Genomic DNA, 72089 nt, shown 5'->3' on the forward strand with positions numbered 1-72089 from the left:
ATTTACTAGTAATATTTTATTACCTTTAATCAAACACAATAATTATTTATACCTATCAAATTTTATCAAACATAGTAATCATTTATACTCAGTAATCTTCTAAGTAATCTATCTTCAAGGTAATCTTTCTATTTTGATAATAAAACATTACCCAAATCAAACACCCCCTAAAAGTTATCTTTCATTACCTGCTTTATTAAACATAGTTTTTAAGATATTTCATATTATCTCGAACGAAAGGCCACTTATTATCATTACACTAGTCGACTTAAAATATGACACTTATTTTTCTCTTTTTACTTTTTCTGTTCAAATTCAATTTATTGGATATGACTGATTTCTTTGTAGGGGTGATAAATGTAATTTCATCCAACAAACGAATAATTGAAATAAAATAAAATTTTTAATGGCTATGAAATTTTTATAGTTTAAATTATAAAGATAAACAATTAAAACAAAATCTAAAATTGAATAGGAGCGTATTTATAATTTGTACTATTATTGATAATAATTTTTATTAATACTAAACTTCTCAAAAACAGAAAATATTTTAAAAATAATGATATAAATAGGTTAATAATAAATAAATAATTTTCTTTAATAGTTATTATCCAATAAGATGAAAATTATTTCTCTCCATTTCCCAATATGTATAGCGCAAAAGTTAGGGCTTAGGAGGTTTCATCTTCGTATTGTGAACAGCAATGGCTGAGGAAACAGGAACAAAAACAGAAATGAAGCCATGGGAACAACACTCAAAAGTGATTCGCATTCCTCGTTTTGATTACAACGCACCTTCATCTATTCTTCAACATTCGTACTCTGGCTTCCTCATCACCTGCCCTATAAGTATTCTTTCATTTCTCTCTCTTTTTTCTTTTATTGATTCCCTGTAATTTTTAAAATCTTTCTTTCTTTACTCATTTTGAATTTTTGTAATCAGAGAGGGAGAAAAGCGCCACCAAAGAAGCCATCTCTATTCTTCAAAAGGTTTCCTATTTTTTTTTTTCCTTTTCTTTCTAATGATTCACCAATGTTGATTATTATATATTAGTGTATATTCATTTTAATAATTGGTAGTGATTATCATGTAGTTTAAACTCTATAGAGCTGATAATTTTCTAGTCCACAACTACTACATGTAATCTGTAGGAGACTTTCTTGCGTGACAAAATTTTATCATGTTTTTATAACAATTTTAATTACTTGTGCTGTATTATATTTACAAATTCGTTCATCCTGGTTTACATTTGAAAATTCTGTAGTTGAAAATTTACCTGGTTGGTTTTTTTTGCATGTTTTTTGTCCTGTAATGAGTAGGGTAGTATTTGGATGAGAACGAAGTAAAATTTAGGGATAATTTTGTTTTGGGTAAATGGTTTTAATTACTGGCAATGGTGTTTAAGCTTATTGCTTTAAATGGGAGACTGCTGGGTTGGTGTCATAGTTGGCCTAAATGCACTATTATTCATAGTTCTGTATTTATTTATTTTGTAGTATCTTGGATCCTGCTACTGTAACAGTTCTGGAAGTCTGGACAGCTCAGATACAAATGGTGACACTAAGAGAAGGAAAATCTACAGAGATGATACAAGTGAGAAATGTGCCAATGTTGTGGAAAGTGGGGGAACTAAAGAGGATGCAGGTTTTATTATTTCCTTCCAGACAAAAAGATAGATTCACATACAAAAAATGTATTTTAAATTTTGATTAGGGATTATTCTTTGCTTATGAAGTTGTTAATTACACTTCTAAATTGTAGGTGGACTTCCAAAGGATGATTGTATTCCTGATTCAAAAATAGATTCAAATACAGAAAATGATTTTGATATGTCTCTAGTGAAGCTAACTAGAAGTGGTTTGCTTCTCTTTACCTTCCCAAGGGAAAAATCTTCTAACGTTGTTAGTGTTGTGTCAAACATTGTTCAATCTATTGACTCTGGTAGTTTAAAGTCACCACTGTAAGTAGTTTACGTTCTTGTTATAATGTCTCCATTGAAACTAGTTAATGTGCATGTTTTTCAATATGCTTAATACTTTTGCATGCATATACTACATGTACATGAGTATTATGGATGTATTTATATCAAATCACTTAAGGTATGACATAAAGTATTTTAGCATAAGGGTTTCAAAGTTGGTTTAGTAATTTCTATTGTTAATTTTACATCTTGATTATTAAGGCCTGTTTTTTATGATTAGCAAATTTGTCATTTATCGTTTTATATATAGAAGTTTCGTTAGCATTGACATAAACCACTTAATTTTTGTTATAATTTAGTGTTACTTGTTATTTTCTAGTAATAATGAAGAATTGAAATTTCGTAGTTTAGCATTTTAAAAGTGTCATCTAGTTTCCTTCCAAAAACTTAAGCTGTAATGGAATATAAACTGTGCTTTTTTCTTTTAAGTGCTCTTGACCCCTTAGGTGCTATTAACCTCAAGATGATTAATGTCTTTTTATTGGAGAGACTATAAAGTATAATAGGAAGATTAACAACTTTTCTGCTAGTAAACTAATATGTTCCTCGGAGCATTAAGTTTTATTGTTCTTGCTTGATTCATATCCTTTTTCTTTTCTTTCTCCAATATTCAACTATAAATTTTTATCAAGTAGTTAGAGGGAATTTGAAACCTTTTATTTATGGAGACAACTTTTAAATTTAAAGATAATGCTATTTTATTTTGTTATTTCCTTTGCTTTCAATGAATTATTTCACTTGGAAATTTTCATGAACTTATGTGGTTAAAGTCGTCCAGTATTGATTTTTTTTTTTTGTCTGTTGGGACAATAATGAATTCTATATGGTCAAAATTGAATTAAACAAACTTTTTCTAGTCTTAGGGAAATTAATAACCTAAGAAATGCAAAACATTTCTTGGCCTATTGGTGCCAAACTGTGGAGATGATCTATGAAATTTAGTTTTTAATTATATGCACCATGAAATTGATGCATGTGACATGTCCTTGTTCATAGAAACAATCATTTCCTTGTGGAAAATAAAGAGAAGTGAAGCATAATTATATTAAGTAATAGCTAAAGCTTCCTTTGATATTCTACCGAAAAGATTTTATATTTTGTCAGATCGAGCTTTTGGGATTACTAACTTTTTCCTTTTTAAGAATAAAAAGACATTATTATTCTACTTCTTTTTGGTGTATTGGAATTGCATATGGCTATGAACTGTCTAATTCTTTGGCAGGTGAAGCATGATTGATAATTTTGTAAATTATTAAATTAATCCATGCATTCAAGTCCTATTTGAAATATGTGAGGAGCATTAATACGGGGCAATCAGATTTGAATATGGTTCATTCAGCTGATTTGCTTGTATTATTTAATAAATATTTGCCTTTGCCCTTTTGGCTATGTAGATGTGACTTGTGCATATTTTTGTTGTTTATATTATTTTATTTCAGTACTTATTTATTTTATTCATCCACAATGGTATTCAATAACTCTTAAGGTGAATCTTTTGCCAAGTGTATGCTTATGAATCTGTTAGTTTTGGTGGGTCTACTGTTGTTTCTGTGTTTATATGTTTTATGTGTTTTCAGCTAAAAATATGAGGTGCATATATTCCCTTTGATTGTATCTATTTGACTCATAAATAAATTGACATTCCCTTGGTGCAGTTGGTGTCATAGAATTTTTCCTATCCAATCTACTTGTATTTTGAAGGAGACAGACCTTCAGGCAACTGTATCAAAGTTGGTTCGTAAATTTGTGATTGATGAACAAAATAAACTCTCCCACCCCGTTAAGGTATACATTACTTTATAATTATTGCACAATTAAGCATTTGTATATGGGCTACATTCTTATAGGAGGACAAGAAAGCATGTTACTAATGAGACATATAATGGTTGAAAGTAACTAGCAAAGTTTCATTTAGTGCTCCTGGTTTATCTCATGTTTAACGTCTGTTTTTGGTGCCTTTATGAGGAAAATTTTTGTATTCTTGACACTTTAATCTCTCACATTAGTGGTGAGCACAGGAACCAGGAGAAATTGGAACCAATAAGTACTTGATGTTTCGGTTTCAGTTCCTACTTGAAACCAGCCTATCTCAGATAGGTTACGATTCTTTTTTTGTAGAATTGGAAAGTTATAGTTTTGGTTTTGGTTACGATTTCAACCCTCTAAGGAATCGAAATCAACCCGAGAATGAGATCTAAAACAAATTTAGGTGTTTGAGTTCCCTTTTTTATTTTTTGATACCGAAAACTGAGCGATTATCCTCTAGCGACACTAAATTTTTTGAACTTTAACGGGATGGAATCTTTGGGGCTTTATGCAAACTGCAATGGAGAATAAGGAAGAGGAAGTTGAGATTGATCCAAGAAGACTCCCAATTGATTAGGATCTAGCTACTTATGATCCCACAGAGCATTGTAGTCCTCCAACTAAGCATATTTTGAGGCTTGTAGATGAAATTACTGGACTCGCACTTGATGAAGTTGCAGAATTGGGTTCCGTTATAATGAAGAAACGGGGAATGAACAAACCACCAGTTGTGGGGGTTATGAAGCCAGGTGTTGCTGGTATGTTTGGAATGGCAATGAAGGCAATAGCTACAACAAGAGAAGAAACTTGAGAAGACTGTTTTTAAGGTGAAACTGGAATCATATGAAGCTTCTGCAAAGATTAAAATTATAAAGGAGGTTAGGAGTTTTACAGATTCAACTAATTTTGATCCTACTACATCGTAGATTAAAATTACATCCACTTAACATCTGGGCCATTCTCTCCCAAAGTAACACCTATAAATTAATAAGGAGAATTAAACTTGGCCAACAATTCATGAGGTGTCTTTGCTTGATCACACAAGAAGGTATGATGCTGTTCAAGAGAAGTTAAAAGTCAATGCATTTTGTATCTCAATGAGGGTGGCATGGATCCAAGTCAAATGATTTGGATAGTTTGTGTTGGCAGAGTAGTGAGCCTATAGGAGAAGATTGGAGCAATGAGGAGTTCAACTAGTATTGACTAGACACCATCGATATTGAAGAAAGGCGTGTTGAAAGAAGGTTAGCAAATAATTGAGAAGATGAAAACTCTGGGGGCAAAGTTGTTATGGAATGAATGGAAGCTGATACTGTGTTAAAAAATTGTAAATAGTGTTAGGTACCCAAAATCTGAACCAGATCCGACTGCGTAGATTCTGGGTGGGAACCTTTCCATACAGGTTCCAATTCTGGTTCCCAAATCTTAGGAACTGGTCAGTTCTGATTCCGGTTTTGGTTTCTGCTTCTTCAACAGGATACTTGGAACTGCTTTTCCCTATCTCTCACTTCATCTTAGGGACAGTAGATTCACTTGTGTGTTGGAAAAAGAGAGCTTTAGAAATAAATTTTTTTTGGAAATACATGAATTCTGCTGTAGATTATTTTTGTTCATCCTGCTCATCATCATTATGCATGATACATAATAACTGCAATGTAATGCATGCAGATACTTGTCGCTACCACACATTATCCCTTTTTAGGTGGGGTTCTCTGCTTATCTCTCTCTCCTCATGTTTGTGGTGGTGGTTTGTTACTTTCATAAAATGAACAATTGTGGTTTTTTTTTTTTATGATAGCTGTGTAAAAAATTGTATCCAACATTTTAGTTTGCAGTGGGATATAACCGAAGAGGATGTGAAGAGACACAGATGAAGACTACAAAGGATGCTTTAAATGGTTCTAATCTCTTTGCTCTGTTGGATCGCAACAAATGCTTCAATGTAGTGGCTGCTGCAGTTAAAGATGTTGTATCAGATTCAGAAGTTGACCTCAAATCTCCAGAGGTGAAATGCTGAAAAGCTTGTTCTAGTTCCGAAGTATTGGAAAAGTCTTACCTTTGCCTTTCCCGTTACTCTGTTTGATTGACAAGAATGGCCCATTTTGCAGCTTTCTATTCTTGTAGAGTTGCTCCCCGTTGCTGTACCACCTACCGAGCCATTAGTTGTTGCTGTCTCTGTTCTTCCTCATAACATTGTGACGACAAAGCCTCGGCTATGCATCAGGGCATTGGCCTCCAATATGTATTCAAAGAATGAAAGGACTTGAAAGAAATCAATATGTGAGAAAATTTTACTTGACGAAGAATCAAGGCATTGACAAGAGGTCCAAGGTCCATATTTCGGTTAGACTTCTTCTACTGATAGCACAAAATTGCTTTGTTTTTATGCTTTAAAGATTTTTGCAAACCAAGGAACTGATAATTTCTATGGGTGCACTCTATACCGACAGATTTCTTTGTGTTCTTGCTTCAACATTTTCTACTATCTTTTGTTTGTTTTTTAAACGAAAATGTTAATACTGTGAAATGCTAAAGGTTAGATGAGTTGAAAGCTCAAGAGTGTGCAAAATGATAACAGCTATTTTATTTTTCTTGTAATTTCTGAGAGAAGATTTATTTTCCTGTTTCTAGTTGAGGTGGAAATTGATTGATACTGTGCATCAAAAACAGGTCAGTTCAGTGCAAATAGTAGCATCTTGTGGGATGACATGAAACTGGCTAAAATGAGGAATGAAAATATGTGACATGTATGGTATAGGTTTGTTTTTGAATTTCCATTGGCAAATAGGACTGAGAGTGTGGTCATTACAGTGGATTGTGGGTAGAACTAGAAAGAGTAGGATATATACATATATTGAAGAGCTGTTTGTTAACCAAATTTGGTGTATTAGATTAGATGGTGATTGGTTTTAAATAAGGTGAGAGAATCACGCAGTACGGGTGGCCAAACCCCAAAACAAATATTATAATATATTAAGAAACTCAATTAATGAGATTAGGAAATGATTTAGGCTATTTTAATATTAAATTCCCAAACTTTGATCCAATGATAATATTTAACCCTCATATTAATTTATTCACTTTAATAGAAAATGTTTGATTTCATTGTAAATTATTAGTTTATCATTCTTAATGATATTATGAAATTACCCTAAATACTTAATACAAGTATCAAATATTAATTTGTTCATATTTTTTATTAAAATTATACAAGTACCTTTAACTAATTTTGATTACAATTATAAGTATACTATTTTGATATTTTCTTATATATTTTTTTAATTTCATTTCTCTTAACCATTGGTGGCGACTGACTTAACGTAGCTCCCTCTCTTCCATGGGCGTTCATATGACCGGCTAGAGCTTCAACAGATCTTAGTTCTCTTTTGCAAAAGCTACATGTGTAAGATCTTGGTGGCCATGAAATCCTATTAAGATATTCGTCTCTATTGCTGTTGTTGTTGTTGTTGTTGTCTTAAAGGATTTTACTTCCAATTTTCTGGTTTTTAGAGTTGTTGCTTTGCACCGTTGTTATGACATTGTTGGTCTTCCTTCATTTATGCTACGTGGACACATCACTTCTCCCTCTTCTTGATCATTTACACTTCTTAGACCTCTACGACAATTGCTAAATGGGACCATCGTTTGCCTTTGTCAAGCTCGTCAACAAACTGAACATGATGCCCACATACAATACGTTTGTTGTGGATTTGAAGGATGTCATGACCATTCATAGTGTGTAAAGTAGGGATTGCCGATTAGGAGGGGAGGCAACCGAAGGCAATAGAGGAGTCGAATTAGTAACCAGAGATGTGAATTTGGTCGACTTGAGTCAATAAAAAACTAGACAACTCCAAAGTTGATCATGGGCAATAGTATTCAAGCCATGATTTGACAACAAAATGTGTGTAGGTGAGATTGTAGATTAAAGGAATCAGAGAGAAATGTAGTCACGTGTGGGAAAATGGAAGGATTGGATTAAAAATTGATACAAAAGATGCAGGTTTTGATAGATTGACCAGTTGAGAGGGATTGAGTTTGCCTGATTAAAGTAGAAAGAATGATGTGGGTAGGGAAGGGGAGGCACTGTAGTGTAAAAAAAGAAAAACGTACATGTTTTTCCTAATCTTATTAATTAAGAGATAATTAATCTGTGTTAAATTTTACATTTTCATAATGAAAATATATGACAAGTTTGAAAAAATAAATTTTCAAATTTAACGATAAAAAAATTAATATTTCAGTAAATTTCAGTGGTCATTCAGTATATTAAATTTTTGTAAACTCAATGGTGAGATTTCTGATGATGAGTATAATTATCAGTATCATACAATATGTGATACATATTATATGATATGATACAAATAAAAAATGATATATATCTTAAAGTATATTAAAAATTAATATGAGATGATGTGCATGTCATACATATAATACGTCTTGGTAAAATTAATGATATAGACTAACACATCTTTTTGAACTAAATTGGGTATGTAATTAGGGATGGATAAAAATCGGATTGAACTTAAACATTCTCTAGCTCAAGTTTAACTTAAATATAATATCATTTGATTCCGATCGAATTGAATCGATAATTTAAATTCGTGACTAAATTTGATTTAAATTTATGGCTCAGATTCATAGTTTGAGTTTACGACTTATTGACAAAACAATGTTATTTTACCAAATAATAGACAAAACCATTTATTCAAACTGAACTTGAGTCAAACTGAGCCAAACATAGTTGAATGTAATTTCTAATTGGATCAATACTGCAATGTTCACTCAAAAGTTGGATAAATCTCTCAAATGTTGTTTTAAAGAGAATTTTAACCAATTGTTTATAACCTCCAACGTACTTCATTGTATTCTCATCATGTAGGATCTATTTTCCTTGGAAACGAACAGAAGCATAACTAGTCATTTAAATTATCAATCTTACAATAAAGGGCAAAAGACTATTTCCTACCCAAATTTTAGCTCAATCTCAAAAATATACATATGACAAATAAAAAATCTAAACACCTACCTACTCATAAACTTTCATTAACTTTTTTATTAAATATAAGGATAAAATCGTTATTTAATAATAATATTCAAAAATATATAATTTTATCTCATTTTTTCCTCAAATTTTAAAAATTAATATTTAACCCCCATACCTGAACTTTAAAAAGTGACTCCCCCCAAATCTCTAATTTTTTCTTTACCTTCCCTCTAGCCACACAAGACCAATGTGGCTCGAGGTTAAACGATGAGCATCGTCCAAATTTGGACAACGCTCATCATCCTTTACTAGATGACAAAGCATCATCTATTCTTTGAACGACTCTTGTCGTCCATTTTAGATGACCCTCGTCATCCAAATCTGGACGATGAAGAGTCATCTAGTAAGGATGACGCTTATCGTCCAGTCTAGACGACGCTCCGTCGTCCAGAGATCATACTTGGACAATGATGGTCATCTACAAGAAAAACGAATTTTTTAAAATTTAATTAAGGGGGAAAATGTTAGTTTTCAAAATTAAAGAGGGAAAATGAGATAAATTTTAATTATTTTAATATTATTGATAAAATGATCAATTTATCCTTCAAACCTAACAGAAAATATGTAGGTGTGCCCTAACAGAGTAAACTTTAGGTGGGTATTTGGATTTTTAATCTGTCATGAGTATATATTTGTCTTTTCAACAAAACTTGGGTGGGAAATTGTCATTTTCCCTACAATGAAAAATTTTGGGAAAAAATTAAACATTTATAAGAAAAAAATCTATAGTAACCACTTATTGATATATGTGTCACCTCTAATTTTCTAAAATGTCTCTATCTATTTCTAATATTTCATTTAAAGTTGTCTTACAATATTTAATATCAAAATACCCTTATATTTTTTAACATTTCATTTAATCTCCGTAATTATCTAAAATTTCATTTAACACCCTCATATGTTGTCTTGTATCAAAATGCATCTATCTATTCCTAACATTTCATTTAAAACCTTTTTATAATGTTTAATATCAAAATGCCCTCGTATTTTTTTAACATTACTTTTATCTAACATTTTATTCAACATCCTCATATGTTATCTTGTATCAAAATGTATCTATCTATTCTTAACATTTCATTTAAAACTATCATACTTTGTTTGATATCAAAATGCCCTATTTTTTTAATATTTCATTTGACACCCTCATATATTATCTTGTATTGAAATACATCTATCTACTTATAATATTTCATTTAAAATCGTCTTACAATATTTAATGTCAAAATACCCCCTATAGTTTTCTAACATTTCATTAACACTTTCATATGTTGTCTTGTATTGAAATGCATCTATCTATTACTAACATTTCATTTAAAACCTTCTTACAATGTTTACTATCAAAGTGCCTCCCATATTTTTCTAACATTTTTTTAACCCCACATAATTATGTAACATTTCATTTAACACCCTCATATATTGACTTGTATTGAAATATACCTATCTATTCCTAACATTTCATTTAAAACTTTCATACTTTGATTAATATCAAAATACCTCTATTTTTTAATATTTTTTAACCCCTAAATTATTATTAAATATCCAAATGCTCTTTTTACATAACATATGAACTAGATTTAACAAATAAAATTAAGTTTAGAGTTAAAATTCGTTTAAATACCTTTTTCTTATGAATTGATTTTTTCGATTCGAATTTAAGAATACGAAGTTGTTTCTTTTGAACAAACTTGTAATATCAAATATTGCGTAAAAATGAGAGTGAGAGTGAATGTTTGAATTATATGAGAAATGTATGTAAGTGAGGAGTTTATATAAAAGTGACGAAGGATAGTTTGGTATTTTAAAAAATATTTAAGGTATTTTTATTTAAGAATAAGAATAGTAGGTATTTTTGCTCAAAGGAGGGCAAAATGGTTATTTACTTTAATTTCCCTCCTCAAGTTTTGATTCATTTCTATAGACGAACATCAAAGTTTGAGCTTAGTTTATCAAATTCAAAATTAGTTTAAACCTCAATTGGTTGATCTTGAGCTAAACTCAAGACGTGCTTTTTGGATTTGACCTAATATGGTGTTAGGCTTTATTTGGGTTTGGATCAAATCAACTCCGACCCTACTCTCATGAAGGAACCCAAACCTCATCTTCCTCTTTTTCTTTGCCATTGAAGAATTCTAATTTTTGTTAGTATCATAACAATTATTGAATGTGAATGATTTTTTTTTTCTTTTTCTCATATTTCAGAATTTAAATTATAAACCTTAAAAAGTAGCAGATAAAAAACGATACTCTTTCAAAAGCCCAAGTGTAGGTGATGAGTATCATTACCCCACATGGTTAGATGTCAAGGGAGTGATTTTTTAGCTCCCACTCATTTTATCCTTAACTCATTAACCCCCATCTTTAATTTGAAAAAAAAATAATTATTCATCTCCATATATTTACCTCAATGCTTTATTTACAGTTCTTAAAGTCAAATTCAAATTTAAATAAATCAAAATAAGCACTAAAAATGTCAAATAAATTAATAAATACTACTCTCATATAAATAATAATTAGAATAAAATATATATACTTATTTTAAATATATAAATAAATTAAATATTATTTTATTATTAATTCAAAATCACTAAGTATTTGATGATACCTATTAAATGTGTAGTTGAAATATATACACATAGTTTAATTGTAATAATTAATTTTATCAGAAAATCGTAGCCTCTAAACTGTTACAATCAAATAATTACACCAATTGAAACAAAACACTTGGTATCATAAATTCATCATAACAAAAATATATATTTTTTCAATAGAATTTTATGCCATGAGAAATAACGTTTTTATAGTATTGTGGATGCTTCAATTCTTTCAAAAATATATATTTTACACCATTGTTTTTAAAGAGGGATACTCTATATACAAATTTTTATTAATAAACTGTCTCATACAAATTAATATGTTTTAAGTATATACAAAATTTTAATAAAAATTGGTATGTTTTAAAATGATTGAGCATATTATAAAGTTATTAAATAATGTATTTTTTTTTTTGGGATGAAAATAAATTACAAAAATGAAACAGAAAGAAAACGAAGATACTCAAAAAATGTTTATTGTTTATTAGGTTGGTGAAGAAAAAGAAGATGAGTCAGGGGTTGGGAGTATGAGAATGAGACGCACATGAAGATTTAGTAAATAGGAATAGAGTAATAATTAATTAGAGATAGTAAAATTACCTAACACTTTTGACTTTTTTTTTTTCAAGTGACTGTGTTTCTCTGACTGACGGACGTGTGATGAATGCATGCATGAAGTTGGAGGGCAAAAGCAAGAAGAATAAGAAGACAAAAGTGTAATCAATATTTCTTAAAATTTTCAATCACCAAATTACAATGAAAAAGGTCAAAGAAGATGGGGTCCAATTTATCCCGAACGTACGTAGTTGTGTTATTTTATTTGTTTGAAATTCCAATTCCAATTTTCTACTACATTTTTCCATTAAATAAAATATATATTTCTTCTTTGAAGCCCTTTCATGCAATTATTTTAATAATATGAATTCTCATAATTGTACATAAAAATCAAGTTGTGATCTTAATATGAAAGATCAACAATGAATTGATATGCTATTAAATATAATTCTTTTAGCCAATTTAATCAAGTATGTTAAATGGGTTGGATAAAATTTTAAATAAAAATTGAAAATAAATGTAACATATAGTTACAAGAATGATATTTAATATTATTATTTATTTAAATGAATATTAAAATATTTTAAGGTTTGCGAGTTCAATCCTTGACATCACAATCATATAATAATTCTAAAAGTCATAATTAAATTAATATAATTATATGATGTGAATTTTGACAGCTAGAAGAAGTTGTTTGAATTATAATTAATTAATATAATTCTAACTTTCTACCTAATTCCATGCCTTGAGTTTGAAAAGTCTGGGACTGGGACTGGGACTGAGACTGGGACTGGGACTGGGACACCCAACTCTGTAAAATCTTTCAATTCCCATCTACATAAAATTAATTTATATAATAGAAACACGTAAATATTTACGTCATCTAATAGTGTCAAACTTAATTCTTGCAACGCATTGGATACCATACATTATATATGAGAGGTCTGAGAAGCTTAAACAGAGTTAAATTTGGGTCAAAATGTTAGGCTTAGTTAAGCTATACTTTAAATATATAGGAAGACAAAAGTCTAATATTTGGACTAAAATTATACATAATCAACTACCAATGCTAATGTCTCCTCCAATTTTGACAATGCCTTAGGCCAGGGGAACTTGAGTCGAGGTAAAATGAAGAATAATTTAACCGATAAAAAAAATAAAATTTTAGATAACCTTTTTGACAAACAATATAAATGGGTTTGCACTTGCAAGTGAAAGAGAAATATGTCCAAGTTGTAGTTAGTAGGTCATATTATTAATAAAGTCACGTGGACAAATTGAAAATTAAAAGTCAAGAAACAGATCCCCTTTACTTCCTCAAATGACGGGCTACCTTCACAAATTCCAGATTATAATTAGTCAATCAAAAGAAATGATTTTGTTTTTTTTTTTTCAAACTCTAGAGAAGAATATAAATTTATGTAAAGTTTGAATTTGTATCAATTAAATTTGAAAGGATTGACAACCCCATCATGAATTTTTCGATCAATCATTTTACTTGATTGATAAGTCATGAATGCAGACTATTGTTGATAAAATAATTAGTAGTAATTGACTTGATGCAATCAAATGACTTTTGAATAGGAGGCTTTGTCATAGCATACTGTTATACTAACAAACTTGTCATCTATGTAATTTATTTGTAAATTATAAAATACTGAATAAGATTTGTTTAGGATTACATAATTACATATATGAATCATCATATTTTTGGGATTCATAAAATTTCTAAAATTTACTATCATTAAATAACGATTTTCAATAGATAAAATTGTTCAATTAAAGTTTTGAAGATTATGTCTAATCAATGTATAATAGTTTATTGGACTTTATCAAAGATTCAATAAGCCTTAAGGTTCATGTTGATGTTGTCTCTCCGAATCGTAATTTTAAATATATTAAACTTATTATTATTGATAATTTAAGTTAATTTGTAAAATGTCATTAAACTTTCTAATTATTTGATTTTATTAAATCAAAATTACAATTAAGGTTAGCTTACATTAGAACAATTCTGACAACACTAATTTTTTAAATCTGTTTTAAGAAAATAAAACCATTTTTGACTCTTGAATAACCAACATTTTAACTTTAAAGTTGTCACTATTTTAAGAAAACAAAATAGTCTAAATATAAATAACATCAAAATCATCAATACAATTAATATGATTACCAATAACAAATCAAAACATCTTAATATCATCAATCACCACAAGATTGTCTATGATCATGATTACTAATAACTAAATCAACATAGATCAATAATTTTGGAGTTTAGCCAAAATTACACTCAATCAGGTGATCTCATACAATATTATCTCTCTTTTAGTCCTTTTTATGATTTCTCTTAACCTTTATGTTTTCAAAAAAAACAAGAGAAATCTCTTTGCATCTAATGAATCTAGTGACTTCTAATGAAACATGTATGTTTCAACTTTACTCGAGATATGATGAAAAATACACATATATGCACATATATATACGCATACATTTATATACAAATAAATATATACATATTTTGATGATCAAGAAAAATAATATCAATCAATTATAATGTAAAACTTTCACTAACTCTAAATATTAAGACTCTTAACACTTTCATATTTTCAATATGACTTTAATGGTTACAGGTCTTAGTTCTTTAATTAGAGGCTTAGATTATATCAACATTTTATTTATGTAATCTACCATAATATCTTTATTTTTATAAGGTTCATGACGGTCAAATATTCTATTTCTATATGTCTCAATATACTAGTGGTTCTACACAATTACACTACTATCACAGTAAATAAGTCAACACCAAGTAGTCATAAAAATGCAATATTCAACCACACAACTTGATAAACTGCCTTATAACAAGTTACATACTCAACGTACAAGGTAAAGGATGCTACTAAGGACTATTTAATGTTTTGTAGGATATGTCCCTTTTCTACAAGCATAATAGTATATTCAAAAATGGATTTCAAATTATTTTCATTACCATCAAAATTTGGTCTTTTTCAAGTATCTTATTATCTCCTTAGTTATGACCCAATGATAAAGACTTAGATTTGAGAGGTTTCAATTGATAGCCTTAAATGCAAAAGTTGTAGGACTGTTATTTCAATTCTTGGGTGGCCCCTACCATAGGTGCATATATGATACATCTTGCTGACTACGTGAGAAACTAATTGAAATATCATAATCTCTTACCATGTACACCTAAATTTAATATGGCTAATGTGTTTGAACATCAAGTGCATGATGTATTTCATAGGTATTTATCTGTTGCATAACCTTATTGTTTTCACATATCTTGTCACTTACATACACAACTAGTGATTATCTAGGTGTACATCACTTTCCCTAACTTTTCTTATTTTCGACTCTGATTCCATTTGGTCAAGGTCTGTGCCACCTTCCATATAGTCGGGCATCTGTACTGTAGCTAGTTATCTTACTCTTTTGCCTTGCTAAAGTCTTTTTATTTTTATTTTTTCTATCCCTCTCTTTGCATATAACCTATTGGTAAAATAGTTTTTTCTCTTTCTTAACATAAATAAGAGTGTCTTTCATCCCTATTTTCCCTGTGTTTGTTACCTAGTTCTTACATAATGTGTCCTTTTATTTTAACACAGGTATTCACTTTTGGGGAACCCGATACATGGGAATATATCTCAAACCACAATATCGTGTGAATTTCTCTTCAAGATGAATGCATACTCATCACAAAAGTTTTTCTCTACAAGGGGATACACAGGCATGTGAGACATCACACGCGGTCGTGTATCACAATCTACAATTTTTTGACTTATTAGTTTTTATGTTTTTCAACTAAACCATACCAAATTTTCCATTCACAAAAACATCAAACTAGTTTCTAATTATCTTATTTTCATTCTTGAGTATCATGAATCACATAGCCATGCCATAAATCTGAAATCACATCTCAGTCTTTGTAAATGATGTACTTATAACATGAATATGCAAAAGCAAGTGATCATGTGAATAAGGCTTTTAATAGATTCAAATACATACATAAAGCTTATTGTTGCTCAACATAAAATGCTTTTGATCACACCAAAGTCCATGAACATAACACAACAACAATATTTATCAAACCTTTAAAATAAAAAAAGATGAAAGAGGTCAACTACTTACCTTTCTTTTGAAGACTTGCTAATTCTTGAAGTGGCAATGGAAATTCTGACGATCTTTCTCTTTTCGTGGTGATCTCCAGCTACCTCTCAATGCTCTACACCTCTTTTGTTTGGTTGTTGAACATATATGCACGAAAAATAATCTAAGTTAGGCCTTATGCCTATTTTTATTTTGCTAGCAAAACACGACACATAGGCGTGTGTGATGTTATTCAATAAAGGCAATTTTCAAAATCATTGAGAAAGTGATGTTATTCAATAAAGACAATTTTCAAAATCATTGAGAAAGTGATCTTATCTAAAAATTCAATTTCTTTGACTACATACGACTGTGTGCTCTTGCACACATGGGTATGCCCTTCTTTACTTAGTCATTTTACAAGCTCAATATGAAATGACTTTTTGGCCTTCAATGCCATGAACGGGCATCACCTTCATGGTGCATGAACATCCTTACTAAAAAACTTTTCATGACTTAACACAATTCATAAATAAATGTAGAGAAAAGACTAAATTGTCTTTGGCTAACTTGTGGGTGTTACATTTCTTCCCTTTTTAAAATGAATTTTGTCCTTGAAATTTACTCAAAGAATTATGGAAACGTCTAACTCATATCCTACTTAACCTCCCATGTGGCTTCCTTAACTTTGTAATTCCTCCATCAAATCTTGACTAGGGGAATTTACTTGTCTCTGAGCTCTTAAATCTACACCAAATGCTCATAATATGTTAAACTGTCTTTGAGCTCGACATCTTTAACTTTTAGCATATGGGTTAAGTCACTGATATATTTGCATAATAATGACACATGCAACATGTTATGAATCTGATTCATGCTTACTATAACACAAGCTGGTATGCAATCTTATCTACATGTTCTAGCACCTCAAATGGTTTCATAAACCTTGATGTTAACTTGCCTTTCTTGTCAAATCTCATGACATGTCTATAAGAGGCTACTCTTATAAAGACTTTATCACCTATCTTAAACTCAAGATCCTATCTCCTTTAGTCTATATAACTTTTTTAATGATCATGAGCTTGTCTCATTATTTCTATGATTTGTTTGATATCATCTATCATTCTCTAGGTCATCTCTGGTACTAACGCCTATGTTAAAGTATCCCTCTTACCTATCTCATCCCAATGCAATAGTGATCTATACTTTCTACCATAAAGTGTCTCATATAGAGCTATCTTGATAGTTTCATGATAATTGTTATTGTATGCAAACTCCATTAAAGGCAACACTTCTATCCAACTTGTTCTTCTATCTAGGTAATAAGCCTTCAACATTACCTTGATCACCTGTTGACTCTCTCAGTTTATACATTTATTTGAGGATGATAAGCTATACTAAAAGCTAACTGTGTACCCGAGACCTTTGCATACTTTGCCAAAATGTTGAGACAAATCTAGTATACCCATATGGATCTTATCTAGAAGGGTTAATTGAATCTGTAAACCTATCAACTACCATGTCTCCAGGGCATTGTACATGAGTATGATGTATGAATGGAATTCAAGTGAATTTAATGTTAAAGTATGATTTTTGGGTGACACACAATCATGAATAGAGAGGCCACATCCGTGTGTTCAATGTCATGTCAATTGGATAAGGTGATCACGTGTGAATCTTGAATTGAGCAATACATAACCCTGTGTGGTGAAGTATACACTTGTGTATGGCGTTATGTGAGAATAACTTTTATAAAACATGTTTGTTATGTTTTAGGGATTTTGATCCCTATCTAAATGCACGTATTGATCTAAAAGTAACATAGAGAATTGAAGTATGAGTATCGATGATTTATGCAAGACCTCCAATGATCAATTTTCAATGACATGGTGAGAGAGAAGAAGGTTTTATAACACCTCTCTTTAGGCACATACCCATACATGAAATATGCACTCCTAAGGACATGGTCTAATAAACTTTCATGATAAGCTATAATGCAACACATTGAAAATGGTCCCATAATCCCAAAAATAAATTATGTATTTAAATTGATTACTCAAACAATATCTAAATAGCATATATAAAACAACCCGTACATAATTATGAATCTGTATAATCCAATGCAAAACAGATACGAGTACATAAATACATGTGAAAGAAAATCAATATAAATATAAATCAACAAATAATGTCAAAAGACGTTTAAGCCTACCCTCATGTGTCATATCGAGCCATACCTTTGGTCTTCCTACCTCACCTTGATGCTTCAAGACTTTACCTGTGGAACCATATAATAAACACGTGAGCGAATTTACACTCAGTAAATAGTAATGGTAATATATGAAACAATGCAATTCCCCTCATATAGGAATTCACAAATGTTTTTCCAACATCCCATATACCCATCCAAATTATCTCAATACCCAACACCCTTATTTACTTAATAGGGTGCCATCCTAAATGATTGACCTCAACGATGTAAGTCGATGTCCCATATATCACGTGAAAGTTGATGACAACCCAAATACATTCTTATCTTTGACTCATACACGTCACTTGTACTTGGGTTGTTGATATGATATTACTTATATGGTAAGACCCCGAGCTCCTCTCGTCTTTTCATGAGCATCCCAAATGCTTCAACGCCCATCATTGTTATGAAATCACATAGATTCATTAGCCTCATTATTTTCATTGCCACTCTACTCACAACTTGGTGGCTTGTATCATTATTATACATTATTTTCAAATTTTTTGACCAAGACCTAATTCAGTTAGGGTACATATTGTCATTCGCATAGTTGGTCACGATCTCTATATTCACAGTCATTATTAACTTTTTATGTCCTTACTCGAGTGTGATTATACTCTTCTTTAAATTTCTTAGCTTATCTTTCATTTTTCTTAGGGACACATGGTTGTGTACTTTCTACACATAGGTGTGTTCTCTTTCCTTGTACATGACTTCCTACAACACATACATGGGTATGTATCCCTAGATAGGGCATATAACTATGTGTCTCATACCACACGGTCATGTGTTTGTGTCATGCCAATGCCCTGTGTCTATCCACTACACAGTTACAAAACCTATAGACACACATGATTATGTATCTTCTCATACATAGGTGTGTGTGACATCTTTTTCTAGAATTCAATAGATAATTTTGTTATTTCCAACACTCCAAAACAACTCATTTCTATCTTTTTCAACATCTTAAATGAAGCTTATATTATCACATTGAATTTTAACAACCAAATATCTCCTCCATTACCATAAACACTACCTTAAAAAGCCATCATACACATTATAGTTGCACACAATTCTACTCTCTCAATTCCATTAACCCTAAACTCATTCTTGACTGTCTACTACAAATCATAACAAATTAAATTATGCACCTATTCACTAGATCACACATACAACCCTTAATCCATAATATCAGCCTTATTTCATACATCAACATTTCATGATTTATGATTTCAATCATAAAAAGAAATGAGCATACATACAAATATTAATTCACCTATCAACTAAACAGTAGATTTACACATTAATCACATCATCCAAGTAACACAAAACTGTACCATCAAACAACAAGCCAAACAAATCATCCAAAAAGAGGAAGAATGGACTACTTACCTTGGTGTGATAATAGTGATGATCTTCTCTTGGCTTGAAACAGTTCAAAAGACTTCTCTTCTAGCAAGTTGTGACTTTGGCACTCTTCAATACTCTCTCCTCTCTAATTTAACTAAAAGGAATTTAGGGTAAAAGTAAGTGTTGCACACTGTGCGATTGTTTTCATTTTCAGTTTGATCAGACATAAGCAAGCATGTATGCTAGATCGTGTACCCTACCTACACAGGCATGCATACTGACCAATTTTGACTAAAACATGTAATACATGAAAAAGACCACTTTACCCTCTTTATCATATCATGCAGGGGCGTGTAGCCTCCCATACATGGCCATGCATGTCACTATTCATATAATAACTTCTCAAGCATAATTTCACATAGAAAAAACCAAAAAAAAACAAAATAACCTCAAGTTTACCTGTGGATGTTACATTTCTTCTTTTTAAATGAATTTCATCCCCAAAATTCACTTGAATAGTTGTGGAAACTTTTACTACATATCCTACTCCATTTCTCAAGTGGTCTCCTTTACTTAATGATTCCTTCAAAGAACTTCAACTAGAGAAATCTATTTACTCATGAGTTACTTCACTCGTCTATCAAGAATCTAGATCGACCTCTCCTTATAGACCAAATCATCCTTAAACTTTATATATTTAACTCTCAACACATGAGTTGAGTCATAAAGATACCTACATAACAATGACACATGAAATACATTGTACATCTTATCCATACTCACCAATAATGCAAGTCTATAAGAAACCTTGCCCATGCACTCTAAGATCTCATAAAGTCCTATGAACCTCGTTGCCAACTTACCTTTCTACCCAAATCTCATCATATGAAGGTAAGAGGTAAACTTCATAAGGACTTTGTCACCTATAACAAATTCTAGATCTCACCTCATCAGGTTTTCATAGCTTTTCTAATGATCTTGGACCTGTTTCATTCTTTCTTAAATCAATCTCATTTCTTTGATCATTTTTGCAATCATTTCTAGCCCTAAAGATTGTGCCAATACATCATTTTCACCAATCTTCTTCCAATGCAATGGTGATCGATACCTTTTTCCATAAAACACCTCATAGGGAGCCATTTGGATGGTTGTTTAATAACGATTATTATAAGTAAACTCTATTAGTGGTAACACCTCAAACCAACTTGCTTCTTAGTTCAAGTAACATGCTTTCAACAAATCTTCTATCACCTGTTTCACATTCCTAATTTGCTCATTAGTCTGAGGGTGGTAAATGGTGTTAAATGCTAATCTGGTACCTATCAATTGTTGTAAACTCTACTAAAAAACTGAGACAAATTTTGTATCTCTGTTTGATACAATAGTACTGGGTATTCTATACAATCTCATAATCTCTCTAACATATATCTAACCCAACTGATCAGTATTAGTGTCATATTTGATAGAGATGAAATGTGTTGACTTGGTCAATCAATCTATTATGATCTAAAGGGCATTATATCTACCTCGAACTTTTAGTAAACTAATCACAAATTCCATAGAGATATGTTCTAACTTCTACTTAGGGATGATCAAGGGTTGTAATAATCCAGACGGTCTCTGTTGTTCAACCTTAACTTGCTAACATACCAAACATTTGGCCACAAAGTTTGCCACATCTCTTTTCATGTCAACTTACCATAATGTCTTATTCAAGTCTTGATACATCTTACATCCTTGGGGTGGGCAATGTAAAAGGAATTATAAGCCTTATATAGGATCTTACGCCTCAATTCTGACACCTTAGGAATACACACATGATCTTTAAATCTTAACACCTCCTTAATGATATTATAATTCAACACAACACTCTCAGCAATCCTCTCCTCATTTGGATACACCACTTGTTTGTCAAGTGAGCCTTACAGATCTTATCCAACAATGTTGACCAAATCCTTTAATTAGCCAATATCCTTGAGACTAGCTTAATCTGGTCTTTCTCTATCTCCTGTTGTAACTCTCGATAAGTTATAATCTGGGTCAATATCACTTTTCTGCTTAAGGTATTTACCGCCATGTTAGCTTTTCCACGGTGGTACTAAATGTCACAATCATAATCCTTAACCAGTTCTAACCATCTCCTTTATCTCATGTATAGCTTTCTTTCAATAAAGAAGTACTTTTAACTCTTATGGTCTATGTACATATTTCATTAAACTTTATACAAATAGTATTACCTGATTTGCAAAGTAAATACCACTACGATTAACTCTAAATCATGAGTCGGATACTAGGCCTCATAATCCTTCAACTATTTTGAAGTATAAGTTATCACTTTTCCTTTCTATATCAATATAACTCCCAAACCCTGATAGGAGGCATTTGTGTACAAATCATACTCTTCTATTTTGTGGGTAAAGCCAAAACTAGTGATGAGGTCAACTTTTTTTTTAATTTCTAAAAACTCTTTTCATAGGCATCAAACCACCAAAAAAGGACATTGTTCTTCGTCAACTCAGTCAATGATTAGACTAATTTGGTGAAGCCCTCCATAAAACGTCTATAATAACCTACCAATCTTAGAAAACTTTTTACCTACTTAAGGGTCTTGGGCCTCTGCCGCTTTAACACTACCTCAACCTTACCCAGATTCACTAAGATACCATTGGTCGATACTACATGTCCTAGAAAAGTAACACGATCTAGCCAAAATTCATACTTTGAGAAATTGGCACACAACTACTTCTCACGTAGTCTTTATAGCACAAAACTCAAATGTCTCTCATGCCCCTCATGAGACTTGGAGTATACCGATATATCATCGATAAATACCACTATAAATTTAGGTGAGAGGACTTACTCTTACCCAAAGTATGTTGCTTTCCTAAGTTTCTCCTATCAACTTTAAAAATCTCATTTACCTATCTCATGAACGATTAAGTCTATTAGTTTTAAGGGGTTAAAATCGTCATTTTATATTTAATATTATAAATACACTTAAATTTGATTTCATTTTCCCCCTTAAACCCTAAAAACTAACAATTTTTCCTAACTCAAGTTTTCAAAAATAACACTTTCCCCTCTAGGGTTTCCAATTTTTTTAGATTCAATTTTCTGGCGATAAAGAGAGTTCTCCAACGATCTCTAGGCAATGTCTATTCCTTTCTGGTGTATCCTTCTTCTAGCCATCCTCCTTTTGATGTTGTACGACATCATCATTGACAAAACTGATTCATTTTTGTTAGAGATAAATCGTCTTCATCTAGAGACAAATATGAGGTCTTCATTGACGATAAAGACACTTTATCGAAGAAGATTCTTTGTCATCGATGAAGACCTTATCTTTGTCTAGACAAAGACAATTTGTCTTCATTAGAGATAAAGATAGTTCGTCTTCATCGACAACGATATCGTATAACGTCGGAAGAAAGATGGCCAAAAAGAGGACATGCCAAAGAGGAAGAGACATTGCTAAAGATCACTAGAGAACTCTCTTCATCATTGAAAAATTAAATCTGAAAAATTGGAAATCTAGGGGGGAAATGATATTTTTGAAAACTTGGGTTGGAGAAAAATTGTTAGTTTTTAGGGTTTGGGGGGGAATAATATAATTAACGAACTCAGTTAATTTTAACCCCTCATAGATGGGTAAATGAAATTTTCAAAATTAATGGGTTTGGTTTAGTTAATCGTTTTTAAAAAATTGACAAATCGATAACCAAATTAAAAAATTGGTTTTTTTTTAATATTCTTGAACTGGTTTTTCAAATAATCTATTTTTCCATTTGAGTTTTTGTTAGAAAATTGGTTTGCATCAATTACTGAATAATTTTAAACACCCCTACCCATAAGGTTCTCCTCTACTTTTGTAGAGTCTTTCATTTATAAGATCAAAAATTAAGGTTCAATGAGAAAATTACATAAGAGATACCTTAGATTGTATAACATCAAGTTTGGTTATTTAAAAGTAATTTGTCGATCACACTCTCCCAATGAACATAGGAAATATTGATGTCATAATTTTTATCTTGTATTTGTCAAATATAAAGATGATTAATTGCATCAAGAAGTTGCTAAGATTACATATGATGTTTTTAGTGAACGAGCTTTTACTTTAATTTAATCAGAGGATAGATGACATGATTGGCCACTTGTATGTTATATGCCTAGGACACCAAAATATTGAACCAGAAAAGCATATTGGTTAGTAATTGCGAGGCCATAATTCTTAATTGGAAGTGACACCTAAGGCCCCTACCTTTCCATCCCTTGGATAGATAAAAAGGGGAAATAAGTGTCGGCTAACTTTGTGATAGCAGCCATAGTAATATAGAGGATACAAAGGAACAAGAAATGGCTTTGACAAGAAAGAGTTTAGGAATGTCGTGCTTAGTTCATGTTAACAAACATCAAGTTTGATTCGAAAGCCCTAGCTTATGATGAATCCCCTTTAAGATCGGAGTATTGAATTCCTCCTCCCTTAGTCTAGTTTAAACCTACAACAAACGCCTTTCTACTGCAAGGTAAGGCTCCACCCCTATCCTAAAATCAACTCCCTATCCGAAGACTTCTTGTAACACCATTCTATTGCAAGGTAAGAGCAGCTAGTCCAACTTCTTGTTGTTTGTTCTCCTAGGTGTTGTTTTGACTAAGGAGGAGATTTGATTGCATATCATTTCACAACACACACACACACACACACACACATATATATATATATATATATATATATATATATATATATATATATATATATATATATATATATATCAAGAATATACTATTAAATCTTTGTTTCATTGTTGATTTTGGCTTTATTAGAATTTAAGCATATTGTCCTTTATGGGTTGTCTGACTAGTAAAAATTATAAAATTTTATGTAGGTTGAAGAAAAGATATAAGTTTAAGATATATTGACGTAAAAGCAAGATGAAAATTTTAAATTATTTAATTCAATAATTATCAGATCAATTTTAAACTCAATTTTATCTATCCGATCTAATCAATCAAACCTAATATATATATATATATATATATATATATATATATATATATATATATATATATATATGTGTGTGTGTGTGTGTGTGTGTGTGTGTGTGTGTGTGTGTGTGTGTGTGTGTGTGTGGCACTACACTATATAAAACAAAAAAAATACGAAAAATAGATAAATGAATATAGACTGCTTTTATTTTTGTAAGAATCTGCTGCCTATAAAATTAACAGGCTCTCGACATATGTATTGACGTGTCTATTTTCCCCTGCTTAATCAGGATAATTAATTTAATTTAAGGTGCGTCAATGTGGTGAGTTGTGATGTAATGCGCTCTCTGACTCATTGAGCCTGACCATTTTTATGCCATATTACATTACTTGAAGAGGCCATTTGGTTTCAGTTTTTGAAGATTATCTTGATAATCTATTTTTTATTTTTTTGTTTAGTTTGTCAATAATAAAATATTATAATAATCTTCTATTACCAATGCTGACGTTACAGGTAATATAGGTGGTACTCTGATAACCACATTCACCTTAGGTATTTAAAGATTACCAAGATAATCTTGATTTTATTATAATTATATTATTGTTTATTAATTTTTTAAGACAAAAATAAATTTATTTTTAATTAATATAACAAATAATATAAAAAATATTTAAAAATAATTATATTCAAGAGCATTTAAGTAAAATAATTTATTAGTAATCTTTTATTATCTTTATTCAAACACATTAATTATTTATACCTACTAAATTTTATCAAACACAGTAATCATTTATATATAATAATCTTCTAAGTAATCTATCTTCAAGATAATCTTTCTATTTTGGTAATAAAACATAACTCAAACCAAACGCCCTCTAAAAAGGTCAAACAAGAAAAGTAATCACCTTACGAATGAAATACAAATTTGTGGAAGCCTTCAAAATCATTATGTTGTTTTCATAACATATTCATGATACTTTAGGTAAATAGGTTAATTGATTAAAAGTTAGTAAAAGTAGTTTTTCTAAATTATTGAATTTAATAATTTTATTTTTACATTCGTGATAAAATTTGAAAATTCTCATTCTACCCTGAATATATATCCTTGATGGTAATTACTCCGAAGTGATGTGCCGCTTATGAATATTTAAGTTAAAGAGAGACACCAATTTTCATGAAAAATAACACCAATGCATTTACTGTTAATAATTAAACATGCCAATATGTGTCCAAAAATGTAAACTCAATAGTTACAAAAATATTATTTTCCCCTAGGTGCTTAAATCTAATAAAATATTAACCAAGACAATAAAATAACTATAGTTAGGTATGTAGCCCAGGGTGCCGATCCACCCGTCTTCTCTCTTGTCTCGCCATCTCTTCTATTTGTAAATATAGAACATAACACATTGTGAGTATAAACACTCAGTAAGTATTTATATTTTTAATGGTATTCCTTATCGAATATCCTGATAGAGTCTCACTATTGAATGTTCTCTAAGAACAATTAATAAGACATCTGTCTCAGATGTGTCTTACGCCCTCATATTAGAAAAGTTATCCGTCTCAAATACCTCTTACATCCATAGTCATCGACTTGGACACCCATCTCAGGTGTTGATAATCTCTCTTAAAGGGTCTAAAGGGATGCCTATCCTAAGTATTACTTACATCATTATTGTTTATTAAGTTAATTCCTTTGTTACCATCTAGAACTAAACTATCTAATTAATCAGCTTATAAATTTTAAATCATGATTACATTTTTGAGCCTGCTCCTTTGCGAATTCTTATGGACACCACATTTATCCTCATGCTCACGAATAAATCGATAATTACCTTCCCAAGATTCGATGCAAACCATGACATACTTAGTATGCGTGCATTACAGGCTGCATGAGTTTTAAATGGAGTAGGTGCACTATAACATGTGTGGGTGTGCACATGGCACCCCAGTCAGAACAAATACATTCTTGGAATGCATCATTTCCGTTTAAAGTTGATCAGAGATTTCGTCCCTGTTTGCATGTATGTCATTCGTCCAGTGTGCGCGCCACACGTCCGGTGTGCGCGTCACACGTCTGGCATACGCGCTACACGCCTGGGTATATTATTGTATAGATTTAAAAATAGTTAATTTCACAATATCATTCTTCAATATTAATTTACATATATTATTGTATTTCACAAGAAACCAATGTATTTTTTGTAGGAGTGTGCATACTCAGAATTGATATAATTTGAAAGTTTTTTTAAACTAAACTGAAAAAATAAATTAAAAAATTTTTAAATCAAACCAAATCATTTAAGATTTTAAACCAAACCAAATTAAACTAAAAAATACGGTTTGTTTTTATTTGGATTATGGTTTGAACCATAGTTATCAATTGCCTAAGATATACAATATGAATTGTATCCTACAATATTTATCATATATGATACGATACAGATAGAAAATAATATTTATCATAAGATGTATCAAATTAATATGATACAGTCAACGTATCATGCAATAAAATACGTATCCTATGATAAGATGCATTTTACAGATACAAATTGATATATTTTTTTAGAGAAAATGATAGTGCATTAGATGTGTATATGAAAACTTTTAAAATGTTAAGGATATTTGTGATATTTTTCAAAATGATGACGTATTAATTATAATGTTTTATTATTTTATTAGTATTTATTATTTTTATTTTTATAAGGCATATCATATAATATGATAAATTAGATTTTTTATATATGATATGATACACAATTTGACTACTAAAGTATGAATATTTTAAAATCATTTATATATATATACTAAAATTAACTGAATTATAGTTTTTTGAATATAATGCACATGTGTAATATAAAAAATAAAATATATATACAATATGCATGTAAAGAAAATAATAAAATAAATATGAAAAAACAAATTGTACACCTAATTGCATTTTAGAAAATTCTATCAAATATAGTTATGTATTTGAAAAAATACAGTTTACGGTTTTGTTTAGTTAGAAAATCGTCCAAACTATAACTCGAATTGAAAAAAAAGTTAGGAAAATTTCAATCCAAATCAAACCAAACCAAACCATAATTTTTAAGTGGTTCGATTCGGTTTGGTTTAACGGTTTAAACCGATTATGTACACCTCTAATTTTTCGATTTACAAATTTAAAATTAAAAAATTCCTAAATTATATGGGTAGCCCACGGGTCTACCTATACTCATAGGGCTAAGTATAGGCCCTCATATTTTTAACCTGTATAATGTGACTCGGTTTTGACATGTGCCCATTTTGTCCAAACGTACTTCGATTTAGTCTATATTTGGCTTACTTGCCTGTACACGAAGTCTATCTAAAATCAATTGCCAACTAGACTTCATTGTAATTGATTATATGATAATATTTAAAATAATACTATGTGTACCTCCTTTGAATATATAAATAAATACACATTTATATATGTTATTATGCGATTAAGTATTATTTTATATTTAATTTAAAATAACTCAATCATATGATGATATATATCAAGTATATATCTATTCATGTAGTTCAAATAGGTACATATAATTTTATTGTAATATTTATAGGTAAATTGATTTAATAATATTTTTAGAAACCAAAATTGAATATATTATTAAGATATTATAAAAAGGAGATGAAACAAAAACTAAAGACATAACAACAATTAAAAAGAAAAAAAAAGAAAATTTTCACCTAATTAGGTGAATAATAAGTGATAAATTGAAAAAGAAATTCAGAAGTCGGCACTTGGAAAGCTCAATGACGTTTACACTACTATACAAAAGAGAAGACCAACATGATTGATTTTGATTGAATTATTATGAAATTCAAAAGAAATACCACTTTTTGAGCCCATTTATATATTTTTACCACACTTTTTTATATACATAACAAATATACCACATAAAGTGTATAGTTCCTAAAATACTTCTATTACAATTAAACATTGACAATCGTATGATTCTAGTGTTCACCCATAAAAAGAAGTTTGCAGACGATTCCCTTCTGCAAAGCAAAAAAGGAAGTTTATGTGAGTTTTGAATTTAAAACTCCAAGGCTAGTCACTTTCATAAAATAAAAAAAATTATTCTCCGTTTCCAAGCCTTTACCATTGATGTAGAGAAAAGCCACCACCACCATGAAGGATCACCCAACATGAAGAAGAAAAAGCAGTCGATGTTAGCAAGAAGGAGAACTGACGCCAATAACAAATGCTCCATCCACCAACACTAACAAGATCGAACGCCTATCCACTAACATCGTCGTCTAAAACTGATCGATTTTTTAAGAATGGCATGTCAAGTTTTGCAAGTGAGTGATTTCTACTTAGATTTGTTTAAATTTTGTTGATGTATAAATAGAAATAAATATTGGTGTTTAGTGTTGGTGTATGAATAGATTTAGGGTTTAAAAAAAAGGCATTTTGTTGTGTTGATGTAGTTTGGGTGTGTGATTTGAATTGATTGTTTGATTTAGCTGATCTGAAAACAAAAAGGAGATTTTGAAGAACTTAGATGATATCACCTCACTAATAGGTGATATCACCTCCCTAAAAGGCAATATCGTTTACTATCTTATAATGTCATAGTTCATAATATGTACCAAAATCATTTTTTTCATTTGTATTACAGGAACACCAAATCAATATTCAGAAGGGAGCATACAAGTTTCATGAAACATATAAATTTAATGTGCAAATGGCCATCCAAATAAAGATGGATGTTGTTAGCATCATATACTAGAAATTGACAATGACCCTGTAGGATTTCGGCAAGAAAATTAAAATTTTTAGATTATGTTCACATCATATATAACAATGGTAATATAAAATTTACATGTTGTTTCAAGAAATAAAATATAGAAACATATAAACTACCTTATACCTTGTAATTTGATTTGAAGTTAGGAAGCTTAAATTACTAAAATAAGTAATCTCTTGATTTGCACCCTTCAAGGAAGAAAAATGGAAGCTTTCCCGGCAAAAGAAGAAGAAGAAAAATGTATTATTTTTTCTACATTTCTCTCCTATTTATTAAACTAAAACTTGATATTTATCAAGTTAAATCATGTGTCTAATTCCCATTGGTTGATAATTAAGAGTAAATCATAATTTGACACATGTTGAATAATTTGTGCCTAAAATTATTCATGCAACTTTCTAAACAATTTAAAAGGTGCAAAATGACAATTTTGCCCCTTTTTTGAATTTTGTTTGAAAAGCACAATTTTTATCCTTGAAAAGTGCTAGCCAACCATGGATAAATATTTTCAGCTTCATAACACCATTTTCTTCCTTGAAATATGGGCATGACCTTCAAGGTTTATAGTGACGTAGTCGTGGGCCTTATATCGCACGATACGTTTTATTATATTACTTTATAACCCAAAACTGTCGTTAACCGATGTACTTCGTTTTTTGCTACAAAATGAAGCTCCCACTGATCATGTGGTGTCATCTAGCAGTGTCCCATAACCCCTACATCACAATAAAGTATAAGCTTCACATAATGCCAAATGAACTTTTCTTCCTCACACTTACCATGCAGTCCAATTCCTTCGTCGTTACATCCTAATTAAACTTGGATTCATGAAATATCAAAATCCAATATTTAATTTTTTCGAATATCAAGTAATACATCATAACTTGTCACATCGAAACTCTCTTCATGTGGTCTTTTATCTACACTAGCCAGTGTCTTAGATTTTCATGTTTCTTGATATTCACATGGAAACTCGAGAACAATCGAGCTGATGGATCCCTGTATGATCATCACTTGTCCTCTCACTCAAGCAATAAATGATCAAAGCGGTTTCTAAATGAGACATGATTAGCCTCGTGGTATGCATCGTATGAACCATACATTCCAAAACGAAGCATAACTGTGATATCTTAAGTTAAAGAATCTATATACTAGTATGATTTATGATGTATCATTGACTACATATTAATACCTATGTGATCATTGTTCAGCAGTCACGTTCGGTAAACAATATAATATAATAACTTTTGATTAATTCTCTAATCATCAAACTGTTCTATTGTTTACCCATGTGTATATCCACCATATCTAATATCATCCATTGATATACTATGGTGATATAGCACACACCTACTATACAATACTATTGCCCAAACAGATTGCCTATGCAGGGAACGATTTGATGACGTTTATTAAAACTCATCGAAACTTTCACATATCATATGCATGTAGCTAATATGGATGTAATATACAACTACAACATAGATATAAAAATGACGCAGAAAACATGTGAAGTATGACAGAACTCTTCTTTTATTAATAATGTAGATACAAGATATACAACCTTTGAAACCAACTAAGCAATTGGTTTTTAGGGCATATTCTAATAGATCCAATGATAGATATTCTGGATGAGTTGTTTTGGCTGATTCTTGGGTTTGGAGAAGACTCATTTTAGTGTCGTTCTTATGCATGTAGTGTTTTTCCATCTAATTAACTAAGGGAAACATGATAGAGAACTATGGTTCTAAATAAATGGTGTGGAAGTACATTTTAGTCTGATAGAGTTTGCACTTATCACTTGTCTTTTATTTAGAAATGACATTAATATGACACATATAAGCTTAGTTGATCATTAGGTACCAAGACATCGAGGGGGCAGTTGATGACCAGATTTAGGGTGACAATGATGAGAATGTCATAAAGTTTGTAGTTTTGTATTTAGTGTATTCCTTCCTTTTAGGGGTAAACAATAGAAACATAATATCTAATCAAATGTTGCATTTAGTTGATGATCTAGATGCATTTAGTCGGTATCCATAGGGTGTATTACCATGGAATAAGATAATAGACTCCATGTGGTAGGGTATACATAAAACATATCAATACTATCTACAGAAGTATGATGCATACACAAGTTACCCCCTATTGTAACTTTCTCGGTTATGGGTTTTCCTATTGCATTCTAGGTAAGTAACACATTATCAATCTAGCAAATAATCTGATTACATGTTATCGTTAGTACTAACAAACTTATTGTCCTTTTTTAAAATAGTTTTGGATTTATGAGATTGTGAACAACCTATTGCCACATGTGTTACTCATCATAGATGATTGTGTCTCACAAATACTTAAATGGAGGCCCATTTTTTATAAGCACACCTTCGATAAGTAGAAGTTTCCAATTTTTGTAGTATATAATAGAATATAATAATATGTTTTGTTAACTTACAATAAAGTTTTATTTTGCTTGTTTTAGGATTTCATTACAATTGTATTACATCTAACGCTGCTTGATTTAGAGACGAAGTGGTATATTAGGGTCTTAGAGTTCATAGGAGGAGAGGCATATGTTTTTCCATCCAATAAGGAGTTGACAAAATTGGTTGACAATTTGCATGATGTTCAAGATGTCTTGATTCTTATTGATATCTTTTTGTGGTGCTTAAAACACATATATGCCTACACCATCCACCCAGTTTAGGTCTCCCCTATGTAAGGGTTCATATCACAAGGATCTCGACCCAATATTCCTAGTGTATCCCCACACATACGGATGTCCCTACCACGCATGTCAACCTCTTGGGCATCACACCCTCGAAAGTCTTATAGGTTGGCCCAAGCTAGACACTCATCTCATGATGTTGCAAATAGTAGTGTATCAAAGGATCATTTTCTAGTAGTTCTTGTCCCAATAAGCTTCTATGATTATCTTTTAGATGCAACAATAACTTGACTAGCATGTTGGGATGATATGAGAGAAAATGCAACAATTACTAGTGAGATGCAAGATTTTCAAGCATCTATGCTATACTGCATGAAAGCATTTGAGAAGTCATATGCTCAGAGGTTGCTATCGATGCAAGTTTATGATAGTTCTCCCCAATAAGATGTGTTTTTTTCTATATGTGTTAATATGCAAATACACAAATGTGTTAATTTGTTTAGGTTGATGTGAATGAGGAGGTAGAGGTCCCGCTAAGGCCATTGTCTCAGCTAGAGGTTCTCACCTAGAAGCCTACTGTGCCATATGATGATGAACCCCTACAGAGAAATATAGGTAAGGCTTTAACACCCTTAAATCAGTCAATAGTTGGTCATATTTTCAGAAAAGGTAGACAATTGATTAGTCTTTTCGTGGACCTAAACAAGACATGAAAGAATATGCTCATAAAAGAGCCCCATCCTTCAAACCAGACATTGGTCCAAATGTATGGAGCATTTAATAATTGGTATCTTACAACACTAGATGATTCTTGAAGATGTGTACTATTCACAGGCCTTGGCAATGTCACTAACTTTGTCTCCAAGGTGAATAATGGACCCCATTGATGACAGAAAGGGTACTGGCTTGAAGACATGGTAGGAAGAGTTTTCATTTATTGATTTAATTATTTCTCCAATTGTTTAACTAACTATTTTTGATATAATATTTCTAAGATAACATAACATATTGAAACTTTCCTTGAAGTCTTTCGTAAAACATATCCAAACAACATTTGGACAATGTTGCCTACCTAATTTATAGCAAATCTATCGGTATACGCATAAGAATTTGATTGAATGGGATCAGCTATGAAGTGGTTATCGTTTTTCATTAATCAAATCCATGACATCTCTCCCACTTCACCGTATGAATTTTTTCAACCATGAAGTAAAGTGTATAAGGTGGTATATTATATTGGTTAAGCTTATTTTTATTACAATCAGTTATTTATTTTATTTTTATTTCATTATATGACTATATCTCAGGTATTCATTCCAATCAACTTTGAGAACCAACACTGGGTATGTGGTGTGTTCAGTTTGATCTCATGGACTTTGTATGCATATGACTCTATAACATATATAACTAGTAAAGTGACTTTCAAGAGGTTGATATGACCATATAAGTGTCTGACTCGCATTATCTTAGCTAGCACTTATTATCAAATAAGATTGGGTATCCCACTACCATATAAAATCCCAATAATTAAATTTAGGCGTGTGCGAGATGTGCCAAAATGAAAGTTAGGATTGGGAGACTGTGGTGTTTTTATGCTTATGTTTATAAAGAACCTCGCACATAATTGTGATTTCAACTTCATGTCCGCACACTCGCAATTACTAAGAAGACATATAATCATGTTGATACACCATGAAAGGGCATTCGATAAGAAATAATATCTCATTTGCTTCCAAATATTGTTGTTTGTTTTTTCAAAGTTGTTAATTAATTTAAACTTTTGGTTGTTTATGTAGACTTGGAGGAATTCCCTTAATTATGGGTTCACATGCAATGGTGATGGACTTCATTCACTTATTTTGGTAATATGTCAGTTTCATTTCACTGTTTTAACATTTTAATGGTGTTTTGGTCATATGTTGGTTTCATTTTCTTCTTTTAACATATGTCGATGTTATATTATTTTTCTTCATTTACTTAATTTCAATAATGGCTTACTAATAAACTAATGAAAACTATCATGAAATATAAAATATAAAAACCATTACAACACAACATTGACACAACTAACAAAAAAACATTAACATAACATTAATTTTTTCCTCCACATAAATAATGCTTCCACACTAGCAACTACTTAAAAAAATAAACCAAGAAAATGAATAAATGTGATTGGCATAAATTGTAAATAAACTATAATGGCATACAATTGTTTGAAATTCAAAAAATTAAAGAAAATCAACCATGTTAAAAGAAAATTAACCATGATATTCTAATCCATCGTATTGGATGCCTTGTAGGTATGATGACCCCACAACAGGAACCAGAGCTAGATTTAAAAAATTCATTTGAGTATGGCTTGATTGATAACATCGACTATAGTTTTGTGGTTAGACTTCCTTTTCTTGGGATAGTCTTCTTGCATGGTTTGATGGACGACTAGATGAACTTTGTTTCATCTATGATGGATAAATAAGTGGCCTATTAGAAGGTGTCCAAATTGTTTGATCACTAACCGGATTGACATCTTCTCGGTACAACACCTATAAATAATCTGTGGAGTAATATATGTTTGCCTATCTGAAACAGTTGGATAGATTGCAACATTGAGCAACAGCCGTGACATGGGTACATAAAATCTGTGAAAGTTGAAATTTTCCGCAGTCACATCTCCAATAAAGGATATTAACAAGGAATACCTGTTGTCGTGTATCATGAACTTCTATCTATAGATGTTGATCAGTTTGACTACCATATTTATAGATTTATGCACATATATGACAATCTTATCCTCCGCCCATGTTATCAATGGGTGAGATCAATCACCTAATTAAAAAAAATTCAAACCTAATGTAATCAAAACTAAATAAAATTTAACAAAATTATGTTCTTATACCTATTAAGTTTTGCCTATTGTAAAACCAATATTGCATTATGCCCTTAAGAAACTCCACCAAAATGGTTATAAGCAAAGCTCATGAAATTCTTGTCAAAGCATTGAAAGACTCATCCATATTGGTTGTCATGATGTTTTACTGTCATCCTCCAAAGTAGGTGTGGCCTATTTTTCATAATTAATATTGCTCAAATACAAAGTTATAGTAGGATTCACCCAGTTTATCTTAGTCATGACAGATTCGAAGTCCCTGAGGTGATACACCTTTATAGCTCATCAAAATAATCTTTCAATATATGTGGTGTTTTTGAACTACGTACGCATGTTGCCTTTTATATGATTATTACAAAAGCCATGACGGGCATGTAGGAATATATTTGCCACTGACACAATTATTGAATGATGTCAATATGAAATAATGGCCAAGTCTAGAATATACCTAATGCACATTTGTAGGTACCTTAAGAACGAGGTCTACGTATACATTCCCTTTTTATGACCAATACTGAATGCAAGTGGATAAATTTGATTATTGTTGTCTTTTACAACAACTGTGAAAAGAGGCCTAAGGTATTTTCCCTTCAAATGTGAAGCGTCAATGCAAATAACCAAAAGACAAAATTGTTGGAATCCTTTATCAAACAACCTAAAACCAGGAAGAAAAATTGGAACTTATTTTTTGCATCGACATCAATATGTGTAGAAGTTCCTAGGTTCTTTAGCTTCAAATTATGATAATAATTAGGTAAGAGCATGAAAGACTCCTTAAGAGATCCTCATAATGCATTTATAGCATACGTATTTGCATGCCACACTTGTGTGTATGAAATGTCAATCTTGTACCTATTTGCCACGACAAAGATAATTTCCTTTGGTCGATAGATACGATCTACCACAAACACTAATTTAAGGATAGTTCTTAGTGATCTAACATCTATTTGTTTATGATGTGGTAATATTTGATCCTTTAGACAAGTGTGTGCATCATCCAAATGACATAACACCTAATAGTCTTCATCCTCTTCCGTTTTGGCTCGTGCCCACCATTTGCATTGATAATGTACACACTTAATTTGATATCATTTCGTATTAGAGTAAACAACTTTCCATTGGATGTCTATCTCTAAAGCATATCTCCCAATAAAGCTATTAATTCAACTTTCGAATCATAAAAGCCTACTACTCTTAAACTGTTGTCTCTTTATGTTTCCCGATTACTAATATCAATATTCTCAACATCCACTACTGGTTTAGGAATCGACTAGAACGGATTTGGATTATGAATATGACTTGTATATTCTCCTATATCTATTGAGCCATGACGTCTTGCACTAGACTCAACCCCTTCATTGATTTAACTTCTCACAACGTCTATGCTTGGTATGCAATTCATGTTGTCATCATCATCTTCATTATCCTTAAGATTATATTCTTTGTCCACATCAACATTATTATCTCTATCACCATGAGTCACACCATATTTGTGGAAAATTTATGGTTTTGCCTAGTCACATATACAATGATTCTTTGTTTCTACCACATGAACCTTTTTATCTAGTCAATTGTCTCTTTCTTCAATAGAAATCTAGGTAACATAAAGTTTTATCGATCCTCGTAAACTTCTTGCTTCCATCATCACATACTTAAGATCATCATCGTCTTCAATCTTAATAGGATTCATTAATGCATCACCTACGATAAATATGCAGATATTTGTCTGACTCCAATTAAATATGAGACAATTGCATATTTTGCCTACAAATCCTTTGAAATCAGCATTTGTATCAATATAGATCGATCTCTCTTTCCCACCGACATATTTCACTACATTATCATTACATATAATCTAATTCCCTCTGAAATGAATAATAAATTTGGGTTTTTCCATTTTTACCTATAAACCTACATTATTAAGCAAAATTGGATACACTCAAGATTTCTCTTGAAAAAGGAACAGGTGTGATCACCTACAAGATTTAGGCGATATTGCTTATATATAGTAGGCAATCCTATCTACCCGTTCTTCGAATATTTTCTTTCTTTTCTTTATAAAATATAGTTGTTAAGGAAATGTTTATACAAACACCATTTTTAGTGAACATCCATGTCCCAATTAAACTATCAATTAGTATTCTAACTACTTTAACATACATATATAACAACATTCAACAAACAAAATACAGTATAAATGTTATTGTTTTTACAAATTTTCTAACTGCTTTACTAAATTTTATCGTAAATCAACTACTTTAGTATACAATCTTTGTTTGTAATTATTACACAAATAAATACAAAAGAAATGAGGTATAGATCAATATTACCCTTTATTAGGATAAATTATTTGTAAGATTTCTGAAAATATTTTTATTGTTTTAGTGTTAAAAGGAATATGTGTTGTTTGTGTTTATAAAAATGAAGATAAAAGTAGTTTTGAAATTTAACTAATAAAGTAATGTAATTGCTTAATGAAAAAATGTGTGCTAAAAATTGTATAAACAAACTCAAAAAATGGCGTTTTTTGAAATATCTCATTTCAAAAACACAAAAAAAAAAATTTGAAGTTGTACATGTGATGAGTATTCTCTTTTACGTGTTTCTGCTTTTCATGTTCTAGCCGTTTGATGATATTTCCTCGAGATACGTCTTCTTTTGCATATAAAGTAAATAGACGGTCTTTTCTTCTTTAAAATAATTTTTTTAACTTGTCTTGTTTGGCTTTCAAGTTTCAATTGAATTATTTCATGTATAAATTTATTTGCCTTTTAAGTTGACTTTTTCAGAATTAAAAGTTTGACATGATGGCCACAGTAATAAAGCTAGGGTATTCCAGTGTTGATTTGACCAAGCTTTCTCCGGGGCGAAGGTTAACATTAACCTGCGCCCTGTTTGAATATAATAATGAGTTTTAGCTGTTTTAACTTAATTAATTAATTAATCAATTTCTATAATATTATTATAAACCTATTAAATATGTAAATTATTTTTATAAAATCACGAAAAACCCTCTTGCAAGAATATTATTAAATCAAATATATAAAATCGATTTTGAAATCTGACAAATATATTAGTTGTAATAAATTGGTAATTAAGTAAGAGAAAAGATCCAAAAATGTGGGGGCAATATATGTTGTTGAATTGCCCTACAAGAAAACGCATGGTGAAAATGAAAACAAGATTTCCCCAAGCATACTTATTTTAATCTCCAATTACTGGCTGCACCTATGGTCCAATTTGCCGTCCCAAAATAAAACAAGATTTCATAACTTTAGAAACAAGTAATTTTATCTTATTATAAATAAATTTAATGTCAATAGACAAGTATATAGCTAAGGAGGGTAGGTTTGAATTCATGCATTCATGGGGTTAGACGGTGAGTATAAAATTTACAACTATTTCTACTCAGGGTTTGGGCATCCCTGTCTCTATGAAGATGGCTAGGTGAGTTAAAAAAAAAAAAAAAGGCCAAAGGACTATTCTCACCTAGGGACGGCAATTTGGACCCGACTTTAAGAGTCTCGACTCTCTTCGACCCTAACAGAGAGGAGATTCCCTGATAAAAATGGGGAAAGAGGCGGGGATGAAGATGAAAAGAATCCTCGTAATCGGGGACAAGGCGGGGATGGAGATACATATGTCCCCGCCCCACCCCACCCCACCCCCCTGAATCTAATATATTAATATAATAATTTATAGTATATTTTAATTAGTTTAATATTTTTAATTAGAAATTTGTTAGTATTTCCTATGTAAGCTGCTTTAAAATTAATTTTGCTTTTAAAATTGATTATTGCAGGTTAGTTTTTAAAATACTGCCTTGTATCAACATGAAGAATTAATGATGATATCAACATGAAGCGCTACTAATGAAGTGATTGATTATTGCATATTGTTAAATTTTGTGAAAACTTTGTATTTGAACTAAAATAACAATGAATATTTTGTAACTCTTGTAGCATGTGATATTTTGGAAAAGTATAATTTATTTTATTTATTGAAATATAGAAAGGAATTAAAATTTATATTTACGGGTATAAGGAGGGTATTTTTCCCCGCAAGGACGGGGAGGGGATTTTTCCCCACGGGGACGGGGAAGGGATTTTTTCCCGTAGGGAAGGGAAGGGGATTTTCCTTCGCGGGGAAGGGACGAGGATTCTTTGTTATCTCCGTAACGGGGACGAGGATTATTTGTTATCCTCGTAACGGGGACGAGGATTATTTGTTATCCTCGTAACGGGGACAGGGATTGATATCCCCTCCTCGCCCCTCCCCATTGCCATCCCTATTCCCACCCAAGGTATGTTGTTTTCTCAAGTTTCTCCCCGTTAACTTTAAAAATCTCATTTACCCACCTGTGGTCGGTTAAAATTAACGATTTCAAGAGTAAAATCATCATTTTGTCTGTATTTTTAAAAACAAACTTAAATTTGATTTTATTTTCCCCCTTAAACCCTAAACCCTAAAAACTAATAATTTCCCCCAACCCAAGTTTTAAAAAACAACATTTTCCCCCTTAGGGTTTTCAATTTTTCGGAGTTAGTTTTTCGATGTCGTTTATTCCTCTCCGGCGACCTCCAGATGACGATTCTTCCTCTTCTGTGTGACCTCCTTCCAGCTATTTTTCTGGGCACTGTCGTCGATGAAGACAACTCGTCTTCGTCCAAATGAAAACGTGTCGTCTTTGTCCAGAGACGAAGACGTGTTGTCTTCGTCCACAGATGAAAATGAATCGTCTTCGTCGACTACTGTGCCCAGGATAATCTTTGGAAGGAGGTTACGTTGGAGGGGAAGAAGCATCGCCTGGAGGTCATCGAAGAGAAAGAAACGGTGCCAAAAAACTAACTTTGAAAAGGGAGAAGGACTATTTCCCACCCAACTTTTGATGCATTCTCAAATTGGCACTCACGGCAGATGAAAATCCAGTTTTCCCACCCATGAGCTGTTAAAATGGATGATATCTGTTTGCATAAGGGTAAAATGGTAAAATATCTATTTTACCCTTGTTAGATGAAATGACCAAAATACCCCTCAATTTAATTTTTTAAAATTGATGTGAGGGTTTTACCATTCACCCCCCTTAGGTTTTAGAAACTAACATTTTCACCTTCTCTAAAGTTTTTAAACTTTAAAAACTAACATTTTCACCCCCAAACCTAGGGTTTCCATATTTTTCAAAATACAGACCCCCCCTATAACTTTCAAAACTAGCATTTCACCCCCATTCTTCAACTTCATCTCCCGACGTCTTCTCCGGCGTCGTCACCGGCCTCTTCCTTCTCCTGGTGCGACGACCGTGGTGCGATGAAGAGATGGAGATCTCTTCGTCGCTCGTCGTCCAGATCTGGGAGATCGGTTTCAAACTTCGCTCGTCGTCCAAATCTGGGAGATCGCTCGACGAAGGTCTCTCTTCGTCGCTCGTCGCATCTGGAAGACGCGCTGATGAAGGACGACGCTGTCGCATCTGGACGACGTTGTCGCATTTGGAAGACACGACGACGAAGGACGACGTCTGTTCTTCCAGATCTGGACGCTTCGTCGTCCAGATCTGGGCGACGAAGGGTCGTCCTTCGTCGTCCAGATCTGGGCGACGAAGGGTCGTCCTTCGTCATCCTTGTAGTCGGAGATGGGAGATCGGTCGAATGCGTCGACCGTCGATGGTGGCCGGAGAAGGAGCAAACCCCAGGAGTGAAATCTAAACTTTTCAAACTTTGAGGATGGGTTTGTTATTAGTTTTTAAAACCTGGAGGGGGGAAACAGTTAAATTTAAAAGTTTTAAGGTTTTAAATAACAAATAACGATTTTACCCCTGTCCCTAACAGAAAAATTGGACAGTAGTTTGGTCACGGGTGGGAAAACTAGATTTTCATCTGTCGTGGATGTCAATTTGAGAATGCATCAAAAGTTGGGTGGGAAATAGTCCTTCTCCCCTTTGAAAAATTGAAAACCTTAAGAGAGAAAATACTGTTTTTTAAAACCTGAATTGGGAAAAAATTGTTAGTTTTTGAAATTTTAGGAGGAAAAATGAGATAAATTTTTCAGGAGTTAGGGTTCCATTAAATTTAATAATTCATAAGTGAATAAATGAGATTTTTAAAATTAATAAAAAGAAACTTGAGAAAACTGCATACTTTGGGTGGAAAATAGTCCTTTGGCCAAAAAAATCCTACACTAGCAAACAAACAAACAAAGAGTCACAATGCCTTTTCCATATAAAGTTATAAGGGTAAAATAGTCCTAGAAAATGAAAACTCTTCCTCCTGCTTCTCTTTCTCCACGCAGTAATACAGGCAAAAGGTTGATTTAATTTGTGGATAGAAGGAAAAAATAAATAAATAAATAAATAAATATGAGTATGTTGTGACGATGGCAAAGTTGGCTTATTATTGGAAATTGTCTTATAAAACAGAAGAGTGAGAAAGAGAGAAAGAGAGAAAGAGAGAGAGAGAGGGGGGGAGAAATTAAGAATAGAAAAGAAACAAAGGTCAAAGGAGGGCAGTTGAGATTTAATGGGGGTATCAGGGTAATAATTTATGCTGAAGGCAGATCAGAAACTCGCGATAAATAATTATGATCTTTTGATTCTCAATCTGTGTGTGCAGGGATGACCAGTTCTCCCTTCAGGAATTTACAGCTTCTTCTCGTAATCTTTTCTCTTTTTTTTCTTTCATTCTGTCTCTTCCTTATTTGCTCATTTCTTTTTTATACAGCACTTCTGCTTCCATTGTTTCTTTAAACCTCGACACTTCCAGCAAAATTGTTGTTATTTTTTTTAAGCTTTCTTTTGGATTCTGCTAATGGGAACTTGTGGGAGGAATGGGGCGGTGAGGCAATATATAAGATCAAAGGTGCCTCGTTTGAGATGGACGCCTGAGCTTCATCACTGTTTTGTTCACGCCATCGAGAGACTGGGTGGCCATGAAAGTCAGTTTTTAGTCTTTTGTTTGGTTCCTTGTATTTGTTTGTTCTTCTCATAAAGTGTGTTTCTTCTGTAGAAGCTACTCCTAAACTTGTTCTTCAGATGATGGATGTGAAAGGACTCACCATTTCACATGTCAAGAGCCATCTCCAGGTTGGTTTTAATTTCTTTTTATTTTATTATCATCTTTTTTCTTTCTTTAAATAGCTTCAAAGATTTATATGGATCCTTTTTGTTCCCACCAGATGTATAGAAGTATGAGGTGTGAGCTGGGAAGACAAGGTAAATTGTAATCTTTACGTTTAATTTCTTTCTTATTCTGAAGTTCTCAGTTTGGTTTCCACAAATTGGAAAATCAACCTCAAGACTTGTGTGTCACTTGATCCACTAAACATAATTTTGTCTAAGCATTTAAGGCAGGCGATTTTGCTAAATGAAGTTTCCTCTTATATCGAGTCCGAATAAAATTTTATGCACTGACGTTTTTTATCAAAATTTCCTTTAGAAATGGGCTGTAACGCTTCATTTATTATATTATTCTCTTTCTTTCTGCCTCAGTTGATACCAAAATAGATGACATCAAATGTTATCCTTTACCCTTCCAGATAATCTAATATTGGTATTTTTTTTTTCTTTTGATGAAAAAAAAAAAATCACCATTCATATAGCTACAATTTTTCTGAATGATACGCATGTTTTATGCCTGTAATTGTAACTTTCTGTTTTCTCAAAGACGTAGCACATTTATGCATTATCATCGTAAGAAAAGAAAAGCTTTACTCAGATCTTTTCTTTTTCTTTTTTGTGTGTGAATGACAGATAGAAGTTCCACTCAACAAACAAGACAATGTTGTGAGCAGCATGATGGATGCGTTGATGAAGAAAATGATATGGGTTATCAACACCCATCTTCACAACCAATAAAAGAATCAGATTCTTCTCAATGCATCTACTACACCACTCAACCTTCAAAGAGGTTCGCTTTTGTTTACCCTCTCAGCGTTTCACACACCAAAAATATCACTACAAGTTGGATATGCTAATGTGAAAAGCAAACTGAAAAAAATTATTTTTATGTTATCTGATCTTTGCTTTTCTTTAAAAGTCCTTGCCTTTTCTTTAAATCCCTTTTGTTTTGATTTTGTTATCAGAGCTAGAACCGAGACGAGGAGTTCAATCTCTGATGAAAACCTGCAATGCAGCCAAGGAAAATGTGAAACTGTCTCAATTCCGCACCCTTTTGATGATGATTTGCATAAGGGAATAATAAAGGAGGCTTATGGTGCTCCATCGCTACTTCATCTTCACACCCTAAGCTCTTTCAAATATGCTTTACCAGAATCTCATTTCCTGAAGGTACACTTTATTGCTGTAACTCTCTCTCTCTCTCTCTCTCTCTCCAACTTTTCTGGTGAGGTTGAGTGTAATGTTGGTTTTTTGGTATTAAGTATTCATTTTTACACCCTGCTAATCTACCCATTTGAGAGGTGTTCTTTCTTTGTAGCTTCCTGATGATTCTATTTTTTTAAACACTCCAGAACTATTGAAATCCCCTCTTGCGATAGGGTGACTTATAATGATTTCACGGGGTATTTAATAGTCATATGTAAGTTTTAATAGGTTTATGAAAAGTTTGGGTATGTTCATATTAAATCATCCCACAGGGGTATAAGAAATTCAATAAGGCCAATGGACTATTTCCCATCCAAATTTTAACATAAAGACAATTACATACTCATGAAATTTCAACAACTTAAATTCCTATTTATGGATAAACTATTATTAAAATTTTTTGTTAAGGTTAAAGTGAAAATCATCATTTTACTATTAAAAAATATATATATATATTTTTTTCTCTAGGTTTTGAAAACTCGTATTTTATCTTTTATTCTCAACTTTAAAAAGTTATTTTTTCTCTCCCAAATACTTAGAATTATCTTCCCTCTCCAGCGATGGTAATAGTGATCACCATAACTCTCTCTTTGACATACAACGTTAATGGAGATGAAGAACTTCATCTCCTTCAACAAAGATAAGAGACGAGAAGTCCATTGAAAAAAAAGATGAAGATAGAAGACACAAATTCTGTTCTTTTATAATAAATAATACCAATTTAAATTCTAATGATTATATATTATTACATAATTAAATTATTTCAATTAATAATAAAATAATATTTCTCCGATATGGAATTTACATATAACAATGGTTGCTTTTATAACCATTGGATGTATGGAATATCCAAACTTTTTAGGGTAACTTTGTGTCCTGCGCACTGAGTTTTCACTTCACAGCCCGAAACCATTTGGGGAAAAACACTTCCACCTAGGGTTCAAAATTTTTTAAAAATCTTTCTTTCTTTACCCTTTGGGAGTGTTTGGTTTGGATAATATTTTATTACCAAAATAAAAAAATTACCTTGAAGATAAATTACTTAGAAGATTACTGAGTATAAATGATTACTATGTTTGATAAAATTTGGTAGGTATAAATAATTATTGTGTTTGGTTAAAGATAATAAAAGATTACTAGTAAATTATTTTACTTAAATACCCTTGAATATAATTATTTTTAAATATTTTTCATATTATTTTCATATTAATTAAAAATAAATTTATTTTTATCTCAAAAAATTAATAAATAATAATATAATTATAATAAACTCAAGATTATCTCAGTAATCTTTAAATACCTAAGGTGAAAATAGTAATTAGATTATTATCTATATTATCTGCTACGTCAGCATTAGTAATAGAAGATTACTGTAATATTTTATTATTGATAAATCAAATAAGAGAATAAAAGATAAATTATCAAGATAATCTTATAAAACTACAATCAAACGCACCCTTCAAGGCACTTTAGTTGGCAAGGAAGCCAGTGTTATACATATCCTGAATATGTAAAATTTAGTTATTTCCTTAGTGGCTTCATTCAAAATGAGAAAATCCTAAGTCAAGTATTCTCCAATTGGGTGGTCCAGTAGAGTACTAAGTACTTGGTAATGATGATTTTTTTTTTTTATTATTTATGGTGGACCTCTTGGAAATTCAAAATGAGCTTTTATTGCGTTGAAACAGAGTCCTTATTAAAACCAGCAGTTTGTTTTTAGGTTTCAGTAGTAGCTAGGACTGCTTCTTTATTGAATAAAAGGCTGGCCTTTCTGATTATGGCAGTTCATTTCTTGCAAAAATCAACTTTGAATTTCATTTACAAAGACAAAATAATAATAAAAAAATTCTCTCATGATTTTTGAAAAGCTTGACTACTTAAAATTTACTTATCTGAATATGTTGTTTCTCAGGTGGGGTTAAATTCCTGGGATAGAGCAGAGGACAAAGAGGTTGGTGATTACGAGTTATCGTTGTCACTCTCATTGCCGTCACAGACAAGTAATGCTTATTCTTCAACAAGCGAGGCAATTTCATACCCTAGGTCTAGCTCTAATTTTGCATCCCCCAATAATATTAATCTAGATCTATCAATTGCCCTCTGTGGCACCTAGTCCATATCACTGTAAAAATATTATTTTCTTATCAACTTTATCTTCTTTTATTTCATTATGTTTCTTGGTTTTTCGGTCTTCTTTCTTGAGCTCCAGATTTGAATTCCAAGTTGTTATTAGATATTTACATATGGTTGTTATTTTAGTTTTAAATATGGGATTTTGGTCCAGTAGTTTTGTCATTTCAGATAGGAGAGGTATATATCCTAACCATTATCTTCGAATTTTAATATTCTATTATGATGTTTGTCCTAGGTATGAAAATAAGTCAAACTAGAAGGACACGATCTAATATGATGTTTGTCCTAGGTTTGGAACATTTGTGAAAAAGTCATTGTCGAATTTCCTTTGAGATTTAAAACCAGTTATCAAGAGTCAATTATCTATTCTTAAGTTGAATAGTTATGTTGATATGGTTGATTCAACAATGATAACAGATAGATATTTAGCTGAGTCTCAAAATGCTCAGGACAAGTTAAGTAAGCAATTTAAGCATGGTGGTAGTCACAAACAAGGTGGTTTTAATGGTTCAAGCAGACGAGTTGGTTCTTTTCAACCTTAAAATACTCATGGTTTATCTAAAAACCTGTTAGAGAGGCATCTTTTTAGAATAATGCAACATCACTTTGTAGCTTTTATGGTGGAGCATATTCTGGAGAATGCCACAAAAAAACTGGAGCTTGTTTTAACTGTGGTCAAATGGGGCATTTGGTTAGAGACTGTCCAAAGAGACGTGGTACTTTTAACACTCAAAATGTTAAGGTCAAAACAAAAAGCCAAAGACTTAGGGATAGGTATTCACCATGACTAAGCAAGATGTTGAGGCTTCCAACAATGTGATGGCAAGTACACTATCTCTATTTTATAAGGAAGCTAAAGCTTTATTTAACTTTGGTGCAACTCGTTTTTTTATATCATGTGTTTTTACTTGTCATTTTGAGAAATCCCTTAAGCCACTAAAATATGCTTTGTTAATTGCTACTCCTTTAAGTGATTGTGTTTGGGGTATAAAATTTCTTGTAGATCTTTTAACCTTAGAGATGTATCACTTTGATTTCATTCTAGGGATGAATTAGTTTATGAAGTATCATGCTAGTATTAATTGGTTTACCAAGGAGGTTATTTTTCATATATCGGAAGAGGAAGAATTCTAGTTTCAAATGGCACAAAGTTCTTATAACAGGCTGATTTCTATAGTTAGAGCTAGAAAGATGGTAAATAAATGATGTGGAGGATTTATGGCTTGTGTGATGGCTAATAAGAATAAAGAGGTGAGACTTAAGGATATTTCGATACTTAAAAATTTTCTATATTTATTTTTGAAAGATTTACCTAGTTTACCCTTTAATCGAGAGATTGAATTTGCAATTGACTTGTTACCTAGGACTACTCTAATTTCTAAAGCTCTGTATAGGATAGCTTCCTTAGAGTTAAAAGAATTAAAGGTTCAATTGTAAGAGTTATTGGATAAAGGATTCATCCGCCTTAGTGTTTATCCGGTATTGTTTATGAAGAAAAAAGATAAGTCTATGAGATTATGTATTGTTTATTGTCAACTAAACTCGATCACCATTAAAAATAAGTATTTTCTTCCTTGGATTGATGATTTATTTGATCAGTTATAAGGTGCAATAGTGTTTTCAAATATTGACCTATGAGGGTACCATCAATTAAAGATTAAGCCTAATGACATGTCAAAGACAACTTTTCGTACTTGTTATAAGCATTATGAATTTTTAGTTATATCTTTAGAGTTAACCAATGCTCTGGTAGCTTTTATGGACTTGATATGTTAGTTTTCTCTAAGAGTGAGGAAGAACATGAAGAATATTTAAAGATCGTTTTGTAGATCTTTTAAGAGAAGAAGTTTTATGTAAAACTTAAGAAGTATGAGTTATGGATAGACAAGGTGGCGTTTTTGGGTCATATGGTAACTAAAGACAAAATTAGTGTTGACCCTTCTAAGAATGAAGTTGTGGTAAATTTGCAACGACCTACTAATGTTATAGAAGTTAGGAGTTTTATGGGATTAACTTGTTATTATAGGTGATTTGTGGAAGGATTTTTCAATCTTGCATCAACTGACAAGAAAGATGTCAAATTTCAATTGGATGAGGAGTGTGAGAAGGGTTTTTAAGAACTAAAAAGGAGATTGGTTTTTACACTAGTGCTAACTATCCCTACAAGCAGTAGTGGTTTCGTTATTTATAGTAATGCATCTAGGAAAGGTTTGGGATGTATCTTAATGCAACATGGTAAGGTGGTGGCATATGCTTTTAAGCAATTGAAGAACTATGAATGAAATTATCCTACTTATGATTTGACATTGACAACTAAGATTTTTGCCTTAAAAATCTGGAGGCATTAGCTCTATAGGGAGATTTGTGAGATTTTCATTGATCATAAAAGCTTGAAGTATTTGTTTACCTAAAAAGAGTTGAATTTCAGAAAAAAAGGATAGTTGAAACTTGTGAAAGATTATGATTGTCATATTCATTATCATCTAGGGAAGGAAAATATAGCAGCTGATGCTCTTAACAGAAAATCATTTGAAGGTATAACACATTTGATTTCTACTTAGAAGCATATTTTGGAAGATTTGAGGAAGTATGAAGTTATTGTAGTATTACTTGGTTATAATGGTTTACTAGCAAACATAAAGGTTTAACTAGCATTAATTGAAAGGATTAAAATGGCTCAAAAGGAGGATCCATTATTATTAGAGATTGTTGAGGAAGTAAAACTAAGTTGGAATTCAGATTGTCTAATGATGGTATTTTAAGGTTTGGAAAACTAATATATGTGCCTAATGATAATAATATGAAAAAAGAAATTTTTAATGAAGCTCATAAGTTTAATTGTAACGTTCATCCAAGAAGTACTAAAATGCATTGTGATTTGAGGAATAACTTTTGGTGGAGAAACATGAAGAATGATGTTGTTGATTATGTCTCTAAATGTTTAGTGTGTTAACAAGTAAAAATTGAATATCAAAGGCCTGGAAGACTTTTACAACCCTTGCCTATTCTTGAATGGATATGGGATCATATTACCATGAATTTTGTGAGTGGCTTACCTCGTGCAAAAAGAAGATATGATTTTGTATGGGTGGTGGATAATCATTTAACCAAATCAATATATATCTTAGGAGTGAAAACCACTCATAATATGTTCCTATTGGCTAACTTGTTTATTCGAGAGATTGTGAGATTGCATGGAGTTCCTCAATTTAGTGTGCCAGATAGAGATGCATATTTCACCTCTAAATTTTGGGTACGTTTACATCAAAAGCTTGTAACGAAGCTTAGTTTTAGTATTGCCTTTCATCCTCAAACTGATGGTCAATCTAAAAGGGTTATCCAAAGCCTTCAAGATATGTTGAGAGCATGTATTTACTTAAAGGACCATTTACCCCTAATTTAGTTTACTTACAATAACATTTTCCTCTCTAGTATTGGGATGGCTCCTTATGAAGCTTTGTATGATCATAAGTGGTGCATTTCCATCAAGACAATGCAACTACACACACTAAATTCTAGAAATTACTATTTATTTGACACAACAACAACTTTCTTTCAATTTTTAACCAGTCAAATGACCTCCAAATCATACAAATTATATATCAATAGAAAAGACATTCAAAGAGCTTTCTAATGGTATATAATAGTAATCATAACTCAGTCAACAAGGCATTCGAAACTTGTCTCAAAGTTTGTTGGCAAAAACTAGAAATTGCAAAATTATACACTGTGAAAAGTATCCGAGGCATACAACACATATTCACACCTTTACACTTTAGATTTCAAGGGTAACAAAAAAATTAATCAAGGTATAAAGGAAAGTTCCACCAACCTTGGGATCTTCCACCATTAATTCTTCCTCCAAGATGAATTGGATAAAGGAACAAATAAAGAAAGAAAAGCTACAAAGCTTTGCTTGAAAACTTCACTATCAAAGGAGTCTAAAATTTACAAGTGAAAAAACCACTTTTACATACAAGAAGAAGTGGCGGCAAAATGAGCATTAATTAAACAAGTAAGCTATGTCCTTTATTTAAGCTTAGCCAATCAAATAAACTAAGGTCATACCATATTAATGAAGAAAATAACAAAAGGGAACAACTTTTCCCTAAAAGTGGAACTATGTCCACAAACTAAAGTTATTTGCTTCATTTTTAGTTACAATTTAACTAAATGGGCTTTATAGCATCTTGGGCTCCAATTTAAGTGATGAATGGTTGCCTTATCTACTTGGGCTTTAAAGTGGGCTTGTAGTTGGCTTCTTGGACTCATTTAAGCTTCCATTTCATTAAGGTCTTGGATGTAAGTAATGAGAGTGCACCCAAAAGTAACGTTGGGCCAAATTGGAGATGGCAAAGGTTCTTTAGACTTGCATAGAGCTTTTCTCTTATTCCCTTCATTAGCTTGGGCTAAGTGGTGCATGGTTAAGAACTTGGGAGCTAAAAATGTTGAAGTGTCTGGAGATACATCATCCCCTCCAGATTGGGAAGGACTTGCCTTTAAGTCCTTAAGGTGACCATCCCCTATGTGTGATGAAAGATCTCTAACATTGAAGGTGGCCGAGACTCCTTCTATTTCATCCAGAAGATTCACCTTGTATGCATTGTCATTCACCCTCTCAAGTACTTTAAATGGTCCATCAGCCTTTAGAGCTAACTTACTCCTTATTTTGCTTGGAAATCTCTCTTTTCTCAAATGAACCCAAACTAAGTCACCAGGTTTGAAAATGGATGGCTTCCTATGCTTGTTGACCTTCTTCTTGTGAGCTTCATTGGTCTTCATGATCTGAAATTTGATGGATTTATGACAGTAGCTTTCTCCTTAGCTTCCTTATGAATTTGTACATCAAGAGGCAAATAAGTTCGATCTAAAAGAGTTAAAGGATTGAGACCATACACTACCTCAAATCGAGAGTGTTCGGTTGTAATGCTTGGACTCCTATTGTATGCAAATTCAGCTTAGGCAAGTTTTAAATCCTAACTCTCAAGTGTTTGCTGACCATGGTTCTCAAAATGGCTCTCAAGGTTCTATTGGTTGCTTTAGTTTGTCCATCCGTTTGCAGGTGATGGGAGGTGTAAAACATGAGTTTAGTACTCAATTTACTTCACAAAGTTCTCCAAAAATAGCTTAAGAATTTGGTATCCCTATCCGAAACTATGGTTTTAGGGATTTCATGAAGTCTCACCACTTTTTTGAAGAATAAGTTAGCCACTTTGTTTGCATCTTCAGTCTTGGTGCATGGTAAAAAGTAAGCCATTTTGGAAAACCTATCAACCACCACCATTATTGCATCCTTCCCTCTTTGAGTTCTAGGAAGAGCTACCACAAAATCCATGCTTAGATCTTCCCAAGGCTGCTCCGGAACCAGCAAAGGCATGTAAAGACCAACTTTGAAATGAGATTTGGACCTTTGACAAGTGTCACACCTTGCTATAATGGCTTGGACGTCACTAACCATCTTAGGCCAATAGAAATGTTTCTTAAGCATCTCTAAGGTTTTATTTATGCCAAAATGACCTGTCAACCTACCACTATATGTCTCCTTAATGAGAAACTTTCTAAAAGAACCCTTAGGTATGCATAATTTGGTTCCTTTGAAGAGGAAACCATCTTGGACAGTGTAGTCTTTATAAACACCCATTGAACACTTCTTCAAGATCTCTCCAAACTCTTCATCTTCATGATAATAATCTTTCATGAGCTGAAACCCAAGGATCTATGCATCAAGTAGGGATAATAGATAATGTCTCCTTGAGAGTGCATCAACAACTAGATTAGAAGCTCCTTGCTTATAGGAAGAAACAAAAGAAAAAGGTTAAAGGAATTCTACCCATTTATCATGCCTTGCACTTATCTTTTGTTGGCTACTAAGAAACTTCAAAGCTTGATGATCTGAATGAAGAACAAATTGCTTAGGCCTTAAGTAATGACTCAAATGATCTAAGACCCTAACAATAGCATAAAATTCTTTATCATAGGTAGAATATCTCCTCTTTGTATCATTAAGCTTCTCACTAAAATAAGCTATAAGTCTTTTAGCTTGAGTGAGGATTGCCCCAATGCCAACTCCACTAGTATCACACTCTACTTCAAATACTTTATCAAAGTCAGGTAAGGCTAAGATAAGGGTTTCACATAACCTCTTTTTAATCTCCTCAAATGCTTTGGAGGCTACTGTGGACCATTCAAACCTATTCTTCTTTCATGCATTCAGTGATGAGAGCCATGAGAGTGCTAAAATTAGGCACAAAACGCCTATAGAAAGAATTAAGGTGGAAGCTCCTTACTTCAGTAAGAGTCTTCGATTGGGGCCAAGTTTTAATGGCTTCCACCTTGGATTGATCTACTTGGATGCCATATTTGGAAACTACATATCCAAGGAACACAACTTGGTCTATAAAGAATTCATACTTCTCTTCCTTTGCATACAACTTATTCTTTCTCAATACATCAAAGACACTCCTCAAGTGCAAGACATGATCATCACAAGTTTTGCTATACACTAATATGTCATCAAAATACACAACAATAAAAGAGCCAATGAAAGGTTTGAGTACTTTATTCATAAGTCTCATAAAGGTGCTTAGAGCATTTGAAAGGCCAAAGGGCATAACCAACCACTCATATAAGCCTCTCTTAGTCTTGAACGTTATCTTCCATTCATCTCTTTCTTTCATCCTTATTTGATGGTAGCCATTCCTTTGATCAATTTTGGAGAAAACGCAAGCACTATAAAACTCATCAAGCATGTCATCAAGTCTAGGGATGGGATACCTATACTTGATGATTATATTGTTAATGGCTCTACTATCTACACACATCCTATATGAGCTATCTTTCTTGGGAATAAGTAGGGCTGGAACGGAACATGGACTTATGCTAGGCCTTACAAAACCTTTTTCAATCAATTCTTCCATTTGCCTTTGCAACTCTTTAGTCTCTATGGGATTGCATCTATAGGCTAGCTTATTAGGCAATGGTGCACCTAGAACCAAGTCAATTTGATGTTCAATGCCTTTTATAGGAGGGAGGTCAGATGGAAGCTCTAGTGGGAACACATCTTCAAATTCGGCCAAGAGAGGTTGAACTAAGGGATGGGCTTCTTTCTTCTTGTGTTTGATCTCCCCTTCAAGTATAAGTAAGGCAAAGACAGGTTGCAAACTCAAAAGAGCCTTTTCTACTTGCTGCCCATTCATATACATACTCTCCCTTCTAGCTTCTTTCCCTTTGATAGCCTTATTAGCTTCTTGGGGACTAAAAGGTAGCAAAGTAATGGTCTTCCCCTTGAATTTAAAGGAATAAGTGTTCTTTCTACCATTATGAGTTACTTCTTTATCAAATTGCCAAGGTCTCCTTAGCAACAAATGGCATGCATCCATGGGAACTACATCACACACAATCTCATCTTAGTAATGTTTGCCAATGGAGAAGGAAACAAGTACTTGTTTGGCTACTTGAAGGCTGGTCCCATTGCTCAACCATTAGAGTTTATATGGTTAAAGATGAGGTATGGTAGACAATCCAAGTTTCTCTATTAATGTAGATGAAGCCACATTTGTATAACTTCTACTATCTATAATTAAAGAACACACCTTGCCTCCAATGGTGCATCTTGATTAGAAAATTTAGAGCTTTTGTTCCTCATAAGGAAAGGACTTGGAATGCAATGCTCTTCTAATCACTAACATCTTTCTTTCATCAGCCCTTTGTATGACCTCCTCCTCTTCTTCTTCGGTAGCTCTATCTTCATGGCTATAATCTACATTTTCTTCATCTTCTTGAAGAGATTCTTCAATAGCTTAAATCTTCATCAATGACAAAGCTCTTCTATTAGGCATTCGGCTTGGAAGTGTCCATAGCCTTAGTATTTGAAGCACTTTTTATTAGAGAGATCAAGTTTTCCCATCTTTGGTTTGTTCTTGCTAGGTTTTACCACTTTCTCTTTCCCTTTCTCCTTGGAAATGGTTTCGACAGTCTTATAGTTGGATGAGGAACCCTTTTGAAATGTGGTTCCCTTGTTGAAAGCAGGACTTTTGGAGAATGAAGTCCCCTTGGTAAATGGCTTAGCAACTGTAGATTTCATGGCCTTCTTTTGCTTCTCCACCTTAATAGCCAACTTACAAACATCTTCAAAAGTGCAATATGGTTGCAACTTTATCATATAAGCAATGTCTTGGTTTAAGCCACCAATGAATCTTGCAATGATTTGCTCTTTCACTTCTGGCAGCTCACTCCTCATTAATAACTTCTCAAACTTCCTTATTTAATGCTCTACTCTATCACTTCCTTGTTTAAGGGTATGTAGCTTGAGGTAAAGATCTTGTTTATGATTTTCCAGGAGGAATCTTCTCTTCATAAGTTTCTTTAGTTTCTCCCAAGATCTCACTCTCTCTTTACCATCCCTTTCCTTTTGTTTCTTAAGATTTTCCTACCATAAGGATGCATAATCCTTGAATTTCAAGATGACAAACTTACATTTCTTCTTATTCGAATAACCCTTATATTCAAAAACTCTCTCTATAGCATGTAACCAATCAACAAAATCATCCAGACTCATGCTCCCTTCGAATTCTGGAATTTCAATCCTTAAACCCCTATCATCATCCTTTTCTCTCCTAGGTGGCCTCTCTTGCTCTTCCTTACTTGAATAATCATGAAGCATCAATTCCTCCCTATGATGTCTAAGAGGAGAAGGGGAAGGTCTAATCATTTGCATAATTTGATGTAGTTGGGTTGGGTGAGGTAGATGAGGGGTATTTGGCTTTGTGTTGAAGTTTGGGGTTGTGATAAGGGTGCCCGATTTTGAGTGAGGGTCAAGTCTCTCATCATTTGCATAATTTGATTCATTTGGTCCCTAATGGCCTTAAGTTCTCTTTTGACCTCTTCTTTTAGTGCCATGTGGGAAAATTCCCAAGAATGAGGAGGTGAGGAGGATGAGGATGAGGATGAGGATGAGGATGAAGTTCTTTTATGGGACATTTTTGGTAATGACTAGTAGGTAAAGGTTAATGGTTATAAGTGTTTAAGGGTTGGGGTGAGTATTGGTAAGTGTTTAGGTTAAAGAAGGTTTGTGTTTAATGCAAATTAAGGTTCTGTGAACAGTAACTTTGAGTGAATAGTAAATTCTGGTGGTGAACAGTAGCTTCAAGAGGTAAAAAGCAGTCAACAAATCACACAAACACCCTAGACTCTAATACCAAATGGTGCATTTTCATTAAGACAATGCAACTACACATACTCAATTCTGGAAATTACTACTCATTTGTCACAGTAGCAACTTTCTTTTAATTTTTAACCAATCAAATGACCTCCAAATCATGCAAATTATATATCAATGGAAAAAGACATTCAAAGAGCTTTCTAATGGTATATAATAGCAATCACAACACAATCAACAAGGTATTCAAAACTTGTCTCAAAGTTTGCTGGCAAAAATTGGAAATTGCAAAATCATACACTATGAACAATATCTGAGGCATACAACACACATTCACACCTTCACACTTTGGATTTCAAGGGTAACAAGAAAATTAACCAAGGCATAAAGGAAAGTTCTACCAACCTTGGGATCTTACACCACCAATTCTTCCTCCAAGATGAATTGGATAAAGGAACAAACAAACAAAGAAAAGCTACAAAACTTTGCTTGAAAACTTCACTATCAAAGGAGTCTAAAGTTTATAAGTGAAAAAGCCACTTTTATATACGAGAGGAAGTGGAGGCAAAATGAGCATTAATTAGACGAGTAAACTATGCCCTTCATTTAAGCTTAGCCAATCAAATAAACTAAGGTCATACCATATTAATGAAGAAAATAACAAAAGGGAACAACTTTTCCCGAAAAGTGGAACTATGTCCATCAACTAAAGTTACTTGCTTCCTTTTTAGTTGCAATTCAACTAAATGGGCTTCAGGGCATCTTGGGCTCCAATTTAAGTGATGGATGGCTGTCTCATCTACTTGGGTTTCAAAGTGGGCTTGTAGTTGGCTTCTTGGACTCATTTAAGCTTCTATTTCATTAAGGCCTTGAATGCAAGTAATGAGAGTGCACCCAAAAGTAAAGTTGGGCCAAATTGGAGATGGCAAATGTTCTTTAGACTTGCATGGACCTTTTCCCTCATTCCCTTCATTAGCTTGGGCTGAGTGGTGCATGGCTAAGAACTTGGGGGCTAAAAATGTTGAAGTGGCTGGAGATACATCAGTAAGTGTAGATTACCTATTTGTTGGGATGAAGTTAGAGAAAGGAAGTTGCCAAGACCAAAGCTTGTTTAGATTACATTCGATAAAATTAAGTTGATTAGAGAAAAGCTTTGCACAACTCAAAGTAGACAAAAATTTATGTTGATCATTGTTGGTGAGAGTTAGAGTTTGAGGTTAAGGACTTTGTTTTTCTAAAGGTGTCACCTTGGAAAGGAGTTTTTCGGTTTGGAAAGAAAGGGAAGCTAAGCCTTCAGTTTATAAGGCCATTTGAAATTTTGGAAAGGATTAGTGTAGTTGCATATCGTGTGACCTTGCCACCAAGTCTCTCAAGGTTTCATAAGGTGTTTCATGTTTTGGTGTTAAGGAAATATTTGGCTGACCCTTCCCATGTTTTAGACTATCAACTAATCAAAATTTCTGAGGATTTGTTGTATGGAAAGCAAACATTGGAAATCATTGATAAAAAGGAGTAATTTTTTAGGACTAGAGTTATCCCATTGGTAAAGGTATGTTAGAGAAATCACTTAGTAAAAGAGGTCACGTGGGAATAAAAGACTAAAATAAAAAAGAAGTATCCTCAACTCTTTGAAGCATAAGGTATGTATTAATTTTGATGACGAATTTTTTTTTTTTGAGACGAAAATTGTATTATCCAACATTTAATTATTATTATTATTATTGTTATTAGTATTATTATTTAAATAGGATAATTTTTTTTTTAGGACAAGATTTAAATTTTAAAGGGATAAGGTAAGTTTGAATTTTGAAAGGTATTTTATTGGTTAGTGATAAGGATAAGAGTCAAACTTACCAATATTTGTCATTGAACTAAAGAATAAGTGTGACCTCTTTTTATTGAAAGCTTATATAGAAAAAATAATATTTTCTTTCAAACAACCTAAGCTTTCTTAAAAAGCAAAAAACAAATTATGAATATTTGTTTTAGGAAAAAAAAATTGGTGAAAGAGGACTTGAAATAGTAAAGCAGTGTTATTAGAGTAGTGTCTCTCACGAGGGTAAGTCTCAATATTTCTCTCTCTCTCTCTCTCTCTCTCTCTCTATCTATATATATATATATATATATATATATATATATATATATATATATTTATATGATTTGAGGATTAAGATTTTTTTTTAGAATTACAATTCAATTATGCTATTATAGAGTAGAACATGTCCTAATTTACATTGTACATTATTTATTCCGTTAGTTTGTAAAATAAACAAAAGAAAATATATATTATTTTTTGATTTTTAGTTATAATATATATGTTATCCTTGAATAAATCTATTTGTTAATAAAAAAATTTTTATACATATTTTATTCTATTTTATTTTATATATTAATTATATTTTATAAAAGTTTGGGATTTTTAGTAGTTTGTTTATATATTAACTTTGTCAATTTAAATTGTTGGTTTAGAATATTTTAAAATTTCCAAAAATTTTTTTTAAGATGTTAAAAAGTATTATTAGCCATTTTATAAATTCTTTATGATTTTATAAGTTATAAAAATTGCATAAAATTAGCTGAATTCTTAAAGTGTTAAATCTAGAATTTTTTGTAGTCTTTGATTAGTAGAAGAATAGAGTATTTTTATAGCTTTCTTAAACATTTTCAATTTGAATTTTTTTATATATAAATTAATATGTCTACTTCTACTCTAGAAATTTTCATAATTTTATCAATTAAATATAATTTATTAAAATTGTTATAGTATTAAGTGTTAAACTTGAAATTTATTTGGCACAGTTTGTGACCGGTAACGAAATTTAGTTTTTAGAGCTTTCTGAATTATTTTTTACTTGAATATATATATTTTTTTATAAATTAATTACATGTCTAACTCTATTCTAGAAATTTTCACAATTTTATAAATTGTATACTATTTATTAAAATTGTTACAAGATTTTGTATCCAATTTAGAAGATTTTTGACAGTGTTAGTGATTTATGAAAAAAATTCATTTTACATAGTGATTTGTGAAAGAAATTCGTTTTACATAGCTTTTTAAATTATTTTCAGGCTAATAATTTTTTATTTAAACCATCAATATGTCATGTTTATATCTAAGAAATTTCGTATTTTTTTGAGTTATGAAAAATTTAATAAAATTAATAGACGCTTGAGCTATCAAACTTAAATACTATCGACAATGTTCATAAGCTGTGGAAGGAAGTAATTTTTGAGAAGTTTTATATCTCTTTTCAAGTTGAATATTTTTTAATAAACCATTTCTGTCTTCTTTGTTGTTACAAAGTTTTGTAATGTTTCAGTTTGTATAGAAATTTATAAAATTCATGGAACAAAAGTTATACAGTGTAAACATGTGTTAGTTAGGTATAGAGTTATTCACTTGAGTATCTTTAAAATTTGTGAAGTTAGTTTTAAATTGAGGTTTTTCAATAGAACTTAAGGATACTTTTAAGGGTTATTAATACAAGTTGAATTCATTGAATATGGTTAAGATCCGAGTAGGTTGTGCATAGTTGCTTAGAATGTATAAAAGTTTGTATAGATTTTTGCTTTTAATCGAGGTAAATAGAAAATTATTCTTTTTGTATGCATATAAATGTTAAATGTTTGGAAATGATAGTCAAATTTGAAAAAATTGGTTTTCGTATGCTATATAATATTTTTATAAATGTTTTTTATTAAGCCCAAAAATTTATCCAAAAATTTTGTTTATATAATATAAATATTTCTTTGGTTTATATATAATTGTTTTCATTTAAATATATCGTAAATTATATATTAGAGATATTTCATTTGTTTATACATAATGACTTTTGTAAGTTATAAAATATTTTTACACATGTTTTTGTTTTACCTAAATTTTATTTACTTAGACATTGATTTACAAATTTATTTTAGTAGTAATTGAAATAAAATTACTTATGGTAAAATTATGATCTGAAACTTTGTATATATGTGGTTTTAACTCATTGTCCATAGTGTCTGAATATATACTCTGAACTCTCAAGCTATAAATTTAGTCCAATTGGATTATCTATTCTATTGTGCATATTTATGAAATTTTGGCTGGATCACCAGGATTACAAGTGACACGAGTTTAAAATATATTTTGACTTAAGTTTAATATTTGAAAAATTCTAAAATAATCTATCAGTTATACGTGATTTTATATGCTTAAACACCTCATTCTGTTTGACCTACTTTTGTTTGATCTTCTTTTATTTGATTTTCTTTATCAATATTCAAATTAAATATATAATATTTAGCTTCTACTTACCAAGTTGATGACTTACCCTCCGTTATTAATGTTTTTAGGTTGCAAAACTTATAAGTAAAATTATGATAGATTATATATCTAAAGTAGATAGTATCTTGACAAAAGGTCAAAGTATTGGACTAGGAATGTTACACTTAAAATAATTGAAAGATGAGAATGAACAAATAGTTCAATTTATGTCAAAAGCTTAGAATTTAACCCAACAGAATTACTCTACTATCAAAAAAGAGATTTTATCCATTATCTTATATATCTCAAAATTTCAAAGTGATTTATTAAATCAAAAATTTCTTTTACAAATTGATTGTATAGCTGCAAAAAATGTTTTACAAAAATATGTTCAAAATATTGCATCAAAACAAATTTTTGCACTATGACAAACAATTATGTGTGTTTTTTATTTTGAAATTGAATATATCAAAGGGGAAGCTAATTCCTTACCTGATTTTCTCACCAAGGTTTCTTTTTAAGGGAGGTAACACCATACCACCCAAAATTCCTCTACTAAAAAACAATCGTAAACATTTGATGCCCAAATTTTCCAAAACACCAAAATCTGGTTTGATATTATTTCCCAAGAAGAAGAATAAAAGCAAAAAGACATTGTCTCAACCAGCTCTTCTTTCAGCTCCAAAGATAAAAGAATTTAAGCTTGGATAGAATCTTTCTAACTACTCCAGAAATGACTTTGGCCATTGTAAAAAAGAGAAAAATACTGAAGGAAAAAAAAAATTTAGAACAATTTTTCAAAATTATTTTTAAAAATCTAAATATTCTTGAAAATAATTTTTTTAAAGATATGAAATAAGCAATTAAAATTGCCTTGTCAAAAAACAAAGAAATTGAAGTTGTTGTAACTCCTCTCAAAACCCTAAGACTCGAACAAAAATATTTTTCAAAAGAACCATCAACAACTATCCTAATCCTAGAAGATGAATTTCAAATTGAAGATTCAAAATTTTTGATGAAAAATTATTTTTTAGAGGGATTTCATTACATCCCAAGTGATTTAAGGAAAACACAAAATTTTTTTGAATTCATTTTAGTAGACTTTGATTCTTGTGAATTTAAACATTATTAAAGCAAAGAAAATCTTAAGTTTTTAGCTCATTCATATCTACACATTATGAAAGTTTTCAGTCCTTCTAATTGGGATAAAAATCTTTCAAAACCAAAAAATTTTCTTAAATGTTTGACCCTTCTGGTTATATATACTAGGATTACCAAACTACATGACTATATTCACTTCTTTGTCAAAATAATCAATTCAGATATTCTTGGATGATATATTTCAAAAGGAATACAATATTCAAATTTTCATATTGGTTTATCCAATGGTAGAGGTTATTTGGCCTCAAAAGAAATTTTCTTAGAAACTATCTAAGAATCTTATAAAATTTTCAAATCAAATTTCAAATGTCATAAAAAAGAAGCCTTTTTTCAACCAACTTTCATTTCTCCTATAGATTCCATCTCTCATTGATTCATTCATGGGATTATGAAATTGTTGGCTCAAGCACCCAAATTCCCCATTTAAGAAGAAAATTCAAAGTCAAATGGTGGGAAAAAATATGATTATTCCCATGTAACCAAAGAAAAAATCCAATCTTATTTGTCAAACACTCCTCAAATGACAAATGCAATCACCCTAAAAATTGCCAAGTTTCTACAAAGCAAATCAATGGTTTTATCTAAACTAGCTGGAACCCAATCAAAATAAGAACTTAAACTTCATTTGAAAAATTTGTTGTCCCAATTATAGGATGATGAAGAGTCAAACAACGAAAGTTCAAGTTCATCAGTCAGTTATGCCTAAAGCAATGAGAATGACTACTACAAAATCATTTTATATTTTCAAAATGATTCAATCAAGGCAAACTACCTAAAAAGCCAATGGCTTAAGATGTTGGTGCATGCAATTGCACAAACAACATATAAATTTCAAAATCCTGGCAGATTCCCAAAATTTTAATGAATATTTGGTGTTGCAATATTTCTGCAAAAATCCTTCGTCATTTGAACTCGTTCAAATAATACCCATTAGGTCAAAATCCTTTTCAGACTTACTCAAAGAATGTGACATCCATCTAGCTCACCAACAAGCGAAAGTAAGAGAGATAAGAGAAAAACACAAGATTCTCTGGACAAAGTTTTGTTAAAAAAAAGAAAAACATGTTTCATAAAGAATTGCAAAATGCAATTTAAGCATGTTTCTTACCAAAGTCACCAAAGTTAGTTGAGGAAATGAATGCTTCTACAAAGTTACAAATTTTCAAAGAGTGTTTTGCTATACCAGGCTATTTTCAAAAGTAGAATTTGCAAAAATGAATATTTCTGACAAAATCATATATTCGCCTACAAAAGCTGAAGATCCTTGCAAAAGCCATGATTCTCACCTGTAAAAGTTCAATAATTCATGTAAAGAAATCAAAATCTATATTGACTATGTTTCTTCAATAGCTCAAAATTATAATATAAATGCATGCATGTTCTCAGAAGAGAACCAAGTCTTTTGTGTTAGCTTTCCTCTGATATCAATAAAAATTCTCTTAAAGTTTTCTCATCTAAATTTTGCGAAGACTTTGGATTAACAAGTAGTAAGTATTAAAAATTTCAATGTTTCAATATTATTTTCAATATCTCAATTGCATTGCATCAATCATTTTCAAACAAATTAATTAATATTTCTTTTATGTCAATCATAATATTGTTTTTTTGGTAAGTTGGGGAGATTGTTGGTATACAATGGAGTGAATAAAGACATCTTAGCAAGATGATAAAAAGAGTTAAGCCTAAAGGTGAATTCTACAATGTGTGTGTTTGGACTAATGGGGATTTTTCTCTCTCATAATCTCATTAGCATGTTCTGGATGAGGATTAATGTGTTCTCCATTCGGGAGAAGTCCTTATTGAAATCATTATTTACTAATAGAGTCTCTTTATTTGCAGGCTTAGTGCTAATAAAAAATGTTAAAATTCAAACCATTTGTTGTATAGCAGAATGAGAAAGGGAACTATCTTTAGAATCCCATGTAGTTGGTTTGACTTTAGGTGGCCTAAATCTAACTTATGGTAACAATCACTTGAGTCTCTGATGGTGTTAAAGTTCTTTCCTTTTCTGATTGGAAAGGTGGAACCTAAAGCATCAAATAGACATGAATTCCTATCAAACAACAGATTTTACTTAGGTGGGGAGGGAGGCTTCTCTTTTGTAGAAGATGGGGATTAGTTGTCCATGTGGGCATTTACTTGCATGTGATTGTGTTCTTCACTTATAGAAGGATGGGATTGGTTGGGTTATGGGGGAATTGTTAGTATACAATGGAGTGAATAAAGACATCTTAGCAAGAAAGTAAAAAGACTTAAGCCTAAAGGTGAACTCTACAATGTGTGTTTGGACTAATAGAGGTGTTTCTTTCTCATAATCTGATTAGCATGTTAAGGATGAGGATTAATGTATTCTCCATCTGGGAGAAGTCCTTACTGAAATCATTATTTGTTATTAGGAGTCTCTCTTTATTTGCAGGTTTGTCTAGTTTGTTCAATAAGGGTGAGCATTGATAACATGCTGAAGCATTCCACTTGTTTAGTCTTTGGAAATAGCTTTGTAAAAGTATTTTTGCTGATGTTGTAATATTAATGATTTGCTGGAACCAAGTTGTTTACTTGTCTTAAAGTTATGCTTCCTCTATAGTCTGCAAATACACACACACACACACACACACACACACACACACTGATTTATGTTTCCAAATGGTTTTCTATGGTATGCAATGCAAATCATTCAAGACCAGTTAGATTTGTAGCCTTGGCATAAACATTTCACCTTATAAATAACAAAAACAGTAGCACCAACAAGGACATTAATATTGTGAGTTGGAAGAACAATAACTGCTTAAGAATCCCATGGCGTTTGAAATTAGATAGACTGATGCAACTAGTTTTTGTTATAACAATAACTGCTTTGTTAATGTAAATACAGACATTTCGAATGTGTTTTGGGGGATTTTTTAGAAAATTGGAAACCACAAGGAAAACAATTGATAAATTGTTGATTATTGTGAAGTTTCTTCAAGGAAAAGCAACTCATAAAGGGAAGTACCCTCAACCAGTTAACAACACAATAATAGCATTAGTCCAAGAGTTGCTGGCAGAGTTATGCATTTAGCAACTGAGTTAATTAGAAAGGGGAAGTATACGAGGTGGGGGGCTTGCTTGATTTCCTAATAATTCCGGTAAACTGAAGAGCAGCAGAAAGCCTGGTGGTCAATGGAACAATCTCAGCATCTTTCACATTCTTATTCTTAACTGCTTTGGTATTTAATCCAGGACAATGGAAAGCAGCAAGAAGCCTGGTGATCCTAGGAGGTGGAGCTGTTTCCAATGGCACAATCTCAACATCTTGCAAATACTCGTGCCTAATTGCATTGTTAATTGTGATTCTCTCATTTGGATCATATTTAAGCATCCCCTGGTTTAAACACAATGCTTAATATCAGTCAGTAATTTGGCAACAAAAACTTTCTTAATAACTTTTTAACATTTTGAGATTGCCAAGCTTTTAAGATAAATATTGTTCACCTCCCCAAAAGAAATACAGAGACTTACATAAAGAAGGTCAAAACCAGCTGGTTCAAGATCTGGAACAGTGTCCAACATTTTCTGAATAATCTTAAGATGAAAACAATATAAGCCATATAAATTATATATACTAGGAAAGAAAACCATTCTCAGAGCTTAATTTTCTTACAGAAAGATTGTTTAGATGCCATGCAGGAGGATCAGTTGCCGTTTGCAATTCTCCTGTGAATCTTCATAAAAGAATCATCATGTCAGGATTACACTTAGAAAGCTGCACATAAATAGGTAGTTCCTCAATTCTAAAACAAACCTTCGAACGCCTAGCAATAGGTCCTCGCTACTGTTGTGAGGGAAAAGAGGCTTTCCAAGTAACATCTCACCAAATATACATCCCACAGCCCAGACATCTATTGGAGTTGAGTATTCCCTGGAGCAAAGCAGCAGCTCAGGTGCAGTGTAGAAAGAAAATGTCTCCTGCATGCACAGTTGAAATAAAAGAAAAACCATTGGTTCAGGACATCTGTTGCTGGTATTTTGTGAAACATATTAATTGTAAAGATAACGTTGTTGTAAATAAGGTAGCAGGGAAGAGGAATAGATAACATTTTTTTACCACAAATTCTATTAGCACGCATGCCTAACTATAATGCTAAGAAATAATCGTTTCCAAAAACCACTTAAAATATACGAGCTTCTTATGGGTACAATTTAAAGAAATGGAAATTCTCAATAAAATTCTAAAAGAAATGAAAACAGAACAATAAAGTGCAAGCAAGAGATAAATTCCAATACATGGAAAGAAAATTCCTTAAGAGGAACATCAAATCCTCTGGACAGCCCAAAATCTGCAATTTTCACTATGTTGCGTTTGAGATCTATCAGAATATTCATTGGTCTTATATCTCGGTGGAGAACTTTATGTGCATGACAATGTGCTACACCAATAAGAATTTGCTTCACAATAGCCTGCAAAGGGACAGATGAAGAATGAAAATCATTTTTACCTTGCCCAGCATAAAATGAAGTTTATTTTCAGTTTTGTTTTTGCACGATAGATATGTCTTCACATTCTATGCCTAACACATAAATACAGTCTCATGTCTGGGAGAGATCCATGCAATGGGTGACCACAAGCTTTTTATATAACATGGGAAACATCAATTTAGTTCAAAGCATGTTCCATCCAAAGTTCAATATTAATACAATGTGTATAAAAACAAAGTAAATTTGAAAGCATGTTTTCTAAAGTCATCTAAGCACTTACCACAAGCTTTTTAATAGAACTGGCTCTAAAGCTATACAATGCAACCATACTGAATCACATAATCAAACGAAAAGGTCTTGCTTACTTTTATCATGAAGGTGTTCATAGGAGTAGTTCGTTTGTTAATGAATGTATACAAATCAAGGTCTAGGTGCTCAAACACGAGATAAACATAATTCCCACTGGTCAATACATCCAGCAACCTGCAGTCAACATCCAAATGTTATTCTTTTATCAACATCCAAATCAATGATCTTGTAATCGCAGCAGCAGGCTTCGTTCAATCAAATAGGATTCTGCTCATTTCAGCTTACAATTAAGAAACTAAAACAGCATATATCAGTTCATTAATCAAGGAAAGAGGCACAGATTATTGATACTTCACACAAAAATCTAAAGAATGGGTGCAAAATACTACATTGTTGAATCAGGATACATCAACTATTGCTTACTGAACCCCGAACAATACTAAAACGGTGAAACTAAAACACAAGTACATTCCCAGTTATAGCCAATTACAGTTTCAAAAATCCAAAAATTAGTGTTTGAAACTGCGTGTTTTGTATCTGAATTTCAATACTCTACTGATGAAATAAAGAAAAATAAATTAGAAATCAGAAATGCATAGGACTCTGCAACAAGACACTCAATTGAATAAAACAATATCAACAGCAGAAGATGTCAAATCTTAAAAATATCTGGCAAAAAAACTCTCAATCTTTCACTAAATTCCATGAACTATAATCTATGGAAAATCTTAAGAACTCAACAACAAAACCAAAAGGCCACAATGTTATTCAAAAACTCGCTTACACATTCAGAGGATAAATTAATTGATACCAAAAGATCATAATCCTAGTTAAAGAATGGTTCACCAACGATCAATCTTTCAATAAATTGCATAAACTTTAAACTACGGAAAGTCTACGACTAACCTAACAAATCACACTATATCTTCATTTTCACGAGTAGTAAAGATAAATTGTTTTCTTGAATGAATAAGTTAAAAATAGAGAGTAAGAAAGAAGAAATACCTGGTAATATTGACATGATCCAATTCCTTGAGAAGAGCGATTTCTCTGATTACTTGGCTTGGGACACCTTCAACTATATTGTTAATTGTTATCATCTTAATTGCAAAAGTTTCCTTTGTTTTCCGATGACGGCAACGGTACACCTCCCCGTAACCCCCTTCTCCGATCTTCTTAATTACCCTGTAATCCCATTCTTTTAACTTTTCCATTTAATCTGATCACCCACAACAACCACGCCACATTCACTAAAATCAAACCTTTATTTTGAATAAATTCATTCATAAATTTCAAGAAGAAAGTAGAAAGAACTAAAGGAAACGAAATGCTAAAACAACTAATTAAAGATTTATATTCGAAGTAAAAACGTTAATTTTGCAGAGGGAAAGAAAGAGAGTACCCGAACTACAGTGAAGAAATTGCAAAGAATGTTTCAGATGAAAGGAGAAATTTTTACGTGGACAGGGTCCTGAAATATGCCAGAGTTGAATTCAAGAAAATGCGAAGAATGAAAGGAGAAATCTGTTATGGAGAGGGATAGATTGTGTTATTTATTGACTCCTGAATTTCCCGCCAAAGCGTTGGTATTTGTTTAAGAGTAATGCTGCCTGAACTGAAATGTTATAAAATTTACGTCAATTAATTCATCATTCATTTATGGCTAAAGTTTCCCACCAAAGTACGATGTTTTTCTAGGTTTCCGTATCTTTGAAAACTTATATATAGTTAAAATTAACAAATTTTTTTTATTTTTTAAATCTTAAAAAATAATAATTTCTTCTTTTAAGTTAAATTTTAAAAAGTAGTAATTTTTCTCTAATGGATTTTTTTTTTATTTGACGACATCTTTGACGCTTCTCTGACGACATCTTCTTTCACTCCTTCACCATCTCTCTCTCTAGTCGACAGTCTTAAACCCAACCGAAAGACAATATTTTGTCCAAAAAAAGAGATATTAACTTCGTTGGAAAAGATGATGTTTCATCTTTCCTAACAAAGACAAATCTCTCATATTCGTTTTTTCGATGAAGATGGGAGCATTTTTTGATATCAATCGATATCATCCAAACTTTTAAATAAGAGAAACTTGGCTGCTAGAGCAAGAGGAGACGTCGGAAGATATTCTTGGCCAACGATATTGTAGGATTTGGCATCGAAGATTTGAAAATTAAACCATAAGGGGAAATTGTCTTTTTTCAAACTTGGCTTAGGAGGAAACTTTGAGTTTTTAAGATTTAGGAAAAGAAAAATGAGATTAAATTTTAGTTTATTTTTAATATTATAGATTAAATAATAATTTTATTTTTAAAACTGTTAATTTTAATTTTCTATTTATAGATGTTTAAGATTTTCAAAAATAAAAAAAACTTAAAAAAACCTCATATTTTTTATTCGAATAAGTTTTCTGGCCTTCATTTATTTATTATTATTATTATTTAAGTAATTTAAATTAAAGTTTTAGAATGGGAAAGTTCAGATCAGGTCTTTTTCTTGAAAGGCTTTACAAGTGTGTTAATTTATTTATTAATTATTATTTTATCAATTTATTTAATATAATATCATATAAAAATTTATTTTTATTTGAAAAAATTCAACCGATATAAATTTTTATACCAATTGTTGCTTCGTTTGACTTTACCTTTGTTAATTAAACAATAATGCTATGACATTTATGTTACCAAATTTCTGTACAAATTTTTTATTGACTCTGATTTCCATACATCATCATTCAATAAAAATCTTTTTGCATCATCCGATTTTCAGAAATTTGCCATGACGTGTCAGGTGAGAACAGTTAGTGTTAGTTACAGCCTTACCAACTAGGGATAGAATTTTGTGTCTGAGTATATTAATTTTATCTATAATAATAATATATTATTATATATTTAGATAATTTTAAATTATAAATAAAATAATATTTAATTATATAATGATAAATTATTATTTGTATATATAATTTTATTATTTAATTAAAAAGGTTAATTTTTTAATAAAATTATATGTATAAATAATAAATATTTTATATTAAATAATAATAATTATAATATAATTAAAAATAAAAAAATATTTAATTATGTAAAGTATTATTATTTATATATAAAATTATGATTATTATTTATACATACAGTATAAGTGTTTTTGGAATGTCATTATGAATGAGCATAAAAACTATTCTCCACTTGTATTTTACTTTAATGATTTTCCAAATTGAAATTTTATGATTGAATTAGTTAAAACCCAAAAGTGCTCTTTCATAGTTAACTTTTTAGTGTTTTACTTTTATATGTGTATTACGACTCTTATATGTCCTTTATAAATTAAAATTGTCTAATATAGATTAAATTAAAAATTAAAAAGCCTTATCCATCTAAATGCACTACTTGCCATTGACCACCTTCCTCGACATTCCCTTCTGAAAAGTAATTTGTATTATAACAACCACCTTACAAGAGAATTTTTTAGCTCACTTTACATCAAAACCTCTCACCAATTCCCTTCAAACCTTAGAATTTGTGATAAAAATCAAAGAGATCAAGAGCACAAGAAAAGAGCAAATCAAATCAAGGGAAAGGTAAGACAACAAACAAAAATAACAAAAAAGAACATCTTGACCAAGCTAGCAAGCCAAATATGTTCTCTTTTCTTTAAAATTCTCCAATTAAATTATGAAAACATTTGTGGGGGTGGTGGTATTGGGTTAAGTTATGGTGGTGTGTGGTAATCAATTTTTTGGACAAATTCAAAGTTTGAAAGTTCAACCTAAAAATAGGTATATTGGATTGAACTTGTCAATTGTTCAAAATCTTATTCAAGTTTGTGCTTGAACATAGGATGTTCAAGCTTGAAGCTCAAACAAGGCCAAAGTAAAATTCCCCCATTGCTAATTACTATTTTACTTTGACCATTTTCACCCTAACCCTATAATCACTTGTTTCACTTCAACACTGCTCCCCTAACCACCCTTCTTTTTCGTAGTCACATCATCATGTGACTACGTTGATTAGTGTTGGATTCTACTTAAAAAATGAGTTTGGTTCAAACGAGCTCTACTCAGCCTGTCAAGATTCACTTTAAGTCACTCAATTTAACTGGTCTCACGTGAAGTAATCAAAAGATATTTTTAAGGTAACTGATCTTGCTTGTTTTCATATATTAGTCTTTTGTATAACATTTGATTAAAGTATTACTTCAAGTCAATTAATTTGATTGGAATTTGAACGTCAAACTATTATAATAGATGTTCTAGAGCTAATTGTTTTGGCTAAATAAACAATTCTTGTATCTTGTTTGTGTAGGTTTTTAGGGTGTTGATAACTTGTAGTGCGGCGAAATTTAAAAATTTAAAAATCATAGAAGCCTGAAAACCCTGACTAAGATACCAGTTTTAAATATACATTTATAAACATGCAAAAATACTCATAGGGTTTTTTAAGTTTATACTTATGTTGATGGCTCTTTCAACATTCATGTGGCAAGAGAAAGAACGTTATCCAACCCTCATGAGGCGACGACTTAGTATCAATGCAAAGCATTAACATGACAGAGGAAATCCAAACAAAGAGGCTGTTAAGGCTCTTAACTAGACTCATTGTTAATAGCCTTTTTGTTCAGGCAAAAGGTGAGAAAGAATGAGTGAGCAACTTCACTCATTTTCTGGTCTCCATTAATACACGAATAATTATATCTTATATATATGTGTGTAGGTGTTCGAGTTTTATTAGAATTTTAAGCATGCAAGACATTATTCAACACATACATGCATGGCTAGCATTTAAACATGCATAACTAACATGTTTCAAGCATTGCAAGGGTGGACATTCTTTTATCCAACCATGCATGTCTTTATTTATTTATTTTCTTTTTTATGGTGCCAATTGTGCCATGCATTTGCATGGCTAACACATTAAAGTGCATGGTTGTGCGTTTTTATAAAGGCATAGTCAAACTAGTCCTTTCAACCTGTTATGCAAACCCAGTCCATTAGTAGTCTTTCTCTCTTTCCTAAATATAAATATTATCAACAAACAATCCACTTTTCTGAGTTTGATTCAACTCTTATATGCTTGTGACCAATAAGCTTTCTATCAATTAATAGTATTCAAATTCAGAGCCAATCTAGACATAGGCCAAGATTGACCTCCAACAAAATATCATGGTCACCCGGATGACAGAGTGTTAGCGAACATCTTTTAAGCTTTTACAACATCATAGTTACGTGTAATTCAAAATTTTCATTAACTAATATCTCTCAAGGCATAGACATAGAAATATGTCTATCTTAGTGATTCTTTGGTATGAACTAATATACATCAATGACTAACACGGATTAGACTACAACTTTATCCCACTATGGTCATAGATTCAAGCTGTCATAGATGTCATTAAATATTCTCATATGAGATATCTTTCCCTGTATTCAGGAGTGACAAATCCTTTATCGATTAACCATAGCCTCTATATATCTCATGATATAGCCAATTACTACGTTTATAGTTACCTCAATTACAATAGTACATTAGATAGCGTCAAACCATACTAATCCTTACATGAGATAATTTAATGACCTAAAGTCAAAGGATCACATGCACCCGCGATGTTTAAAGGATTTATTCCATAGACATTGGAGCAACCATTCATATAGATATCCTCTAATCGGGTCAATCTGGTGAACACGTCTATAATGTGTATTCATGTGTTATACTAAGCTATCTACAACAACTTTGATACGTGAGAATTATCACCACTTTTGATGAGATTGCTTAACACTATGATAACCCTATCATCATTACATGAGCCCTCATTCATTGTAATGTCACGATTACGAACATTTCTAGAATAACCACTAAATATGTACATAGGGTTCTTACGATTAGTCACCTAATCCCCTTGTCACAGTTCTACTATCCTAAGGGCATATTATTTATACGATTATATAAATAGACAATATATGAATTAAGTAACAATAAATCCTTTATTCATTATTAATATAAACTTACATCCACAAATGTCAAATTCGATTGACTCTAGGACACCTACCCTACACAGTTTGATTATTAATAAAATGGCATTTCTTTATGTTATTTCCATATTTAATATGTTATAGAGATAAATGTCTATAAAATGTTAGAATTGTGATGAGGGGATCAAGTGTATGTAATACCCTCAAGTACTTTCTAAGGGCATTTATATCTTTTGACCCTGCTTTGATACATTTCTACTCTTATATATATATATATATGTTCAATTGTATATGTATGCATGTGTGTGTGTGTGTGTGTGTGTGTGTGTGTATGTATATAAAAGATAAAAAAATGTATGTATATATATATATATATATATATATATATATATATATATATATATATATATATGTAAATGTCCTCTTGTAGTAGAGTATGCTCGTAGTAGCGCACAATTCAGATTTCAAGATGGTCTAGTAAGAGAAGGAAAGAAAGCTCGAGCCTAGATAAATGTTGAATCCCTATAGTCAACTTTCAAAGGGTATCACGGACATTAGATAGGAAAAAGTGTGATCCAAATAGTAAAAGATAAGCCAGATTATTCTCTCAAAAGGGGATAGTTTACTTATTTCTTTCCTTTACTGGGTGTTCTATTCTATTCCCTCACTTCCTTTCCTTTTATGGTTGTAGGTATAGGTGATCGAGGTAACTGCGAAGCAGGGTCAAGGCAACGAGGATAGATCTAGGCTGGAGCAGTTTATTTCTAGTTTATGTTACATACGTATGACCTTTTTCAGATATAGTTTTCAGATAGTTGTATTTAGGGGTATGTATATGATTACTCTATGATCTCAGATACTTTCAGATAAGTTTTTTTATATATGATATATACATCTTTTATTCGCTTTGGAGTTTCAGTTTTTATAGAATAATTTTTGAACACTAAAATGAGTTTATTTTAATGTTTTTATAAATAGACACTCCAGATATTAATTGGTAATATTTTTTTTCAGAGGGCAATACTTCTAGAAAGGGATGTTACAGTGTATTTTAATTGTGAGGAGCCAATGAGCATATTAGGTGACCATTTTATAAATTACCCATTGTATTATATTGACAAAGGGAATTGATAATGCTAGTAGGCTAGCATAGTATTAAATGATCTTATTGAAATGTAATCATAGACCTTACAAATCATGTTATTTTTTTGACAACTTGACATAAGATAAGCGTAATGGGCTTATGCTATGATATCACTTGACACAAGGTGGGCTTATACTATGATATCACTTGACACAGGACATGCATAGTTGGTGTTGTAATATCCTTTACAAGTACACAA

General features: G+C 31.5%; 3 protein-coding genes and 1 long non-coding RNA gene across 7 annotated transcripts; 3 read left to right on the forward strand and 1 right to left on the reverse strand.

Annotated features, from left to right (window-relative positions):
* The first annotated feature begins 627 nt into the window (after nucleotides 1-627).
* LOC123215251 lies at nucleotides 628-7386 on the forward strand. 2 transcript variants are annotated; one of them, XR_006501993.1, is made up of 8 exons: nucleotides 628-849; nucleotides 944-990; nucleotides 1498-1645; nucleotides 1763-1961; nucleotides 3638-3767; nucleotides 5617-5793; nucleotides 5897-6131; nucleotides 7113-7386. XR_006501993.1 is itself a non-coding variant. In XM_044635267.1 (7 exons), the coding sequence occupies exons 1-7, from the start codon at nucleotides 705-707 to the stop codon at nucleotides 6053-6055; spliced, it is 1005 nt and encodes a 334-aa protein (XP_044491202.1). In that variant the 5' UTR covers nucleotides 628-704; the 3' UTR covers nucleotides 6056-6386. The 2 variants fall into 2 exon arrangements, 1 of the variants encoding a protein (XP_044491202.1); XM_044635267.1 differs by lacking the exon at nucleotides 7113-7386 and having other exon boundaries at nucleotides 5897-6386.
* Nucleotides 7387-41540: 34154 nt separating this feature from the next.
* LOC123217792 (putative Myb family transcription factor At1g14600) lies at nucleotides 41541-45444 on the forward strand. The gene is made up of 6 exons (XM_044638919.1): nucleotides 41541-41933; nucleotides 42005-42081; nucleotides 42174-42210; nucleotides 42748-42904; nucleotides 43080-43284; nucleotides 45233-45444. Exons 1-6 carry the CDS (start codon nucleotides 41807-41809, stop codon nucleotides 45431-45433), a joined length of 804 nt encoding a protein of 267 aa, XP_044494854.1. The 5' UTR covers nucleotides 41541-41806; the 3' UTR covers nucleotides 45434-45444.
* A 15971-nt stretch (nucleotides 45445-61415) lies between these two features.
* LOC123215581 lies at nucleotides 61416-62583 on the forward strand. The gene is made up of 2 exons (XR_006502118.1): nucleotides 61416-61507; nucleotides 62437-62583. It is a non-coding gene; the product is annotated as an uncharacterized LOC123215581 (long non-coding RNA).
* A 360-nt stretch (nucleotides 62584-62943) lies between these two features.
* LOC123217497 (cyclin-dependent kinase A-1-like) lies at nucleotides 62944-66350 on the reverse strand. 3 transcript variants are annotated; one of them, XM_044638558.1, is made up of 8 exons: nucleotides 66187-66348; nucleotides 65790-66003; nucleotides 64841-64958; nucleotides 64284-64457; nucleotides 63802-63965; nucleotides 63661-63721; nucleotides 63519-63572; nucleotides 62944-63381 (listed from the first exon to the last, which is right to left on the reverse strand). In XM_044638558.1, exons 2-8 carry the CDS (start codon nucleotides 65996-65998, stop codon nucleotides 63091-63093), a joined length of 1071 nt encoding a protein of 356 aa, XP_044494493.1. In that variant the 5' UTR covers nucleotides 65999-66003; nucleotides 66187-66348; the 3' UTR covers nucleotides 62944-63090. The 3 variants fall into 3 exon arrangements, with proteins under 3 accessions (XP_044494493.1, XP_044494492.1, XP_044494494.1); XM_044638557.1 differs by having other exon boundaries at nucleotides 63519-63581; nucleotides 66187-66347; XM_044638559.1 differs by lacking the exon at nucleotides 64284-64457 and having other exon boundaries at nucleotides 63519-63581; nucleotides 66187-66350.
* Between the last annotated feature and the right edge of the window lie 5739 nt (nucleotides 66351-72089).

The sequence above is a fragment of the Mangifera indica genome, chromosome 5, assembly GCF_011075055.1.
Source record: "Mangifera indica cultivar Alphonso chromosome 5, CATAS_Mindica_2.1, whole genome shotgun sequence".
NCBI lineage: Eukaryota > Viridiplantae > Streptophyta > Magnoliopsida > Sapindales > Anacardiaceae > Mangifera > Mangifera indica.

What these genes read in the sequence shown, in the direction of transcription:
- LOC123215251 (XM_044635267.1), top strand. Translation starts at nt 705, where the DNA reads ATGGCTGAGGAAACAGGAACAAAAACAGAAATGAAGCCATGGGAACAA. An exon ending in GGGAACTAAAGAGGATGCAG is followed by an intron (nt 1,646 to 1,762) that starts GTTTTATTATTT and finishes TCTAAATTGTAG; the next exon opens with GTGGACTTCCAAAGGATGAT. An exon ending in TTGACCTCAAATCTCCAGAG is followed by an intron (nt 5,794 to 5,896) that starts GTGAAATGCTGA and finishes CCCATTTTGCAG; the next exon opens with CTTTCTATTCTTGTAGAGTT.
- LOC123217792 (XM_044638919.1), top strand. Translation starts at nt 41,807, where the DNA reads ATGGGAACTTGTGGGAGGAATGGGGCGGTGAGGCAATATATAAGATCA. An exon ending in GAGACTGGGTGGCCATGAAA is followed by an intron (nt 41,934 to 42,004) that starts GTCAGTTTTTAG and finishes TTTCTTCTGTAG; the next exon opens with AAGCTACTCCTAAACTTGTT. An exon ending in CAGAATCTCATTTCCTGAAG is followed by an intron (nt 43,285 to 45,232) that starts GTACACTTTATT and finishes GTTGTTTCTCAG; the next exon opens with GTGGGGTTAAATTCCTGGGA.
- LOC123217497 (XM_044638557.1), bottom strand. Translation starts at nt 65,998, where the DNA reads ATGGAAAAGTTAAAAGAATGGGATTACAGGGTAATTAAGAAGATCGGA. An exon ending in TGAACACCTTCATGATAAAA is followed by an intron (nt 64,458 to 64,840) that starts GTAAGCAAGACC and finishes GTCCCTTTGCAG; the next exon opens with GCTATTGTGAAGCAAATTCT. An exon ending in CTATTGCTAGGCGTTCGAAG is followed by an intron (nt 63,722 to 63,801) that starts GTTTGTTTTAGA and finishes TCTTTTATGAAG; the next exon opens with ATTCACAGGAGAATTGCAAA.